This window comes from Podarcis filfolensis (assembly GCF_964270895.1).
Source record: "Podarcis filfolensis genome assembly, chromosome: 17".
In the NCBI taxonomy this organism is placed as follows: Eukaryota; Metazoa; Chordata; class Lepidosauria; order Squamata; family Lacertidae; genus Podarcis; species Podarcis filfolensis.
This window is the reverse complement of record NC_139621.1, coordinates 8,044,452-8,103,939: the sequence shown is the minus strand read 5'-3', so window position 1 is coordinate 8,103,939 and position 59,488 is coordinate 8,044,452. Positions and strand designations below refer to the sequence as shown.

Here is a 59,488-nt window from a genome sequence, read left to right as displayed (position 1 = left end):
GTTATTCACATACTTTAAAAAAGAAGTGTGCATAGACGAAACATTTTTATTTTGTAGAACAGAGCAGCCATGGAGGGGTGATTTTTCACTAGTCTGCGAATATATTAGGTTTATGGATGCTTATTTTTCAAAACAAAATTGGCCGGTTTAAGTGAGCTTTCCGTCCTCTTCTGACCTTCGGCCACTCTGGCTAGGACTGTTGGGCAACTGCCAACAACATCTGTAAGGCCACTATTTTCCCATCCCAGTGTCTTTTTGACCTGCAGCTCCTGATAGACATGTGTTTACTTAGCTGAGATTTCAAATTGTAACCGCAGAATAAATTCTTTAATAGGCCAACAAATGAAGACATTGTGCACTGTAGCCTCTACTGCCTTTATTATGTTCCTTGTGCTCTCTCCCCCCCCCCCCCCCACTGTTACTGTCAGGCACCTTGAAGGTTTGGCATCAGGCAGAAAGGTAAAATGAAAATATTTCAGATAAAGTAAATACATAAAACAAATACACAAACGCCTTATCAACTTCTCCTCCCCTGCCTGAAGATATTCCATTTCAAAATATACATTTCCCCACAATCAACAGCAATGCGCCATTTTTGTCATGTGGAAAAGACAGGGAAGAACAGGCCAAATCTATGCAATAACGTTTTCTTAGAGGGGAACAACCAGGTTTAGGAGGCACTGCCCCAGCACATGTCACAAGAGGCCTTCACCTCACTTTGCTGGTCCTTCTCAAGACAAGCACCCAAGTCTGCATAGTTTATATGCTCAAACACACTGATATATACATACTATGTAAATCACGGAAGGGCATCATGCAATGTGTGTGGGGAAACACCACTTGACAGCTTATGAATGAGCCCTCGCCATCCACTGAAGGGAGTGGATTGACATTGTGAACTGGTGTCATTCATTATAGAAGCAGCAGGTGTATTAAGTTCATCTGGCAAAAGGTAACAGTTTTTTTTTCCTTTTACAAGCGGCGAAAGCACTCTGAGTAGCTCCACAACGCCATCTACTGTGTCGATAATAACACCAATTCACAATGTCAATCCACTCCATAAGTTGTCAAGTGGTGTTCCCACACACACATTGCATGATGCCCTTGCATCATCTCTTCATAGCACAGTGGTATCCTGGTTCTCAAACTTAATCCATTCTGGAAATCCATTCCAAAACCAAAACGTTCCAAAACCAAGGCGCACTTTCCTATAGAAAGTAATGCAAAATGGATTAATCCGTTCCAGACTTTTAAAAACAACCCCTAAAACAGCAATTTAACATGAATTTTACTATCTAACAAGACCGTTGATCCATAAAATGCAAATAACAAATTGAAAGCAATAAACAATGCACTGCAGTCACACAATCAGTAGCTGAACTGGGTTCCGCACAGTCACAAAAACAAAACAAAAAAGCCGCAGAAACAGACCTCAGCGTGACACTCAAATTGGAAGCATAACACTCAAAACGGAGCACGTTCGCAAATTGGAACACTTCTGGGTTTGCAGTGTTTGGGTTCCAAGTTGTTTGAGTACCAAGGCATTTGAGAACTAAGGTACCACTGTATGTATATAAGCCAAAGAACTGACTGTAGGTAAAACAATAAAATTTATTATTTAGACAAGGAATAAGGTGATGATTTAAATCTATATATTCTATACGTTATTAAGCTACAAAAAAACCTCCAAGTCTTGGACTCTCTTGAGACGCTCCTTTGATACTTCCTTTTCACATTCCTAAGATGTGTTCCCCACTGCAAAAGACAATAACAAGTAATTGTTAGCATGTTATCGATATTAGGATGTAAGCAAAGAAAAAAACCAGGAACTGGCAGGAAGACATTTTTGAGGCAACAGACTGAAACCCATCCATGCCTGACTCTCCTTTTGTCTCTGTTTTAAGGGTTGTACAAATGCTAAATAAAAACCCATGGACACCTGAGGAGGTGTCAATGACTTACCTGTAACCTGTGAAACTTACCTGTAACTCTATCCGATGTCCCTCCTTTCTGTGACGTATTTCTGATGTATGACTGATGTTCTTGCAGGCCAGGCCACGGGGAGATCAGACAGTGGATCAAAAGGTATAAAAATTCTGGTTTCCTTTTGTTCTGGGTTCTCCTCCCTTCTGTGTGTAGGGTCCCTGTTGCAACAGCTTACAGTGGTACCTCGCAAGACGAAATTAATTCGTTCTGCGAGTTTTTTCGTCTTGCGAATTTTTCGTCTTGCGAAGCACGGATTCCCTGGGTATTAATAGTTTTAAGAAAAAGGAAACAAACTCGCAAGATGTTTTCATCTTGCGAAGCAAGCCCATAGGGAAATTCGTCTTGCGAAGCAACTCAAAAAACGAAAAACTCTTTCATCTTGCGAGCTTTTCATCTTACGAGGCATTCGTCTTGCGAGGTACCACTGTATTTTCTATTAGGGTGCAGGTGGCGCTGTGGTCTAAACCACGGAGCCTATTGCCGATTGGAAGGTTGGCGGTTCGAATCCCCGCAATGGGGTGAGCTCCCGTTGCCCTGTCCCAGCTCCTGCCAACCTAGCAGTTCGAAAGCATGCCAGTGCAAGTAGATAAATATGTACCACTGCAGCGGGAAGGTAAATGGCATTTTCGTGCGCTCTGGCACTCGTCACGGTCCTCTGTGCACCAGTAGTGATTTAGTCATGCTGGCCACATGACCTGGAAAACTGTCTGTGGACAAACACCAGCTCCCTCGGCCTGAAAGTGAAATGAGCGCCACAACCCCAAAGTTGCCTTTGACTGGACTTAACCGTCCAGGAGTCCTTTACCGTTTACCCTTTATTTTCTATTCATAAAGATTAGGCTTATTAGCTGTCTAGCTTCCAGATACTCTTCTTGGCCTCTGTTTCTTCTCTCCAACCAATAGAGACTTTCCTGAGGGAATCTATATGGGGCTCTAGAAACCCCATAAGGGAGATAGAGGGTCCCCCCCCCCTTATAACACTACATTTAACATAGATCAGAGACAGCAGAATTACAGCCTGCTCCAATTTATAAGCTAAGAGAAAGGCATGTTAAACGAATGGGCAGCAGAGGGCGCTCAGCCTCCACCTGGTCTATTTTTAAATCCTTAAAGTCAGGTATGATTTAATTTAGTGAGATTGGTCACAGGTTCAGCCTGGGTACAGAGCACACAAGTATAGACTTTATTTCTGACATTTTATAATGTCAGACTCTTATAAATCCAGATAGTTCTAACGCTTACATAGCAAAATCAGAACTATTGGTATTGACTTGGAACTCTTGTATAATTCAAGTGTGCAATATATTTATTATAATATTCAAATCAGATTAAGGGACGTTGAAAAACAAAACATTGAGTCAACTGTAAATAAAATTTGCTGCCCCAAATTTTATGGTTTAAATCCGACAGATAACAGGGTCACTTATATTTCAAAATTAATAATTGTAGTCCAATGCAGGGCCTTTACGTTAGCCCAACTGAATGTTTCCCCCTCAGCTTTTGTCAAGGGCAGATATTTAAGCATCCCCAGAAATGATAGACATTGCAGATGTTTTTTGAATGTGCCGGGCACAGTAGAACATATTCTTTTCTACTGTCCATTGTACAACCAGCTACACAAACGTGTGCTATCCCCTTTTCTGGGTAGTCTAACATCATGGCATAATGAAAATATCAGTTTCTATCTGTCTGACATTAACCCAGAAGTAACTGCCAGGGTGGCTTGCAAGAGTTTTCATCAATAGTATCTCTTAGAGTGGTGAATGGCACTATTTAGCGGGAGGAAACCCCGATGAAAATCCTCGTTATTGCATATTTTTACATGGCTGTTTATTTGTATATATTTTAAAATTTTATACATGGACATTTTTATGATGGCCTATATTTGTAATGCCTAATAAAGGTATGGCAACGTAAATAAGACAACATTCCTTTTTGCCCCATGTAAAATGCCCTCTGCTTTTAGGTTGGCCAGTCTGGAGAATTTCCCACGAGCTTCAAAAATGGAATTAAGTAGTTATATCAGGCAACAGAGGGCAAAAAGTGGTACATTGGGCACCTGTGCAGCAATTGAAACGTACCGGCAGACAAGAGTCTGGAAGAGAACATGAAGATGGGCTAGACTCATGTTAAGTTCTGAAGTGATCAGTATGATTCTGCTCATGCCTTCCTTAAGGAAAATCTTTTCCCCAGTAGCTGGATTGTCAGAGTTTTAAGGTATTATTAGTTAAAGCAGTGCCAGATTTACACATAAACTAAACAAGCTATGGGGACGCGGGTGGCGCTGTGGGTTAAACCACAGAGCCTAGGACTTGCCGATCAGAAGGTCGGCCATTCGAATCCCTGCGACGGGGGTTCGGTTCCAGCTCCTGCCAACCTAGCAGTTCAAAAGCATGTCAAAGTGTGAGTAGATAAATAGGTACCGCTCCAGCGGGAAGGTAAACAGCGTTTCCATGCACTGCTCTGGTTCACCAGAAGCGGCTTATTCATGCTGGCCACATGACCCGGAAGCTGTACGCTGGCTCCCTCAGCCAATAAAGCGAGATGAGCGCCGCAACCCCAGAGTCGGCCACGACTGGACCTAATGGTCAGGGGTCCCTTTACATTTAAACAAGCTATAGCTTAGGGCCCCACTCTCTTGGGCCCCCCAAAAAAATTTAAAGGGAAAAAACCCTGCATGCACATTTCCGAAAGATAAAAAACAAAATAAAACCTACATACAACAACAGTGTTTTGTGTTGTATAGGCTCCTATGATGTAAGTAATGGGCCCTGCCTGCTAGCCTGCTCCCTAAAATATCACTGGTTTGCTCATTTCTATATATAGGGTACCTATCCTATTTTGTTATGTGCAAATAACTTTAGATACCTATTAGGTTCATAAATTACCATAAAAGCATATGCTGTTGTTTAGTTGTGTCCGACTCTTCATGACCCCATGGACCAGAGCACACCAGGCACTCCTGTCTTCCACTGCCTCCTGCAGTTTGGTCAAACTCATGCTGGTAGCTTCAAGAACACTGTCCAACCATCTCGTTCTCTGTCGTCCCCTTCTCCTTGTGCCCTCCATCTTTCCCAACATCAGGGTCTTTTCCAGGGAGTCTTCTCTTCTCATGAGGTGCCCAGAGTATTGGAGCCTCAGCTTCAGGATCTGTCCTTCCAGTGAGCACTCAGGGCTGATTTCCTTAAGAATGGAGAGGTTTGATCTTCTTGCAGTCCATGGGACTCTCAAGAGTCTCCTCCAGCACCATAATTCAAAAGCATCAATTCTTTGGCGATCAGCCTTCTTTATGGTCCAGCTCTCACTTCCATACATCACTACTGGGAAAACCATAGCTTTAACATATCAGCATATATTCAACACAAAAAATCAGCGACAATTTGTTGTTGACAAAGTACAGCTGGACATATAAAGGGCCCCATTACCTTCAGTAGCTTAGGGCCTCATCAAACCTAAATCTGGCCCTAAGTTGAAGCAAGGCGAGCTCAACTCCAACATCGAGAAAGACTCTGAAGCAGGTGTTTTTGCTGCTTAAGGTTGATGGGACGAGGCAATGGCTTCTTTCACATGTTGTTTTGGGCAAGACTGCAATGCCCGTCACTTACAAAGTCTACAAATGCCACAAGAAATATTCTTCTGTTAAAGGTGCCCCAGGACTTTTTCTAACAGGCAGAGATGCCAAACTCCATAACTCTTTGTTTGCTTATTTGAAACCCTTCGGCCACAAAGGGAGCCAATAAAAACTTCAAAACCAGAAAAGGACCATCAGCAATGCAGAATGCAAGTAAGAGGAGGAGATTAAATAAATCACAGCAATTAAATACATCGGGAGCAGGCAAACCCCAGCCACGTAATTAAATCCCATAAAAAACTGCTGGAATAGGAAAGTTTTCAATTGATGTTAATTATACTAAATTATTGTTAACTGATGTTAATTATTTTAAATGTATCCATTTAAAATTAACTACTGCCTGAGGCAAAGCTTTTTTGGGGGGGGGACAGAGGGTGGCACAGTCTCCAGATCAAAGGTGACCCGTGATGCGGCAAAAATACAACTCACGGGAGATTGCAAGGTAGGAGTTGATTGTGATTAAAACCACTGAAATGAAATAACTTAAAGTGGGATGTGGCCAGGAGCTTCCTACAGGACTGGGAGCACTCTGTGCTCGAAAGGACAAATTCTGTGCCAAGGTAACCCAAATTCTGCATCAGGAAATACTGAATTCTGCATCCGGCATATACAGTGGTACCTCGGGTTAAGTATTTAATTCATTCCGGAGGTCCGTTCTTAACCTGAAACTGTTCTTAACCTGAAGCACCACTTTAGCTAATGGGGCCTCCTGCTGCTGCCGCGCCGCCAGAGCACAATTTCTGTTCTCATCCTGAAGCAAAGTTCTTAACCTGAAGCACTATTTCTGGGTTAGCGGAGTCTGTAACCTGAAGCGTATGTAACCTGAAGAGTATGCAACCTGAGGTACCACTGTATTGTACACATCGGGCATGTTTTCCAGTTTTGCATAACTTGCATTGTTTATTGTCTGCATGGTTTATTCTGCCTCCATTTCTTCCAGGAAGAGGAAAGGAGCGATTCAGGGCACCAAAACTCCCACCACCACGAGGCTAGCAACTGGAAAACTTACTTAGTTACATCCCTTGCATCTGGGGTTCTCCCAGGCATTACCCACAGCTTTTCAAGTATCTTCTTTGGCGATCACTCATAGCCAAGTAATATTGTCTTCCAAAACAGGGTTTTAGCAGTGAGTCCATAAGTGAATGTGGAGGCCAATTCTGGATCCACATGTCCTTCCACAGCGGGACCTAGGTTTCCAGGTGGGAGTTAATCACAGTGAGGGTTTGCCAAGCGTGCCTTCCTCTTAGCACGTTTCTCCCTTGTGTCCTGAGTTTGAGTGTCTTCAAAGCCCATGACACCTTTGGTAAAGGCTGTTCTTCAGCTGGAGCGCTCGCAGGCCAGTGTTTCCCAGTTGCCGGTGTTTATACTACATTTCTTTAGATTTGCCTTGAGAGAGTCTTTAAACCTCTTTTGTTGACCACCAACATTCCACTTTCCATTTTTAAGTTGGGAATAGAGTAGTTGCTTTGGAAGATGACAATCAGGCATCCACACAACATGACCAGTCCAACGAAGTAGATGTTGAAGAACCATTGCTTTGACACAGGTTATCTTTGCTTCTTTCAGTACACTGGCGTTAGTTCGTCTGTCTTCCCAAGTGATGTGTAAAAATTTTCAGAGACACCTTTGATGGAATCTTTCAAGGAGTTGGAGATGGCATTTATAAGTGGTCCATGCTTTACAAGCATACAGTAAGGTTGGTAGTACAATAGCTTTGTAAACAAGTATTTTGGTTTCCCTGCGAATGTCCCGGTCCTCAAACACTCTGCACTTCAATTGGCAGAAAGCTGCACTTGCAGAGCTCAGGCGATGCTAGATTTCGGCATCAAGGTCGGCCCAAGTAGTGAAAGTGATGAAAGTTTGATATAAGTTGTTTATTTTAAAGTTATTGTGACTTTCATATTGGATCAGATTGTTACTATTAATGTTTGATGTTTTATTATGTTTTTATGTCTTGGAAGCTGCTCAGAGTGGCTTGAGCAACCCAGCCAGATGACTGGGGTATAAATGAAATATTATTATTATTAGGCAGAATATGTATCTTTCATATTTCATGCCTCAGGCATCAAACTGTCTAAGTTCCAAGTCTGAATTTTTCCAAAATGAGTTGCACCTCTGCTGTTGATCTGAATAGCCAAAGTTTTCTCCTTTGGCAGCAATGAAACTCATTCATTCAGGAAACCACTGGGTGTCCTTGTGTTTATTTTCAATTTGTTTCTGCTACTGTATAATAGTTGTCCTGTGGTTTGGAAGTTCCAGCTCAACTTGGCTCCCTTGGGAAGAATTGTTCCACTACTACACCATCCGCACAAACCAGACTGTTATTGTAGGGGTTGCCCACAAACCCTACAAGCACTGTTTTTGGTTGCGTGCAGCAGGAGGAGAGCGCAAAATATGGTTTGAAGCTCAACATCAAAAAAACGAAGATCATGGCCACTGGTCCCATCACCTCCTGGCAAATAGAAGGGGAAGAAATGGAGGCAGTGAGAGATTTTACTTTCTTGGGCTCCATGATCGCTGCAGATGGTGACAGCAGCCACGAAATTAAAAGACGCCTGCTTCTTGGGAGAAAAGCGATGACAAACCTAGACAGCATCTTAAAAAGTAGAGACATCACCTTCCAACAAAGGTCCGTATAGTAAAAGTTATGGTTTTCCCAGTAGTGATGTATGGAAATGAGAGCTGGACCATAAAGAAGGCTGATCGCCGAAGAATTGATGCTTTTGAATTATGGTGCTGGAGGAGACTCTTGAGAGTCCCATGGACTGCAAGAAGATCAAACCTATCCATTCTGAAGGAAATCAGCCCTGAGTGCTCACTGGAAGAACAGATCCTGAAGCTGAGGCTCCAATACTTTGGCCACCTCATGAGAAGAGAAGACTCCCAGGAAAAGACCGTGATGTTGGAAAAGATGGAGGGCACAAGGAGAAGGGGACGACAGAGGACGAGATGGTTGGACAGTGTTCTCGAAGCTACCAGCATGAGTTTGACCAAACTGCGGGAGGCAGTAGAAGACAGGAGTGCCTGGCGTGCTCTGGTCCAGAGGGTCACAAAGAGTCGGACACGACTAAGCGACTAAACAAAACAACAACAAGCAGGAGTATAGGGCAACATATTACAATGGCGCATTTTCCAAAATAAAAATATTCTGCTTCAATTTCTTCCTCGTTGCACATACTGCCAAAACATTCCTTTGAAATTCCTGCAAAATGCACGAGTTTCTTCTCTGTCCACAAGCTGGCACTGTTTTGGATCCTGTTTGATTCTCTGTGCAGGAAGGAGGGTGGATGGCTGGATGTAGAATTCCAGTCCTTTCCTCAGCCTGACTCAACATCACCCCCAACAGGGCAGAATGAGACAGCTGCACCAGGCTGCAGATTTTGGGCAGTAACTGTTAGTTATTTAATATAAGGGTCCCAATTCTACAATTGATTCTATGATTCTATGGGCCACCTGAAAACTGAGAGTCTTGGTGGCTCGCTTAATGATTTCCCCACCTGTTATAATTGTAATGCATGCTAAATGCTGTGTGGGTTTTTTATTTCTTCTTTCATTTCTTATACAGTGGTACCTCGGTTTAAGAACAGCCCTGTTTATGAACTATTCAGTTTACAAACTCCACAAAACCAGAAATAGTGTCCTGGTTTGTGAACTTTACCTGGAAGCCGAATGGTGGAAGGGCACTGGCGGTGGGAGGACTCATTAGGGAAAGCGCACCTTGGTTTAAGAACGGACTTCCGGAACAGATTGTTCATAAACCAAGGTACCACTGTATATTGTATTTTGTTGCATTTCATTTTGAATTCCATAGAATTAAGTGAATTAAGTGTCCTGAGTCAGCCTTTTGAGCCCATCTGGGCGATCTCAGTCATTATTCTATGCCTCCAAAAATACCCAAAATCAGTTTTCAAATTCATTTGTAATTCTACCTACCAGGGAAGCAACATGGATACGTGATTTCTTCCTCAATGCAGAAACACTGGTCTGCCAAATAGCTATCAGACCTTCCTTCTGGAAAGTTCACGTTAAAGTAAATCATGTGGATCAGAATTCTCCCATGTTGTAGAGATAACAACCATAAAATCATTACTCATGAAGTTGTGCTCTCTCTCCTGATCCATCTCTAAAGAAACAGAATGCTACAGAGCAAAAGGCATTTGGGTATCATTAGCAAATTCAAATTACCCTCCCAGGTAACATAAAAGTGTTGTCATTTTTGTTGTTAAACTATACTTACATACATAGTTTGCTTTCTATGCAGCTCACATGCATAAAATGCTAACATGCAATTAAAATAACAATACAGTGGTACTTTGGTTCTCGAACTTAATCCGTTCTGGAAGTCCGTTCGACTCCCAAAACTGTTTGAAAACTAAGGTGTGGCTTCCAATTGGCTGCAGGAGCTTCCTGCACACAAGCGGAAGCCGCGTCAGACATTCGGCTTCTGAAAAACGTTTGAAAACCGGAACACTTACTTCTGGGTTTTTGGTGTTTGGGAGCTGATTTGTTCAACAACTAAGTCGTTCGAGAACCAAGGTACCCCGGTATCCTAAGATAAAAACTTGCAGCAAAGAAACTCCAGTAGAGAGAATAAGATCAAAGTAAATGAATAAAAAATGTACAGCCACATGAAACAGTAAAAAGTAAAATGTTACTAACTGGGACTGTTTTTAATGAAGCCTTGGTGCAGGAATGACCATAAAGAGAGCACCAGGCAAGCCTCTGCAGGGAGGCTATTCCACAGTGGTGCCATCACTTAGAAGGCCATCGCTCTGGCACGTTTTCCTTCCCACCGCATTGGTACCTATTTATCTACTCGCACTGGCGTGTTTTCGAACTGCTAGGTTGGTAGGAGCTGGGACAGAGCAACGGGAGCTCACCCAGTCACAGGGATTCGAACCGCTGACCTTCTGATCGGCAAGCCCAAGAGGCTCAGTAGTTTAGACCACAGTTCCACCTGCGTTCTACTCTGGAGTAAGGATGTAGGAGCCAGCTGTACATCATCTAGCCTGATGAGAGGACCTCTCCCCTCTAAACTGCATTCAATGGTATAAAGAGGTGTGGGATATAGCTATTAATGATAAATTAACATGTGCCATTAAGGTAAGATGAGGAATATGCAGGAGAAATGATTTTGAGGAGATATGGAGGGTGTTTGTAGAATTTGTACTGTTAAAACAGAAAGGGGTCAGACCATTGCAAGAGGTGTTGAAATTTTGGGAGGTTGGATAGTTACAAAGGAATGGTGTCAGTGGTGGGATGTACATTTTTATTCTTATTTATTTGATTATTACTTTGTTAAAATAAAATAATTTTTAAAAAGAGTTAATTAAAATGTGGTTTTTTTTAAATGAACTGCATTCAAGTCAGGCTCTTGGAATGTAGGAAGACCAGTACCAGAAACGTTATTGTCAGTTAACTTGTGTTTTGCTTTGCATTTACGTACATAAACCTAGACCAGTTTTCTTAAAAATAATTATAATATTATTTATAATATAATTTTATTATTTGAACCCTGCCCACCTGACTGGGTTGCTCCAGCCGCTCTGGATTCCTTCCAACATATACAAAGCCGTAATAGAACATTACACATTAAAAAGCTTCCCTATTTAGAAATTGTTGGTTTCTGGCCTTTTTATATATATATATATATATATATATATATATATATATATATATATATATATATAATTTGCTCTGTATTTCATATATTTGCATTTTTGGAAGGTTTGCTGTGAGCCAGTTTGGGAAAGTGACATATAAGTAAACTCAATCAATGGTATACAGCATTGGTAGCCAAACTAAGGCCCGGGGGCCGAATCCGGCCCAATCACCTTCTCAATCCGGCCCGTGAATCAGCGTGTTTTTACATGAGTAGAATGTGTCCTTTTATTTAAAATGCATCTCTGGGTTACTTGTGGGGCCTGCCTGGTGTATTTACATGAGTAGAATGTGTGCTTTTATTTAAAATGCATCTCTGGGTTACTTGTGGGGCATAGGAATTCGTTCATTCCCCCCCCAAAAAAATATAGTCCGGCCCCCACAAGGTCTGAGGGACAGTGGAAAAAGTTTGCTGACCCCTGGTATACAGTATAAGCCTAAGGTGATAAAAGGTGCTCTGATCTACAAAGTCCACTTGGTCCTGTAACGACAGGACTGGATCAACAAGCACCCCAAACTGGGAACGAGATCCTTACACAGGATGCACCCTGCTCTAGAACAGTGATAGGCAGAAGGTAGCTTGGAATTACTTTCAGAACTCACTGTGACTTGCGGTAGATTGGCAAGGATTTCTATCCTCTTGTTAAACAGCAGCAACACATACACACAAAATTAAGCCGCCAGAATGAAGAAAGCTGGGGAAGGAAAGGGGCTTCATACTACAGTATCATCATACTGGTGAGGAACTGCCATCATTTGGTCTTACTACCAGCCTCCGGATTTGGCCATTTTGGGTAAAAAACATTCACCTTTCTCAAGCTGGAATTCAGCTGATGTAGCTTTCAGCTGATGTAGCTTCATTAATGTGTGACCCCGAAATTCCGGACCCCACCCAACTGATGCCAAAGTTTGGTGCTAGTTTTGTGCCACAAACCCGTTTTGTGCCACCACCACCCCAAATCAAGCAACTGACACATCACATCAGGGCCACAGGTTAACGCCAACTGACTTCAAACATGTCACATGTGGGAAAGCTCCAGGACCCCCTTCTAAATCCAAAGAGTGCATTCTTTATTCTTTCGTTACAGCTGTCGCTTAAATTGGCCGCCTTTAAAATTTAGTGCCTTTTTCTAATACCCATGGCAACAGAAATATGCACCAGAGTCAAAAAGTCCAGAATTCTCGCCTCTTTCCCCCGGCCTTTGACACATGAGACATGTGCTCTCAGGACACACACACACACACAAAATTTCCATGACTGCAATTTGTTTTAACTGTTCTTAATACTGAATTTTAACTTGTAACCCACTTTTGGGACCCACTGATGAGGTTTAGCGCGCTACACCTCATGTCCACAGGATGGACTGTGCGGAGGCCCAGACTAGGACAGCACTTTTGTCCTTGGGGGGGACGGGGGGAGAACTTCGCCAGTTGCAACTTCTCCCTTTACCCCACCAACACAGTTTTCCCAAGGCAGCGAGAAATGGCTGGGATTCCCCCTGGCTTTTACGCAGCGCCTTCTCCCTCCGGCCTCGGACGTGGCAGCACAACTGAGAGCCAACGGCTCGGCTGGCTTTCGTCGGGAGCAGCTCCGATTGAACCCGGGGAGCTCGCTTCCAAGTCGATGCGGCTTGGATCCCATCCGGCTTCCTTTTCCCTGGACGGAGCGGGGCTGCGCCGGGAGGAGCGACCAGAGCGGGGCTGGCCGGACCAGGCCAGGCTGGAAGAGGGCGGCGGGCGAGACCCACTTCGCTTCTGGCTCCGGGCCTGGAGGAGCGACGCCCAGGCGGGTCTCTGCCCCGAGGCAGCTGCTGCCGCTGCAGCCACCGCCCCCGAACACGCCCCGCCCCTCGACGGGACGCGCTCGCTCCGCCCCATCGGGTTGCCCGAGCATTTCGGGGGCGGGGGGACCCGGAGGAAAGCTTCGCCCAGCGCCTCCGGGGGCCGGCGAGCGCGGGGTTGGCTCTCCCTCCGCCGCCCGTCCGCCCCGTCGTGCCGGACTTTGGCCCCGCTCCTTGGCCCCGCCTCGTGGGGAGAGGCGCCAGGGGTCCTTCCCAAGTGGCCCCGGCCCGAGGCTGCTGCGCTCTCGTGCGCCCTGAGCGCCACCGGAGCTGCTCTTTGTTCCAGCGCTGATGCCGAGGCGAGGAAACTTTGTTTGTTTGTTTGTTTGCGCTCCTTGCCAGGCGGCCCGCCCCTCCCCCCTCCTTCGATCCCTGAGAAGATCCGGATTGCAGAGGACTTCCAGGAGCCGACGGGAGCCCCTGCCCCACCCTGACGCTCCAAGTCCTGCTTTCTGCCCTCTCCAGCCGCTCTCACCAGGGACTAGAAGACTTGGCGTCTTCCTCCCCGGTGACTGAACCCCAGCGCGGCTCTGCTCTCCTCCCCCAGGGCCCCGAGGCTCCGGACTGGGTTTGAACCGCATGGACTAAGGAGCTGGATCCCGCCCGATCCCGCAGCGGCAGGTTGCTCTGCAAAGATCATGCAAAAAGATCCCGACGCGCTCCTTCACGCCCTGTCCCGGCAGCCGCTCAGCGCGGAGCCTCTGGCTTGGCCTCGCCACCAGGGCGACGTCCAGGTGACGGTGCGGAGGCCCAGATCCCGAGCTGGGGACTTTGCTGCTCCCAGGGCTGCGCTGAGGAAGACCTTGGTGGCTGTGGATGTCGTGTGCCTGCTCGTGGGTGAGTGGGGCGCGGAGGGGCTGGGATTTTACTGGCCAGGTAACCAGGAAAGTGGGAATTTGCCAATTAAGGTAGCTTTCTCGAGATGAAATCCTGAATCCAGGCAAAGCATTCTCTTAATCCCCCTAATTAGTGATTTGCAATTGCTTAATTTTTTTGTTTGTGTTGGCGTCTTATGGCGTGTAGCTCATTTCACCTTCTGGTTATTTGCACATCTGGTAATGCAGCCTGGAGCTTGGTACAGTATTAAGATCACCAGGCAGCCAGTGCTCATTTCTCCAGCTTTTCACAGAATCATAGAGCTAGAAGGCACCCTGAAGGTCATTTAGTCCAACCCCCTCCAATGCAGGAATCTTTTGCCCAACACGGGGCTCAAACCCACAACCCTGATATTAAGAGTCTGACTGATGCCAATTCTGCAAGCTGGAAGGGTCTATCTAAATTGGAACATGTGCAGCCCAACACTCTGCTCAAATATTATTGTAATTCATGGAGCACTTTGCTTTGATCCTTGGCAACCACTGCAAGGGACATTAGGTAAAGGTAAAGGGACCCCTGACCGTTAGGTCCAGTCGTGGCCGACTCTGGGGTTGCGGCGCTCATCTTGCTTTATTGGCCGAGGGAGCTGGCGTACAGCTTCTGGGTGGTGTGGCCAGCATGACTAAGCCGCATCTGGCGAAACCAGAGCAGCACATGAAACGCCGTTTACCTTCCCGCTGGAGTGGTACCTATTTATCTACTTGCACTTTGAGGTGCTTTCGAACTGCTAGGTTGGCAGGAGCAGGGACTGAGCAACGGGAGCTCACCCCGTTGCAGGGATTCGAACCGCCGACCTTCTGATCGGCAAGTCCTAGGCTCTGTGGTTTAATGTCCCCACAAGGGACATTAAGCCTCCATATGTTCAGCCCAGCTAGAACAGGAATACCTTAATCTCTTTCCCACTGAGAATCAAGGTTAAGACACTAACAGCAGCATAGTTCTTTCTTTACCCTTTTGACCAATGCTTTGAGTTTTTGGGCCAGAGGCTGCTGTTGAGATCCCAGCTAAGGAATAATAATAATGATGATGATGATGATGATGATGATGTATTATTATACCCCGCCCATCTGGCTGTGTTTCCTCCAGCCACTAAGGGACCATGCTGGATACCTGGAAGCCATGTGGAGGATTTAAGGAATTGCAGCAGTGGTATTTCTTGTCTGGCTCTTTAATTCCGGATGCCATTGCATGATTCCTGGTGGGGATTAAAACATACACACACACACATCTTTGCATTGGAAGCTCTTCAGCTTTTATTCCTGACTTTTGGCCCTGTTCCTCCCTGGTAGACTTTTAGCAACACATTGCAAAGATGTGCACATGGAAGAACCCAAGGCACCCGTTTTGTGATCAGAGGTGACCTTGCCTTGAGTCAAGGTGAGGAGGCTGCCTTCAGGGCAGAACTACGCATGAGAAGGAGCCCATACAGCTTTCCTGGTTAATGATAATACAGAGGAGGAGTCATCTTCAGAGGAGATCTGGTGGGTGGAAGGGCAGGGCTTCCTGCTTCCTCACACCCACTGGTTTTCCCAAACCACCCCTCCCCTTCTTTCCCCAGTCAGACATATTTCTGGTCACAGGTCATGGGGGAGAACTGGTGAGTGGAGAAGGGTTAATTACCCCTGAAATCTGTGCTTTTGTAAGGAATCACAGGGTTGTGATAACATCTAGTTTCTCCCTTAGATGTTGGATTTTCAGATGCCTGGCCCATGGGGCACAGTTGCTCTATTAAGCCCTGGTGTAATCAGTAATCAGTAATAATAATAAATAATGTATTACTTATACCCTGCCTATCTGGATGGTCCTCCCCAGCTACTCAACAGAATATTTAAAACATGATAAGACATCAAACATTAGATGTTTCCCTAAACAGGGCTGCCTTCTGATGTCTTCTAAAAGTCAGATAGTTTTTTTATTTCCTTGACATCTGATGGGAGGGTGTTCCACAGGGCAGGTGCCACTACCAAGAAGGCCCTTTGTCTGGTTCCCTGTAACCTCACTTCTCGCAGTGAGGGAACCACCAGAAGTCCCTCAGAGCTGGACCTCAGTGGGCTGAACGATGGGGGTGGAGACATTCTTTCAGGTATACTGGGCCGAGGCCGTTTAGGGCTTTAAAGGTCAGCACCAACACTTTGAATTGTGCTTGGAAACGTACTGGGAGCCAATGTAGGTCTTTCAGGACCGGTGTTAGGTGGTCTTGGCGGCCGCACCCAGTCACCAGTCTAGCTGCCGCATTCTGGATTAATTGTAGTTTCCGGGTCACCTTCAAAAGTAGCCCCACGTAGAGAACATTGCAGTAGTCCAAGCAGGAGACAACTAGAGTGTGCACCACTCTGGCGAGACAGTCCGCGGGCAGGTAATAAACCTATGGTCAGAGTTTAATGAAATGTCATGGTGGAGTCATTGCCCTAGGGCACCCAGCCACCCTATCTTACTTTTAGCTTGCTCTGCGTGGTTTAATGCAAATGTTGGTTTCTGATTCAGCTAAGTATGGAGAAGGCAAGAAGCTTTGGGGGTTCAAAACTCAACCCCTAGAAACCTAATCCAGCAACACTTCTGGCTTATGCCATTTCCCCAGGGACAGCCCATTTGCTCCCTAAGCATTGCTCCAAAACCTCAGGGCTAGAAACTTACCGTATTTTTCGCCCCATAGGACGCACCGGCCCATAGGACGCACCAAGTTTTTTGGGGGGGAAATAAAGAAAAAAAATTTATTTCCCCCCCAGGGGCTTGTGGGGCCGGCTGTCCCCGGAGCTTGCGGGGCAGGCAGCAGGGAGAAGTGCTCTTCTCCCCGCCGCCCGCCTGCAGACCAGGTCCGGGGACAGCGGGAAGACGCGCTGCGCCTCCCAGCTGTCCCCGGAGCTTGCGGGGCAGGCAGTGGGGAGAAGCGCTCTTCTCCCCGCCGCCCGCCTGCAGAACAGGTCCGGGGACAGCGGGAAGATGCGCTGCGCCTCCCAGCTGTCCCTGGAGCTTGCGTGGCAGGCAGCGGGGAGAAGCACGCGTCTCCCCGCCGTCAGCCTCCAAACCACATCGGGAGACAGTGGGGTGGCGGTGTTCCGCCTCCCCGCTGTCCCCGACCTTGTGGGGCTGGCGCTGCGGCTCTCCTGAAGCCTGGAGAGCGAGAGGGGTCGGTGCACACCGACCCATCTCGCTCTCCAGGCTTCAGCGAAAGCCTGCATTCGCCCCATAGGACGCACACACATTTCCCCTTCATTTTTGGAGGGGAAAAGGTGCGTCCTATAGGGCGAAAAATACGGTACTTGGTTGCAGTTTAATTAAAACTGATTTTCCCAGGGAACTCAATTCTATCCCCCAATACCAGATTTGGGGTTTATACAACCCCTCAATTACCTGCTGGATGGTGTTGATTAATACACAAGGGAGTTGAGGGGAAACTTAGGAAGGCACCTTGATCAAGGGACTGGGCTCAGAAGCGGGAAATGCAAGTTTGAATCCCAGCTCATCCAGAAAACTCTCGCTCCTGTCTCTTTAAATCGTTTTGTGGCCAGGATCCCAACTGGAAGTAGAGGAGGGAGGAGGTGTCAGGAGGGAAGCATTTGAGAATTGAGACTGATGGGAGGTGGAAGCCACTGGGGTTTGGAAACCATAGCTCTAGCGCAGGGGTCAGCAAACTTTTTCAGCAGGGGGCCGGTCCACTGTCCCTCAGACCTTGTGGGGGGCCGGACTATATTTTGGGGGGGGGATTGAACAAATTCCTATGCCCCACAAATAACCCAGAGACGCATTTTAAATTAAAGCACACATTCTGCTCATGTAAAAACACCAGGCAGGCCCCACATTTTAAATAAAAGGACACAGTCTACTCATGTAAAAACATGCTGATTCCCGGACTGTCTGCAGGTCGGATTTAGAAGGCGATTGGGCCGGATCCGGCCCCCGGGTCGTAGGTTGCCTACCCCTGCTCTAGCTGCTAGCGGGACAGGGGACAGGGTGGCCCCATTCATTCCCCACCTCTCTGCTGCAGCAAGGGCAAGAGTCTTCCGCTGTAGAACAAACAAAGCTGAGGCAGTGTGTCGTGCAAGAACCAACGTCTGTCTTCTTTCATGCTTCCCTGGTTATTCTGGCCCGGATGTCACCAATATGCCACTCTGCGTGTGCCTACAGAGGCCTTCCCCATTGTCCATAGGGTGCCTTGCCCTTCCCTCTGATGAAATTAGGCCTTTCAGGGGCTAATGCAATAGGTTGGGTGTGAGGTGTTTGGTGTGGTACCCATAGCAGTTTTTGCAGTTTGCAAATGGGCCCATGGGCCCCAAAAGAGGGAAACGTGAGTCACCTGAAATATTTACTGGATATCTCTCCTTTTTTTATATAACAATTTATTGATTTAACAAAAAACAAAACCAATACAGTGGTACCTCTGGATGCGAACGGGATCCATTCCGTAGCCCCGTTCGCATCCAGAAGCAAACGCAATCCACGTCTGCGCGGGTCGCAATTCATCGCTTCTGCGCGTGCGCGTGACGTCATTTTGACCATCTGCGCATGTGCGAGCGGCGAAACCCGGAAGTAACGCGCTCCATTACTTCTGAGTCGCTGCAGCGCGCAATCCGAAAATACTTATTCTGAAGCTACTTCAACCCAAGGTATGACTGTACAAAAACAAAACAAAACAAATTGACTTCCCTCTAGTCCCTTCCTTGGTTCCATAATTTATCAATATACTGCATGTCCATTGTTCAGTTTGAAACCTTATTTACCGTAAATTATTTATTATCCATTCATAACAAAATTACAAGTAATTTAAAAACCCTGCTAATGTATTAACTGTGCACAATGCTTCTGTACTTATGCAATAAACACCTTCCATTCTTCCTTAAATTCATTGTCATCTCTTCCTCTTAGTTTCATTGTCAATTCTGCCATTTCAGCATATTCCATTAATTTAACTTGCCAATCTTCTTTAGCTGGGACTCCTTCTTCTTTCCGTGTTGTGCTAATAATGTTCGTGCAGCCATAGTTGCATACATAAATAAATTCTTTTGTGATTTTGGTAGATTCACTCCTATAATACCTAATAGGAAAGCTTCTGCTTTTTTAAACAAAGTTTATTTTAAACATCTTCTTCATTTCATTATAAATCATTTCCCAATATTTCTTTATGATTTTACAGTCCCACCACATATGGAAAAATGTCCCTTTACTGGATATCTCAAAAGGACATCATAAGCGACTCCTGCTGGAGCAGACCAAAGTCCTCTCTAGCCCAGCACCCTGTTTTCCACAGTGGCCAACCAGAGGCCTAAGGGAAGACCACGAGCAAGGCATATACCGCATTTTTCACTCTATAAGATGCACTTTTCCCCTCCTAAAAAGTAAGGGGGAATGTGTGTGCATCTTATGGAGCGAATGCAGGCTGCACAGCTATCCCTGAAGCCAGGAGAGCAAGAGGGATCGGTGGGGATCGATACCCCTTTCTCTCCTGGCTTCAGGGATAGCCGTGCAAAGCCTCTTCGCTCAAGAGGCTTTGCGTTGCTTTCTTGTTTTCCTCCTCTAAAAACTAGGTGCGTCTTATGGTCAGGTGCATCTTATAGAGCGAAAAATACGGTAGATGAAGAGCCCACCTGGGTACAACTTCTAGGGTAGTTGCAACTACAGTGGTACCTCGGGTTAAGAACTTAATTCGTTCTGGAGGTCCGTTCTTAACCTGAAACTGTTCTTAACCTGGGGTACCACTTTAGCTAATGGGGCCTTATCCTGAAGCAAAGTTCTTAACCGAAGGTTCTTAACCCAATGCTCCCCCTGTTCTGAAGAGGCTTGGCACGGCTATCCCAGAAGCCAGAACAGCAAGAGGGATCGCTGCTTTTGCTGCGCAGCGATCCCTCTTGCTGTTCTGACTTCGCTTCGCTGGAGAGGCGCTGCTTTCCCTCTCTGCGCAGCGCCCCTTCAGCGAAGCAGGAGGAGAAATGGAAGGGGCTCCGTTTCTCCTGCTGCTTCGCTGAAGGGGCGCTGCACAGAGAGGGAGAACTGCGCAACACCCCTTCCGTTTCTCTTCCCACTTTGCTGGGGAGGCGCTGCGCAGAGAGGGAGAGAATATTTTTTTCCTGTTCTCCTCCTCTAAAACTAGGTGCGTCTTATGGTCGGGTGCTTCTTATACAGCAAAAAATACGGTAATACGTTTGATGGTTTTGTTGTTGTTTGTTTTTGTGTTTAAAAACACATTATTTTGAGGTAAAAACACCTGAAAAATCAGTTGGTCTGTTGCATTGTAAGCTGTAGCTGTAGCAGAGGGAAAGGGAGAGAAGGGAAGAAAGGAGAGGAACTGTTTGTACCGTCACTGCCATGGTAAGGTTATCTGTTTCCATAAAGTTCAAGGAAGCCTGAGTCTCAGTGGGTTTCTGTCTATAAAGGCAAGCATTTATATAATGCTTTAGGGTGTTCAAATGGCTTAACGTCCACTAGATTTTTTTAAAAAAATCTCTTAACAAACCTGTAAGTTATATCAACTGTGTTATACCCAATTTGCAGATATGGCAACTGAGGCTGAGAGAGTAGATTGCCTAAGGGTATCCTATTAGTTCATGGCAGAGGAAGTAAGATCCTTAATTGCTGGCTGTAGATGTTTAAGGGAAGAGGGTTCACCTCATTCTAGTGCCATAACAATAGTACAAGTGTTGTTAACCAGGGTTTGAAATTAGCAGGCACATTTTGCGCCTAAAGATTCTCCATTTGCATGTACCTCAAAAAGTCTGGGTGCCATTTTTTGTGCCTGGCTGACACTCAAGGATTACTGAAATGTATGTGCTTTGAAGCCTCAAAGTACATTCTAAGGACAGGCAATATTGTTAAGGAGTTTAACAATAAAGGGTAGAGTGTTTTGAAAACTGAAGTATGGTACCAATATTTTTATTGTAAACACCAAATTAAACATGTATTAACAATTTATGTTTAAAAAGTGATATTAACAATGTGTCACTTATGTGAATCATGTATTAGTTCATGCTTATCAAAATAATAAATAAAAAGTGTTGCCTATACCACCCCCCTCTCCAAATGGCGACTAGATATTCCGTTTTGGCACCCACAACCCAGGTCCCAGGAGCCATTTGGCTCCTAGCTTTTCTAGCCCAGTTTCTAACACTGTTGTTAATGTTTAAATGTGGCCAGATCCCTGTGAAAGAAGCTGAGTAGATTGGCTGTGCTCTGTTTGCATAGAAACCAATGGATCCTTTCTCCCCCACTTAGCTATTGCCAAGGCAATATGTACTCTGTGCTTACAAAAAAAATAAATAGTCAAAGTTCTGCACCAGAAATGTTTGGATTCTGTAACCTGGGAATATGCAAATTAAGCAAAATGTGCCTATAGATATACAGTGGAACCTCTGTTTTTGAACGTAATCCATTCCGGAAGACCGTTTGACTTCCAAAATGTTCGAAAACTGAAAGAGGAAGCCTCAATTCGATAGGTAAACTCAAAACAGAAGCTGCATAGCACGTTCGGCTTCCAAAAATCATTCGAAAACCAAAGCAATTACTTCTGGGTTTTCAGCGTTCGGCTTCCAAAACGTTCGTCAATGGAGCCATTTGAGAACTGAGGTTCCACTGTATATTTTTTCCCTTGGTTTTAATGTATCCATGTGGCTTTGGCTTTTTTGTTTTGTTTCTTTAGTTGCAAGTCACTTTGAGTTGCTTGGGGCAAGAAAACGCAACTGACAAATTTAAGAAATAATACGTTGGCAAATTTTGCATGGTTTGTAATCATCTAGTAGGCAAAAGAGGCACACAAGTGGTGTTCTCAGACCCCTGGAAAGCCCAATGGAAACTCATTTGGTGTCTGAAATTCCTCTGAACTTTTAAATGCCGGGTGGGGAGAATATGAAGAGGAGTTACTTAGGACTCCCATTTTTTGCCCCATCACCTAATTCTCCGCTTATGTGCAACATGACAGAATTTCACAGTGCCCAGCCCTTGGCACTGCAAGCCTCTAAAGGGCTAGAAATGCCAGGAGCAAAACTATCCTATTAGAGGGAGGAGTTGTCCCTTGACACTGATCCTTAGATGCCAGTCCTGTGAGCTGCTGCCTCTATGCAGCCGTACTTAGCCGTACCCTATGCAGGGCCGTACTTAGCAGAATGAACTCGCTATGTTTCGAACCAAGGGAAGTACCGTATTTTTTCGCTCTATAAGATGCACCAGACCATAAGACGCACCTAGTTTTTGGAGGAGGAAAACAAGAAAAAAAATATTCTGAATCCCAGAAGCCAGAACAGCAAGAGGGATCTGGCTTCTGGATAGCCTCTTGCTGTTCTGGCTTATGGGATAGCCACGCGAAGCCTCTTCTGGGTAGTGGGATGAAGGCTCTTTAAAGAGCGTGCAGAGCGTGTGTGTGGCTCTTGGGGGCTTTTCCCCGAGGAGGGAGTTGCCCTTCTCCCTCCTCGGGGAAAAGCTCACAAGGGCCACACACACACTCCATGCAGCTCTTTAAAGGGAGCGCTGAGCAGAGCCTCCCGCCTGCATTTGCTCCATAAGATGCATACACATTTCCCCTTATTTTTTTAGGAGGGGAAAAGTGCGTCTTATAGAGTGAAAAATACGGTAATACACAAGCCCTTCCTATCTGAGGAAGGAGCCCTGCAAGGCCACTTGAAGTAAGCTGTGATCATGCACAGTCCTGCTGAGAGGAGCTTCCGACCAAAACTGCAAACCCAGATTTCAGCAGTGGTGTGGTGGCCTGGGACTCGGGCCCGGACTCAGAACCAGAGGAGTCTCAGTCTGCCCCGGATCCTTTGCCTCAGGCATCATCTGAACCAAGTCTGGGGGCCTGATCCTGAAGAGTCCCAGTCTGCACAGGTTCCCCTGCAACAAACACCAGTCAGGGGCCTGAGCCTGCCCTGGCTCCAGATGCGGGGATTACCTCGTTGCCTTCAGCTGGGCCATCACTTACAGCTGCTCCACTACCGGTTTCGTCAGGGGAGGCTGAGGCAGCCCCTGGGTCTAGTAACCCACCAACGTCTCCCGAGCTGCAGAGACTAAGGTCTGAGAGAAGGAGAGACCTGAGTACTCGCAGGAGGAGTGCTCGCCTTCGGGCGAAACAGGGAGGTGAGTCACTGGGGGATCAGGACTGGCCATTACCATGACAAAGATAAAAGGCTGTCGGACCTTGACCCAGGTTGCGGGAGCAATATTGTTGTGTGCTAGATCCTGCCTGAGATCCTGTACCTGTCCTTGCCTGGTTTCCTGCCTTGACCCTGTCGGACTGACTCCTAGCGGAACCTTTGGATTCTGGACCGGACCTGGATCATGGTTCTCGGGTTACCCCCGGGCCCAGCACAAGTGGTCAGCTGCAGCTGAGAGTTCCCAGTGAGATTTGTAGGGATCCACTGGAGATCTCTGATTGGGAGCTACCAAGTGAAGCCACTTGGTATTTGACACCAGTTTTAAAAGGTGCCACCTACAGCCCCTTCTTGCCATGGAACAATCAGGAGCTCATTTACACTTTCCACATCTTTTATATGCCTGTTGTCTTTGTCCATGGAGTTTTCTTGGCAGGGATACTGGAGTGGCTTGCCGGTTCCTGCTCCAGGTGGATCACGTTTAGTCAAAACTCTCCACTATGACCTGTCCATCTCGGGTGGTCCTGCACGGCATAGCTCATAGCTTCTCTGCGTTATTCAAGCCCCTTCACCACAACAAGGCAGTGCTTTTTCTTGGGTTCCATGATGGTGACAGCAGTCATAAAAAAGATGCCTGCTCCTTGGGAGAAAAGCAACGACAAACCTAGGCAGCATCTTGAAAAGCAGAGACATCACCTTGCCAACAAAGGTCCATATAGTTAAAGCTATGGTTTTCCCAGTAGTGATGTATGGAAGTGAGAGCTGGACCATAAAGAAGGCTGATCGCCAAAGAATTGATGCTTTTGAATTTATGGTACTGGAGGAGACTCTTGAGAGTCCCATGGACTGCAAGAAGATCAAACGTATCCATTCTTAAGGAAATCAGCCCTGAGTGCTCACTGGAAGGACAGATCCTGAAGCTGAGGCTCCAGTACTTTGGCCACCTCATGAGAAGAGAAGACTCCCTGGAAAAGACCCTGATGTTGGGAAAGATGGAGGGCACAAGGAGAAGGGGACGACAGAGGACGAGATGGTTGGACAGTGTTCTGGAAGCTACCAGCATGAGTTTGACCAAACTGCGGGAGGCAGTGGAAGACAGGAGTGCCTGGCGTGCTCTGGTCCATGGGGTCACGAAGAGTCAGACACGACTAAACAGCTAAACAACAGCCACATCTTTACCTGTCCCATCAGATCTGTGTGATGTTGGGTGACAGGCTGATAGAGTGTGGTTTGAGGAAAACAGCCTTGCAGACCAAATTAGGGTCCCTTACAAGCCTGATCCAGGGGTCAGATATCAGTTTCCTTGAGTGTTAAAGGCATGGTAATTAATTTTGGACCTGGTGAGTTACTGGTGCCATCCTGCTTCTCAGTTTCTTGACATATCTGTTGTGTGTAGGCAGGTATGTGGGGAAACTGTTTTGAAATACAGTTTGGGGTTTATGCCTAAAGTTGTCTTATCTGCTTTTGTGATGGTAGCCTGTCGTACCCACAGGATTCCCGATTCAAATCCCTGGACACATTTTTGGGGAGAGGCTCATAGCTCACAGGTAGAGTGTGTGCTTTGCACAGAGGCCTATATCCTTTGCATCGCCAGTTAAAAGGATCTTGAAAAGCTAGGCTGGGGTAGAAGATTGCCTGGAGAGCTGTTGCTTGCCAGAGCAGGGAGTACCAAGCCAGCTGGACCAAATCAGTGGTTGGGTATAGTTCATTGTTTATTTATTGAAAGTACAGTGGAACCTCTACTTACAACCATAATCCATTCCGGAGGTCCGGTCATAACTAGAAACGTACATAAGTAGAGGCGCATTTTCCATAGAAAGTAATGGAAAAGTGAATTGATCCATTCTAGACAATGAAAAACACCCCCTAAAATAGCATTTTAACACAGATTTTACTAACGAGACCATAGATCCATAAAATGAAGGCAATAATCAATGTACTGTACTATAAAATAAATAAGACAGTATTGTAGATAAAAAAAATTAACTTTTTTTCCCTTACGTGCACTGAGGGTGGGTGGGCTTACCTGGCTACAAGCTGGGGGTGGGGCAAGGGTCAGTAAAGAACTGATTCGCTTCGGTCAGGGTCACTTTTTTTCCTTGCCAGGCCAGGTTCTTCTCTGGACTTCCTCAGGTTAGTTCCTCGGCGGGATTTGGGGCTGCAGTGCGCCTGCTGTGCCTCTTGCAGGCGAAATCCTCTTCCACAGCTTTGGGGGTGGGATGGGGGCCCTCTCCCTGGCAACAGAGGCCTCAGCGCTACCCCGCAGCCGGCCAGGCCAGCTCTGGGAAGAAGAGTATGGATTTGATATCCCGCTTTATCATTACTCAAAGGAGTCTCAAAGCGGCTAACATTCTCCTTTCCCTTCCTCCCCCACAACAAACACTCTGTGAGGTGAGTGGGGCTGAGAGACTTCAGAGAAGTGTGACTGGCCCAAGGTCACCCAGCAGCTGCATGTGGAGGAGTGGGGAATCAAACCCAGTTCCCCAGATTACGAGTCCACCGCTCTTAACCACTCTCACCACACTGGGCTGCTGGCAAGGCCTCTGTTCATATCTAGAGGAAAGTTCATAAGTCGAAGCACCTACTGAAGGTCATAACTGGAATCGTACATAAGTAGAGCCCTACATAAGTCAAGATTCCACTGTATGTATAGTCCACCTTTCAGGGCAATGCCCAAGCAAGTGACATACTCTAGAGAGAAGAGAAACTTGTTACGTCAAAATAGTATACAGCACTAAGAGGCAGCACTTTGGTACTGTAGGCCTCAGTGGAGCTATAGGATTTTGTTATAGAAAAAAGAGCAGTTGGGGAGAGAAATAAGTCAGAATCACATAGCCTACAGCCCCTGCTCATAATCTCTGCAGTCCCTGCTCATCTTGATGAGACTTTTTCAGAACTTATTAGCAGGTTGTACGAGTGGAAGTAGTGTTAGAAACTCAGGTCTTTAAGCTAGGCGCCAAATGACTCCTTACACCAAGGCTACAGTTGCCAAAATGGAAAGTCTAGTTGCCTTTTGGGTAAGGTTACCAGATTTTTTTCAATGAATCCGGGGACACTTTTCACCATCAATAGATTTTGTATGGGGACTGATTTGTAAATCTGGGGACTGTCCCTGGGAAACAGGGACGTCTGGTAACCTTACTTTTGAAGCAAGATGTCTCTAAAGTCTTATTTTTCAAAGGATTGACTGACTGCAATTGATTATCTGGCTAGTTCAGATGACCACCTTGAGCTCGGTTAAAAGCTTTGAGAACTGAAAGAAGAAAACTCTATCCAGGGACAGTCCATGTATATATTGGGCTATTCCTACCTCTTTTTCTTAATGGTGACACAGACCATTCATAACATAGGAATATTCTTCACAACTGTGAGCAGGGCACCGGGGTGGGATAAGTGAAGACAAGTGGCAACAGTTAACTATAACATTGTTCACTGCTCCTGTTCAGGCTGCACAGAAAAAGCATGGATCCTGAAATTCATTCTGATTGTGCAGATAAAATAAAACTGATAAAATTCTACAGGCTGTGGTATTAGTGTGTGAAAGCAGCCAAAATCCAATGACCTCCAGGCATGCACCTCCAGATGGTGGAGATGTCAGGCACAATCCTGATGCCCAGGCATCTTCACTGGGTCACAAGTGGTTGATACCCAGGTGAAAATGCACCTAGCGCCTGACTAATTTCTAACATTGGGTGGAAGGCATGACTTGTAGCTTGTCTGTAGCAGGAAGAAGGGCCGGCTCTCTGCCCTGAGGAAACTTGGGAGTTTAGAGAGTTTCCCATCGGGTTAAGAACTTACCGTATTTTTCGCTCTATAGGACGTACCTGACTATAGGACGCACCTTGTTTTAGAGGGGGAGAACAAGAAAAAAAATTCTCCCCCTCTCTGCGCAGCGCCCCTTCAGCGAAGCGGCAGGAGAAACGGAGCCCCTTCCATTTCTCCTCCCACTTAGCTGAAGGGGCACTGCACCTTAGCTGAAGGGGCACCTACCCTTCAGCGAAAGGAACCCTGGAAGAGTGAAAGGAAGCCTGGAGAGCGAGAGGGGGTCGGTGTGCCTTCAGTGAAGGCAACCCGAAGCCTCTGGAGAGCGGCGGGAGCGCTCCTACTGCGCTTCGGAGGGTTTGCATTGCTATTGCTGAAGCCAAGGAGCCTGCATTCGCTCCATAAGACGCACACACATTTCCCCTTAATTTTTGGAGGGGGAAATGTGCGTCTTATCGAGTGAAAAATATGGTAATTCGTTCTGGAGGTCTGTTCTTAATCTGAAACTGTTCTTAACCTGAAGCACCACTTTAGCTAATGGGGCCTCCCGCTGCCGCTGCGCGATTTCTGTTCTCATCCTGAAGCAAAGTTCTTAACCCAAGGTACTATTTCTGGGTTAGCAGAGTCTGTAACCTGAAACATATGTAACCTGAAGCGTCTGTAACCCAAGGTACCACTGTACAGCACTGGGACATGTGCTCCGCAAACCTAGACAGAGAACCCGGGGAGCAGGTTTGCCTTAAGGTTGCAGAGGAAGGGCAATCTGAAGGCAGAACTTGATTGCAGGCAAATGTTTCAGGGGATGGGTCCGATTGATTTGCCGTCTGGAAAGAACAAGGGCTTAGGGAGGCAGGGCGGCAACCTGGTAGCATTGGCATTAGGGAGATTGGGTGTCCATGGAACTGGCTGACACGCAGAGGCAGCCAGGAAGAGGTGGAGTGATGATCCTCAGCCCAGGGGGGAAATGTGGCCCTTCAGGGTTCTCCACCTGGTCCTCAGTATTCTACCTAGGCCACGTCCACTTGCCACGCCACACCCTCACCAACCCACCTCAAGTGTCAGGAATGGGTCTTTTAGCTGAGGTGCTGCCCTGCTTACTTGCCTGGATGGAGAGGGGAGGCTTAAAGGGACCCCTGACCATAAGATCCAGTCGTGACCGACTCTGGGGTTGCGGCACTCATCTCGCTTTATTGGCCGAGGGAGCTGGCGTACAGCTTCTGGATCATGTGGCCAGCATGACTAAGGCGCTTCTGGCGAACCAGAGCAGCGCACGGAAACGCCGTTTACCTTCCCGCTGGAGCGATACCTATTTATCTACTTGCACTTTGACGTGCTTTCGAACTGCTAGGTTGGCAGGAGCAGGGACCAAGCAACGGGAGCTCACCCCGTCGCAGGGATTCGAACCGCCGACCTTCTGATCGGCAAGTCCTAGGCTCTGTGGTTTAACCCACAGCGCCACCTGCGTCCCTAGCAACACTATACGTTGCAGCAAGATCGGCATCCGAGAGCAGCAGAGAGGTGTAAAATTATCCTGTACTTATGAAGTAATGGGGAAATCAGACTAGTACGAATTGGGGAGCAGGCCTTGACATTTTGAGAGTTGAAATGTGTGATACTGTAGAAAAGTAATTTATTTATTGATTACATGAAATTTATATACTGTTCGATTGTCTGAAAATAAACAAAACGAAACCTCAAAGCAGTATACAAAACTAGAAAATCCAGGAAAAAATGACAGCAATACTTTTTTAAAAAAATACAAAAAGTTAAAATGGCAAAAGAGTTTAAAATCCACACCAGCATTTCTAAACATCTGGGCAGGCTTGCCTAAACAGGAATGTTTTTAGCATGTGCCGGAAATGAGTACAGTGAACCAGGCAGGGAGTTCCAAAGCATGGATTGCGTTTTCACATTGCTGTTAATCTTGTCCTCATTTGCCCCCCCCCCCCGCCACTTGAGGAAGAGAGTACAGTGGTACCTTGGTTCCCTAACTCAATCTGCTCTGGAAGTCCGTTCGGCTTCCAAAACATTCGCAAACCAAGGCTCAGCTTCTGACTGGCCCCGGAAACAATGCTGAACGCCAAAACGGATGTTCGGCTTCCAAAAATCATTCGCAAACCAGAACACTTCTGGGTTTGCGGCGTTCGGGAGCCAATTTGTTCAGGAGCCAAGGTACCACTGTAGAGGGCTAGCCAAGCAAGGCTGGCATCTGGTACTCCCTCCTCGTTCTGAGCGTGGGCCACTGGGGGATAAAGCCATGGTGGAGCAGGAATTTTGGTTGGTGGGAAGTAGACTGTTGGACAAACAAAGCTTCCATCAATTGTCTCTCCCCAGTGGGTCACAGAGCAAGAGGCTCCTGGTTTTTTAGCCCTGGTGGTCCAGCCCGCCTGCTTGGCAGTGTTCCCAACCCCTGTGGGCATCCCCTCGCCTCCTTCCAGGCCCAGCCCTGTTTTTCTATCCCTCCCCCCCCTCTTGCACTGAGGAAGCACCACAGGTTGAGTCTTGCTCGCCTGGGTGTTGCTGTGGGAGGGGGCCAGGCAAGCTGCCACTTGTTCCCAACAGATCCGGAGCAACACCCAGCAGAAGAACGCCAGAGGAATGTCGCCGAGGGCACAGAGCAGGTCCCTTTGGCACGAAGCAGCTCCATCCAGGAGACTGAGCCGTAACAGGCAGCTGCATGGCAGGGACGGGAACTCTAGCGTGAAGTCACGCAGAGCAACAGCGAAAGAAGTCAAAGGATGGCAGTTCCAGATCCACAGCTCGCGGTGCCAACTGGGTGCTTCGTGCCTCGTGGTCACAAGAAAATCCTCTCTCTATATATATATATATATAATTCCTCCGGGGTGTTGTTGGGCCCTGGCACCCAGTCACTGGGCCTCTCCCTCTCTGGACCGCAACACCTGAGCCCTTTGCTCTGGGCAGCTGACCAAGCAAGGCAGTGTGAATGTCTCAGTGCAGCCAAGAGCCCTGTATATTAATAGCCCTCTCCAAGTGCCAGGGAATCTCTGCATGCAATGAGAGGGCTGAGGCACCATATAAGGTGAGATGGGCAGTGATTATTCCAAGCAAGAGGGCTATTGTGGGAAGCTGGAAAGTTTATTGTGAGATGACGAGCAAGGCCTTTTTTATTTTTACAAGGGGGGAAAGATATAGTTGTAAGAATTAATCATAATAAATAAATGTAAGACGAGTACAGCCTACAGTCGTACCTTGGAAGTTGAACAGAAGCCGTTCCAGAAGTCCATTTGACTTCCAAAACGTTCAGAAACCAAAGCACGGCTTCTGATTGGCTGCAGGAAGCTCCTGCAGCCAATCAGAAGCCACATCAGACATTCGAGTTCCAAAGAACATTGGCAAACTGGAACACTCACTTTTGGGGTTGCAGTGTTTGGGAGCCAAAACGTCCGAGTACCAAGGCATTCGGGATCCAAGGTACGACTGTATTTGCATTCTTGGATCTTGTGCTGAGGTACCTTTTTCAGATTTCTCATCTCTACAGTTCTAAGCAACATCTGGAGAGCCACAGGTTCTTGCCCCCCCCCCATTCTAAAAGAAAGTGTGGTGATCTTTAGTCTGTCCACAGACCTCCCAGCTGCAAGCTGATAAGCAAATGGGTGTGGTTCTCTTGTCCCTCCAGGGCTGACCTGCCCACCAGACAAGGTGAGGCAGTTGCATCAGGGCGGCAGGCTCTCAATACCTGGAAGAGGTGGCAGATCTGCCTCCTGAGCTTATTGGCCACCACCTCCTCATGCCCACTGGTGCCGTTCTTTTGCTGCATCTTCCACTGTGCCCACCCCCGTGTGTGCCCACCGTTGCCGCTGGGTGGCAGTGGGCAGGTGCGCAAAGGTGGGTGCAGAAGTATGGTATGCAGCAGAGGAGATGAGGGCATTTTCTGTTTGGCCACTAGCAGCCAAATGGCCATTGTTGGCCCTGCCATAAATATACCATATTTTTCACTCCATAAGACGGACCTGACCATAAGACGCACCTAGTTTTTAGAGAGGAAATGCAAGAAAAAAAATTTTTTTAAGGGAGCGCGGAGCAGAGGCTATATGCATCCCAGGCTCTGCTCAGCGCTCCCTTTAAAAACTTTTTTTTTCTTGCATTCCCCCTCTAAAAGCCAGTCAGTCCCTTCTCCCTCCTTGGGGAAAAGTCCACAAGAGCCGTGTGGAGTGTGTGTGTGGTTCTTGGGGGCTTTTCCCACCTGCATTCGCTCCATAAGACGCACACACATTTCCCCTTACTTTTCAGGAGGGAAAAGGTGTGTCTTATAGAGCGAAAAATATGGTAATTCCATCTGGGTTGAGAGCTCATTCACTCCATGGCTTTCTCTGAAGGGACGTGCTCTGGTAAGCAGGCCACTCCAAGGAGGCAAGGCCCATGTTTCTCTGGTGTCTCTGGCTGGAGCAGACACTGATCAACCCCAGATCTGTGGCTCAGGTCCTTGAGCTCTTTGTGTTGGTTGCTTTGCCCAACTAAATTTAGCCCTCTTCCTTCTCCCCGCTGCAAACCTTGACATCCATCTCGCTGCCCCTGAGAAGGGCAGAATGGCAGGAGTCCAACAGATTCCGCTGGAAAACCAGAGCCTTCTCAAAGAGAAGGCTAGTTACACATGCATGTGCCGAGCTCAGCGGATGCCAAAAGGCTTGGCTGTTTGACAGAGAACCCTGATTGTCTTGGCCTATGGCGGTCTTCGCCTTGGCGTCTCCTGCGGCACAGCTGTCTGTGCAACTTGACCCTTGCTGGACCACTCACACCCTACAGGGACCTTCTTGCTGTTTAAAAACCTTTCGTTTGTCTCCTCCTCTTCCAGGGAGGCTAAAGTAGAGAGAGCAACTTGCTTAAGGCCCATCCACTCAACTTCTCGGTCACAGATGGGAATTTGGCCGAGGTTTCCCACTCCCATACTCCAGTGCAAAGGTTTTCAACCTTTTTGAGTCCACGGCTCCCGTGACCAACTACATTCTTTCTGCAGCACCCCTGTGGGGCTCAGGAGCCCAGTTCTGTCACCCCTTGCCTACAGATCTAGCAGCCTCTCACCCTTTTTCAAGCACCCTTCCTTGTGGAGGGTTTCCTCAGCCTCCTCTCCTCTCCCCTCTCCTTGGGAGTCCTCAGGGCAGCTGCTGCTGCCCCCCCCCCCACCCCAAAGAGAGGTCCCACTGCCCCACAGGGCCCTGGCCAGCCTCAGAGGCACCATTCACCTGGAGAGTTTGTATCAACCAACAGCTGCGGCAACACATAGCCACGCCAGCCTTTGGGAGGCAGAGACGCAAGAGGGCATCAAAGCAGGGAAGGAAGAAAAGAGGGACAGAGGCCAGTGTTACCTGCGGCACCCCTGACCATCATTCAAGGCACCCCAGGGTGCCACGGCACACTGGTTGAAAACCACTGCTTTAGTGACTCAGTTTCATGACTGCTTCTTGTTGTGTTTTTCTTTCATCTGTAGCATCCATGCAGTACCTGAGAAGGGAGTTGGGTCTGCATGCCTTATATGTTGGAAGGTGGGGGGTCCAAGCAAGTCCTTTCCTCACCCATGCGGATCCTGTCCCACCCATCTGGCAGATGGAGTCAGAGCCAGTTACAGTGGTACCTCTGGTTGCAAACGGGATCCGTTCCGGAGGCCCTTTCGCAACATGAAAAGAGCGCAACACGCAGCGGCACGTCTGCGCATGTGCGGGTTGCAATTTTGCGCTTCTGCGCATGCGCGTGATGTCATTTTGTGCTTCTGCGCAAGCAGCGGAACCCAGAAGTAACCCTTTCCAGTAATTCCGGGTCGCCGCAGGACGTAACCTGCAAGAACGTAACATGAAGCAAACATAACATGAGGTATGACTGTACTAGGGCATGGCTGGGGAGCCTTTGGGCCTTCCAGATGTAGCTGGACTACAACTCCCATCATCCTTGAGCATGGGCTGAGGCTGATGGGAGTTCAGGTCCAACAATAACTTGAAGGGCTACCAGATCCCCCACGTAGGGAACCAAAAACAAGTAGCATTACTTGGTGTCAGGAATAAAGAACGTGAATTGTCCCCAAAGAACGGTTTGACCCAAAATGTGTTGGGCTGCAACTTCCTTCCTTCTTCCTTCCTTTTTACAATAACCCACTGAAATGCACAAGCAGAGGTTATACTTACAATTAACAGTTCCAGCGACAGACAACTGATGCCAGGGAGGGAGTGTGCTCCCGCGGGTGGGGCAGGTCCCTGCTCTGCCAGTCCATTTGGTTTCCATGCTAGTTGCAGAGGAAGCAAAATCTCTTCCCCCACAGCTAGCATGATAATCAAGTCACCTGATGGAGGAGAAACAGATTGCTCTTCCACCATCTCCCCATCTCCGTCTTGTTGAAAGGCATTTCCCACTTCCGGCCTCTTGATTCCATGCCGACCATGGAGGGAAGGGGGCTTCTGCTGTTCCCTGCTGGCTGCTAACCTCTTGAAAGGCTTGTAAATGTTTTTTTTTTGCAAGCTAGTTATTTTGTGTGCTTATTCACTGCAGAGGGATATGGAAAGTGCCACAGTGAAGCAGACTTGGGTTCCCCTAGATCGCTTTATGAAAACCAAGCATTACACCAGGCAGATCCATGGAGGAGTCTGTTGCCATGAAAGCAAAATGGAACCTCCACAGCTGGAGGCAGTGTACCCCTGAATCCCAGATGAGGGAGGTAAAGGTAAAGGGACCCCTGACCGTTAGGTCCAGTCGTGACTGACTCTGGGGTTGCAGCGCTCACCTCGCTTTATTGGCCGAGGGAGCCGGCGTACAGTTTCCAGGTCATGTGGCCAGCATGACTAAGCCACTTCTGGCGAACCAGAGCAGTGTACGGAAACGCCGTTTACCTTCCCACTGGAGTGGTACCTACTGCTAGGTTGGGAGGAGCTGGGACTGAGCAACGGGAGCTCACCCCATCGCGGGGATTCGAACCGCCGACCTTCTGATCGGCAAGTCCTAGCAAATGTTGCCTATCATCTTCATTGTATGTGGAAACGTCAAGTAGGTGTTTGGCATTGAGAAAGCTTTTGCCATGTATATGAGCCAATAGGGTAATTTCTAACAGTTCTTCCTGGGTTCTTAAGTGTTGCACCAATACTAGCACTGGGTGTGGTACCTGGTGATCCCTCAGGGTGCGGTGGGGAGTTCGTTATGCCAAGGCCCTGGTGTTAATTAGGACAAATGACACACATTGTGTCCCATGGGCCAAGCTCTTGGGCAGAAAGAGCTGCGGCTGAAACACCTTGTTCCATGTTTGCCCCAGGTCTTCTAACATGCCTGGTTTCACATTCCAGTCCCCAGTGTGTGGCAGACATCGCTTGTTTCTTACCAGGGGACTTGATGGAATGGATGGAAGAACCTATTTTTGTGGACCATTTCACTCCTGTCAGTCAAATCTGCTTCCTTCCCACAGCTGCCTCCCAGAAGTCTTCCTAGTTGCAAACCACTGGGGCTAAATCTGCTTTGTTGGAAGAGCACGAGACCCTTTATCTCAGGGTTGTGGGTTCAAAGAGATTCTTGCATTCTTGCATCAGAAGGTCGGTGGTTTGAATCCCCATGGTGGGGTGAGCTCCTGTTGCTCAGTCCCTGCTCCTGCCAACCTAGCAGTTCGAAAGCACGTCAAAGTGCAAGTAGATAAATAGGTACCACTCTGGCAGGAAGGTAAACGGCATTTCCGTGCGCTGCTCTGGTTCGCCAGAAGCAGCTTAGTCATGCTGGCCACATGACCCAGAAGCTGTGGACAAATGCCGGCCCCCTTGGCCAGTAAAGTGAGATGAGTGCCACAACCCCAGAGTCGTCCGCAACTGGACCTAACAGTCAGGGGTCCCTTTACCTTTACAGTAGGATAATAAAAATATTATTATAATTTATTATTTATACCCCACCCATCTGGGTGGCTCCCAACATCATCATCATCATCATCATCATGATGCAATAAAACATCAAACATTAAAAACTTCCCTAAACAGAGCTGCCTTCAGATGTCTTCTAAAAGTCAGATAGTTGTTTATTTCCTTGACATCTGAAGGGAGGGCACCAATACCAAGAAGGCCCTCAGAGCTGGACCTCAGTGTTTGAGCTGAATGATAGGGGTGGAGATTCTCCTTTAGGTATACAAGCCGTTTAAGGCTTTAAAGGTCAGCACCAACACTTTGAATTGTGCTCGCAAACGTACTGGGAGCCAATATAGGTCTTTCAAGACCGGTGTTATGTGGTCTCGGCAGCCGCTCCCAGTCACCAGTCTAGCTGCCGCATTCTGGATTAGTTGTGGTTTCCAGGTCACCTTCAAAGGTAGCCCCACGTAGAGAGCATTGCAGTAGTCCAAGCAGGAGATAACCGCTCTGGCGAGACAGATGGGATGCTGGGGACCAGCATTACATAGGTAGGTAGGTAGATCTGTAATCTACCAAACGTTGGGCTTTGCAGCCCCAGCTCAGCCCTTGGCCTCCAGCCTTGGCCACCACAGCTGTGGATCTCAGAACCCTTCCCTCTCCCTGACTTGCTCTTTCTCTTGCCCGCTTCCTTGGCTGCAGCTTCCATCCCGTTCTTCATCTGCGAGGTTGGCCTCGTTTCCCCTATGCGCCGCGGCTTCTTCTGCAACGACAGCAGCATCAGGTACCCGCTGCAGCCCGCTGAGACCGTCAGCGACTCTGTGCTCATCTCCGTGGGAATCCTCATTGCCTGTCTAGTGGTGAGTCTTTCAGGGGAATGAGGGAGGGAACCGTGCCCTTTTGTCCTTTAACATCCTGTGCCGTGCCTTGTTCCTGGCAGCAAAACACTACAAACCCGACCATAGTATTTTGCTGATTTGTCTTACTGCATGCATTTATTGCATGCCTTTCCATCCCAGGTTCCTCTGAAGAGCTCAGGGTATACAGGACCCTCTCCCCTCTCCCTACCAGACCCCCTTCTAGAACATCACAGCACCTGTATCCTGATGCCACACAATATTCCCTTACGGTTCCTTGCAGGAGCCCTTCTTCTGTTTTCCTCTAGCACATTTCCTCTGTTTCCTCTCCATCTCCATTTCATGCAGCATGCTGTCAGGGGCCATGCTGAGGAAGGCTGCACTTGAGGAGGAATGGATCCTGAATCTTCCCAGGAGCAGTGGGACAGTATAGATTTGGAACAGTGGTTGGCAGAGGGATAGTTCAGAAGGCAGAAGCTGGGAAGTACTGGATGGGGAACAGCTAGGAGAAGAAGCACTGGGAGAGAGAGAGTTAACAGACTCACTTTCTCTGGAAAGTGCCCATCCGCTCAGCCCAAGGTCAAGAAGAGCAGATAAGGGGGCTGCTCAGAAAGCACAGTGGTTGTGGGATCAGGTCACAAGGCATGGTAGTGATGTGGGTGACTAGGGAGGAAGTGGGTGGAACCCTTAATTGGGAGCACCTTCATTCCTAGGAAATGGATTCTTTGTTCTCTCGCTATAATCATTAAAAAGACGCGGGTGGCGCTGTGGGTTAAACCACAGAGCCTAGGACTTGCTAATCAGAAGGTTGGCGGTTCGAATCCCCACAACGGGGTGAGCTCCCGTTGCTTGGTCCCTGCTCCTGTCAAGCTAGCAGTTCAAAAGTACGAAGTGCAAGTAGATAAATAGGTACCGCTCCGGTGGGAAGGTAAACAGCGTTTCTGTGCACTGCTCTGGTTCGCCAGAAGCGGCTTAGTCATGCTGGCCACATGACCTGGAAGTTGTACACCGGCTCCCTTGGCCAATAAAGCAAGATGAGTGCTGCAACCCCAGAGTCGGCCACGACTGGACCTAATGTTCAGGGGTTCCTTTACCTATACCTTTATGATCATTAAAATTTTTAACTGGTAAGAGACTTCTTTCACTGTGTTCAGCTTATCTGCTGCCAAAGGGGGGGACAGGAAGCTGAGCCCCTGAAACCTGACACATGCAACCCTTTCTCCAGCGCTGTAGCCAAACTTCGTTCAAAGAGGAAAGTTTCTTTCCAGCCATATTCATTTTTGATTTGGCTAGTGTGGAAGCTGTTCTCTGTGGAAGCCCATGGAACCCATTTGCTAGGTTCAGTAAAAAATTTCCTTTCCTTTGGTTCTGATTGGCTAGCCCAAGGGCAGCTTCTTGATGGCTGGGACAGTGCGAATCGCTGCTTGCCATTAAGAAATGTGCCCCGCTGCCAGCGCTGGAATTGCTTGTAGCTGGGCTGCCTTCTCTGTTCAGAGCCAGTGTGGTGTAGTGGTTAAGAGCGGTAGACTCGTAATCTGGGGAACCGGGTTCGCGTCTCCGCTCCTCCACCTGCAGCTGCTGGGTGACCTTGGGCCAGTCACACTTCTTCGAAGTCTCTCAGCCCCACTCACCTCACAGAGTGTTTGTTGTGGGGGAGGAAGGGAAAGGAGAATGTTAGCTGCTTTGAGACTCCTTCGGGTAGTGATAAAGCGGGATATCAAATCCAAACTCTTCTTTTTCTTTCTTTCTTTCCAACGCAGATCACCCTGGGCGAAAGCTGCCGTGTGTACAGCCTGCCCCACAGCTCACGCTCCATAGTCTCCAACCGTTACGTGGCTGCCCTCTACAAGGAGATCGGGGCCTTCCTCTTTGGCTGCACCGTGGGCCAGTCACTAACCAACATGGCCAAGGTTGCTGTGGGCCGCCTCCGTCCACACTTCCTGGCTGCCTGCAGGCCTGACTTTGCTCACATCAACTGCTCTGCTGGATACCTGGAGGACTACATCTGCACTGGTGGCCCCTCAGAGGAGAAAGAAGCTAGGTGTGTATGGTGACGTCTCCTCTCTCTCAAAGAGAGATGTCCTTCTGATGATGATCGTAGGGTCTGGGTCAGTTCAGCTGGGAAGAGGCAATAAATAAAAAGGTAAAAAAACCCTGGACAGTTAAGTCCAGTCAAAGGTGACTACGGTGTTGTGGTGCTCATCTGGCTTTCAGGCCGAGGGAGGCGGTGTTTGTCCACAGACAGCTTTCCGGGTCATGTGGCCAGCAGGACTAAACTGCTTCTGGCACAACGGGACACCGAGACGGAAACCAGAGTGCACGGAAAAACCGTTTACCTTCCCGCTGCAGCGGTACCAATTTATCTACTTGCACTGGCATGCTTTCGATCTGCTAGGTTGGCAGGAGCTGGCACAGAACAACGGGAGCTCACCCCATCACGGGGATTCAAACTGCCGACCTTCTGATTGACAAGCCCCAGAGGCTCAGTGGTTTAGACCACTGCGCCTCCTCAGCCATTTAAAGCTTTTAGGTCAAAGCCAGCACTTTGAATCAGAGGCAGATTTAGGGGAGTGCAACCAGTTCACCCACACTGGGTGCCACAGGGCCCCCCACAACAATGACTTAGAACAGAAGGCAAAATGTGGGGGTGCCAGATTTTGGTGCCACAAAAATTTGCAAGCCGAAAGCCTGCTATTTCTTTGAATTGGGCACAGAAACTAATTTGCAGCCGGGGCAGTTGGGCCATTATTGGTGTAATATGCTCAAATTGTCTTATCCGGGCTGCTGAATTCTGCACCAGCTGAAATTTCTGAACCAACTTCATGGGCAGCCCCATGTATAACACATAGCAGTAATCTAAGTAAGGGGTTACCAGATTCTGAAAGGCAAAGGAGATGGGAGGAGCAAGGTTGGGACTTTCAAGGAGATGAGAAGAAGCTAGCATAAGTCTATAACATACATTCCAGGGACTGGGATATGCTCATCATGACCTCTCTGCTACAGCTGAGACCGCTAGTTCTATTTATTTATTTCAAATATTTCTGTGCCATCTTTCAGGGCAGGGCTCTCCAAAGGCGGCTCCTATAGAAAAAACAAAAGATAAAATATATATTCTGTTAATAAACTTAAATCAGCAGTCTGAAATATTATATAGCACAGTAGCTATGTAATGAAGCCAGTTTAAAATGAAGCGAAATCAGCAGTGGCTTCAACAATTATTATTGTTTTTTTAATGGCCCAGCATCTTAGTTAAAAGCAGATTAAAATAAGTAGATTTTCAAGGCCCACTGAAAAGCCAGTGATGATTGAGTCAAGTGTGTATCCCATGAGAAAGAGTTCAACAGAAATGGGGCAACCACTGAAAAGGCCCTGTCTCTACTGCCTCCCAATCTAATTCATATGGTGGGCCCTTGAGCAGGGCCTCCAAAGCTGATCCAGGCAGATTCATACAGGTGCCAGCTGCCTTTCAAACTACCTGGTCCCAAACAGTTGAGGATTTTAATGTCAATTCCATCCCAGGGGAAGTTACTGAGGAACCCAATGGAATTTAACACGTCATCCTTTGCAGGTTTCAGTTAAGGGGAGGGAGGGAGTTAAAGTCATGAGATATAGCGCACAGGGACACTTGGTGCCAGAATATCTGGCTACCATCTCAAGATCTGGGAAGGGGAAAGATTCTGTTGCATTAGACAGGATAATCTGGAGAATGAGAAATAGGAAACCTGGCAGCTACGTGCAGAAACTATCACCTCTGAGTGCCAGGTGCGGGAGACAAATGTGAGAGAAGGGCTGTCACTTTCATGCCCTATTTGTTATCTACTCGGAGATATCTAAGTCGGTGTTTGGAAACCGAGTTTGGAAGCTGAACAAGTTGGGCCTTGACTTTGACCCACCTGTGCTGCTCTCATGCTCTCCTGGGACCAGAGTCAGCCTGGCAGTGCATGTGATCCAAGCAGTCACGGGGGCAGCAAGATTTGGGGGTGCGTCAGAAGTGCTGTGAAGTAGCAGGTGAACTCTGGCAGGTATGCCCCATGCAGTCATTTTGAACCAAAGGGGTAGGGAAATCTCGGATCACACAATTTGCTCCCTGTCATTTCCACTGGCACTGATCTCTGCAACTCTCATCCTGTAGGCAGGTATATAGCCAACATTTATAGCCTTTTCCTCCAAGGATTTGTCTAATCCCCTTTCAAAGTTGTCCAGGTTGGCGGCCATCATTGCCATTTGTGGTAACAAAATCATATACAGTCGTGCAGTCGTACCTCAGGTTGCGAACGTGATCCGTGCGGGAGGCACGCTCGCAACCCGCAGAGTTCGCAGCCCTAAGCGCTGTACCTGTGCGCGTGTGTGACACGATTCGGCGCTTCTGCACGTGACATCATTTTGTGTTTCTGCGCATGCGCGAGCGCCAAAACCCGGAAGTAACCCGTTTGGGTACTTCCGGGTTCGGCACAGTCTGCAACCCGAAAACGCGTAACCCGCAGCGTTTGTAACCCAAGGTATGACTGTACCTTGGTTTTAGAACAGATTAGTTCCCAAACATTTTGGCTCCCGAACGCCGCAAGCCCAGAAGTGACTGTTCTGGTTTGCGAACTATTTTTTGGATGCCGAGCGTCTGATGGGGCTTCCACAGCTTCTGGTTGGCTGCAGGAGCTTCCTACAGCCAATCAGAAGCTGTGCTTTGGTTTCCAAACGTTTTGGAAGTTGAACAGACTTCCGGAACAGATTCCATTCGACTTCCATTACAGCTGTACTTTTAACACTGTGGAAAGAAACATTTGCATTGATTCCTGAATCTCCCACTGTTCAACTTCATTGGATGACGTGGGTTCTAATATTCAGTGTGTTGTCAATAAAATATAACTAGACAGTGGCTCCTTCCTAATGTAGGTTTACTTCTAGGGACAGGTGGGCTCAGGCCAGCCCATCCTGTAGTATATTTTACATTTCTTCTGTGAACTGGCCTGCTTTGGATAGAGCTGAGGCAACAGACGCACCCCAATCTCCAAAATGGCAAGGCCTGGTGTTTATGTTTATTATCTTAGTTCTGGAGGGACTCAAGTGAGATGGATGCATCATGGCTGAAGAGGCAACAGGTATAATTGGGATAGAGAGAGCTTATCCAGTCCAGAGTAGACTTGATGGGAGCAGGCCTTTGTGTTGAAGCCTGGGCTGCCTTGAATGCTTGGAAGGTGAGATGAGGGTTTTGATTTTAAAAGCTAAAGGGACACAGGCAGTTGGGAGTGTAAAGCCCTCCCTCGCCTGCAATTCACCTCCTTCCCAGCCCCTTTTCTCCCTGCCAAGGCTCCAATAGGGATTTTATGTAGGTTTGTTATCAGCTGCCTGAGGTCATTCGCCCTCAAAGGAACAGAGAGATGTCGGGAAGAGAAGCTGGGTCAAAGTTTGGCATCCCTTAAAAAAACAATGTGCACATTGTAACATAGAATCTTGTCGCTAGTCACCGTTGATCTAAAACCCAAAGACCTAGGTGTCTAGCTTTCACACCTTAACCAAAGACTATTTAATTATAATTTTTTGTTACAAGTATAGTGGTACCTTGGTTCTCAAACTTAATCTGTTCTGGAAGTCTGTTCCAAAACCAAGGTGCACTTTCCCATAAAAAGTAATGCAAAATGAATTAATCTGTTGGGGCCGTTCCAGACTTTTAAAAACAACCCCTAAAACAGCAATTTAACATGAATTTCACTATCTAACAAGACCATTGATCCATAAAATGAAAGCATTAAACAACGTACTGCAGTCACACAATCAATCAGTCAATCAGGAGCTGAACTGGGTTCCACACAGTCACACACACACAAAAAGAACCACAAAAACACAAAATAAATAGCAAAAACAGACAGACCTCAGCGTAACACTCTAAACGGAAGTGTGGCTCTCAAAACGAAGCACATTTGGCATCTGAAAAAAGTTCGCAAACCGGAACACTTACTTCTGGGTTTGCAGTGTTTGGGTACCAAGGTGTTTGAGAACCAAGAAACCACTGTATATCCCACCAGGAGAGCACCTGGCCCAAACTCATACAGTGAGCATCATGGCTGAGTACAGATTTGGGAGGGGGGAGGGGCTCTCCTGCCCTTGTCCAACATTTTAACCACTTCATTGAACCTGGGTTGCCAAACAGTTAATATCCGGGATATCTTGGTCTTGTTAAAATGAATGGGTTAGATTGCATTTACCTCAGTGGGACTTACCCAAGCTGTTGCCCAACAGTGTGGTGTAGTGGTTAAGAGTGGTGGACTCGTAATCTGGGGAACCGGGTTCGCTTCTCCGCTCCTCCACCTGCAGCTGCTGGGTGACCTTGGGCCAGTCACACTTCTCTGAAGTCTCTCAGCCCCACTCACCTCACAGAGTGTTTGTTGTGGGGGAGGAAGGGAAAGGAGATGGTTAGCCGCTTTGAGACTCCTTCGGGTAGTGATAAAGCGGGATATCAAATCCAAACTCTTCTTCTTCTTCTCAGTTGAACCCTACTGCTAGGAAGTAGGAATCGAACAGAGGGAAGTTGCTTTGCATAGGTGGTATGAGAAGTGTCTGAAGGAACAGTGTTGTAAATAGGTTACAGGGACTGCATTGTCATGATCTGTGAGCAGAAATCCTCTGCCTTAATAATCTAGCAGACTGCATTCTCTGTTCTTTCTAACAAAGCAACCATTTTCTCTTGCAGGAAGTCCTTCTACTCTGGCCATGCCTCCTTTGCCATGTATACCATGATGTACCTGGTGGTAAGTCCCTATGCGCAGTTTTACATGGGGAAGGTCTTCGGGTGGTTGTGTTGCGGGCCACCTTGCGAGCCACAGAGTAAAAGGGGGCCTGATTCACCGTGCAAGCAGCTGTGTCACTGTCCACAGGAAACACAGCTGTTCAGAGCAGCAGCTTCATGCCATCGGTCTGAGCTGCTTCCTGCATAATTCCAGCAAATATTTACACGGTGTGGTGAAAATAGGTTATGCATATGAGGAGCTGCTTCATGTGGATAGTTTGTCGTGTGGAGCAGCCTCCGCCAAGTTTTGTTTGGCTGCTCGCAGGTGAGCGAATGAGACCTTAGAGCTCAACCTAGCAACCCATTCTGGGTACAGTGGTACCTTGGTTCACAAACTTAATCCATTCCGGGAGTCTGTTCAACTCCTGAAACCATTCAAAAACCAAGGCGCAGTTTCCGATTGGCTGCAGAAGCTTCCTGCACTCAATTGGAAGCCGCGTCGGACGTTCGGCTTCTGAAAAACGTTCGCACACCAGAACACTTACTTCCGGGTTTGTGGCGTTCAGGAGCCGATTTGTTCAACAACTAAGCCATTTGAGAACCAAGGTACCGCTGTACCAGAAAATTCCACAGGCTGGTGGGGAAATAATTTGAAAATAGACTCTTGGAGAAGTCTTCTTTCTCCAAAGCATCTTTATGAAGGCCCTTTTTTGTATTCCCTTAGCTATGAATTTACATGTTATTTATATTTGTTTATTAAAATCGTTTATATACAGTCATACCTCGGGTTACAGGTGCTTCGGGTTGCGCACCGCGCCGAACCTGGAAGTACCGGAATGGGTTATTTCCGGGTTTTGGCGCATGCGCAAAAGCACTAAATCACATCCCGCACGTGCGCAGAAACGGCGCTGAGGGTTGCGGACGCTGTGGGTTACGAACGTGCTTCCCACATGGATCACGTTCGCAACCCGAGCGTCCACTGTACTGCCTTTAAGTAAGAAGCTACCAATGTGGTGCACATCAATATAAAAAGAAATAAATTTAACTTTGCTCCTGGACTTTGGTTGCCTAGAAATCTTGCAGGGGCTTTCCACTCCTTCCCAGAGGGGGAGCAGAAGGAGGGTGCTCTTCAAGTATACCCAATTATCCTTGGTTTATGGGGCACCTCCCAACCCCAAACTTAAATTGGTTTAAGAGTTATTCCCTCCACCCAGACAACATCAGGAATTATAGTTTGGAGGGGGATCTCGAACACAAAACTTTGCATCCTCACCAAAGCTACAACCCCTAAGGTGCTGCAGGGAGCCCATTCCAGCAAAAACTGATATAAAACTCTGATTAAGTTTGCAGGGTAAATATAGTTGGGATGAGAAAAATCAATGGAGGGAAGAGTCTGGCGCCAAGCCAGGAAAGGCTTCTAAGAATCTCTGGAGCTTTTCCACTGAGGAAGGAAAAGGTGTCTGGCTGGGGCAGTTAATTTCCACGGCTCACCAAACAATCTAAAATTGAATGTTAAAGAAGTAGAAGCATTAAGACAGAAATAGGGAAAACTGTGGACCTCCTCACGGATTTGGGTTCCCACCATCCCCTGCCAGCCTGACCAGTGCTTTAGGGATGATGGGAGTTGTTTTCCCACAACATCTGGAGGGTCACAGGTCCGTCCCCCCCCCAAGTTGAACAGGAGAAGTGTTGCTTTTAACAGCCATGTTTTCTTACATTACAGCTGTGTTTTGTTCCTAAATATTGCCGGGGGGGGGTCTGCTGCTACTGAAATTATAATGAAATGGTCTTCATATTGCTTAGATGACATGAGAGAGCTTGTAACTAGATAAAGAGGTTGGAAGTGAAAATAGAAACATTTTATACTAACACGTTCCACTTGTTGACCAGGGACTGCCCCTACCCCCCAAATCTGGTACCTGGCTGGTCCTGGTGAGTCACTGCCCCTTTAGAGGGTATTTTGGAGATACCTCTTCAATTACGTATTAGTGGCTAATGTCAGGTTTGTTCAGGTTTTAGACCTGTCCCTTGGGTTTCTAAAACCTGCTTTTACCTGCCCAAACCTTCAGATCTTGCTCTGGGTGACTCCATCAAGCGAAGTGAGGTGGGTTTTTTGTAGCGGCTCCATAGAGAAGGGAAAAGCAAGAGACTTTCAAGGCATCTTCTCTATGGTCTTTTCAGCACCTTTTTATCCACTTAGGCGTTTGAACTGTTTTCAGCCTGTGAAATAGTATTTATTTATTTATTTATTTATTTATACATACATACATACATACATACATACCCATCTGACTGGGTTTCAGTGGTACCTTGTTTTGTGACCAGGATCCATTCAGGAGCCCCAGCCGCCAGCCGAAAAGGACACAGGGCAAAGTGCTACATCTGCGCACCTGCGCGGAACGGTTTGTGCTTCTGCGCATGCGCGAGCAGCAAACCCGGAAGTAACCTGTTCCGGTACTTCCAGGTTTGCTGCAAACGTTCGCTGGAATGGACGCTAGATGAAGTGGACGTTCGCAGAGGTATTACTGTAATAATTAAAAAGCGATAAAACATCAAACATTTAAAACTTCCCTAAACAGGGCTGCCTTCAGATGTCTTCTAAAAGTCTGGTAGTTGTTTTTCTCTTTGACATATGGTGGGAGGGCGCTTTGACAGGGTGGGTGCCACTACTGAAAAGGCCCTCTGCCTGGTTCCCTGTAATTGGCTTCTCACAGTGAGGGAACCGCCAGAAGGCCCTCGGCACTGGACCTCAGTGTCCAGGCAGAACAATGGTGGTGGAGGCGCTCCTTCAGGTATACTGGGCCGAGGCCGTTTAGAGCTTTAAAAGTCAGCACCAACACTTTGAATTGTGCTCAGTAATGTACTGGGAGCCATGGAAAGGGTATGTGCAGTCTTTGGTTGTTCTTTGCATATAAATAAACTGATTGATACCAGAGTCGTTTCTAGTGCTTGAATAAGTAAATCCATGTGCATGTTAACACCAAAGCACTGTGCTAAGATATACCATACCATTTCATGTGCCTGGTTCATTCTGAGCTGTTGAAAACCTAATTGCCTTAAAATGATGTTAGTCTGGCATATCCTTAATTAAAAAACCAAGCACCCTCTTTGCTTTTGAATTGGTACAGGGCTGTCTACCAGAGAGTAAATTAGTACAGCAATGGGAGAGAGCCTCCAGGGATGTCTATGGTTTCGTTCGCACCGGGCAGGGGGAGGGCTCATGCAGTGGTGTTTGAGAGTAGATCTTGTCTAAATTATCTTACACATACACAATTGGATCCCTCTTTTCTTCTGTGAAATGTTGGAGGATATGCACATTTATACTAGGCTCTGGGAAGAAAGTGGAATGTGCATGATTTAGATGGAAGTGGATGGGAACCAGGAATTTTGGCTCCAGGTGAAGTTATTGGAGTCAGCAGACATACCTTTCTCTATGGCCATTTCCTGTTATGAAATGCGGAAGACGTAGATTATTATCTCCTCCTTGAGGGCTTGGGCTTAAAGGCTTAGCAGATGTGGATTTGCAGGCTCCTGTGAGCTTGTCAGTTGCAGAGCAAAGGAGGGCACAATGCAGCCTCAGTGACTTGTGAGAAACTGCCAATAGGGCTTCAGAAAGACCATGCAAGACCAAAATGGGACTCCAGAGTCTTTGGGGCTTTGGTTTATGCCTCCTATTCCCAGTTTGGCTATTTTTATTTTGTTTGTTTATTATTATTTTTGTTGTTGTGGCTTCTGAGAATCTGTCATGCTTTACTCTCCTATATTTAGAAGAGGGATTTGCCTGGCAACCTAACAGGGACTCTTCCCCTGTGAGAGATCAGTCTGGAAACAGGGAGTGGCTGAGAGGAGGAAGCGAGATGGAGATGAAGACACAGGACCTGTCTGGCTGTCTGGTTTCCCTGAAACAGATGTGGGCAGCCTGCGGCTCCTGGGCCACGCGTGGTCTTTGGCCTAATTTAATCTAGCCCGTGGCCTGTTTTCATGTAGGTGTTGTTAGAGGGGAAGAGGAGCAAGGAAGAAGTGGTCCTGCACAACTTTGATTCTGACCATGCTCCTCACCAGCATGCAGCTAGGACAAGATTACCTCCAAGGGAATGGGGTCCTCAACAGAAAAAATAAAATTGCTTCCCTATGACAGGCTGCAAAAACTTACCATACTTTTTGGTGTATAAAAGGTAAAGGGACCCCTGACCATTAGGTCCAGTTGTGACCGACTCTGGGGTTGCGACGCTCATCTCGCTTTATTGGTCGAGGGAGCTGGCGTACAGCTTCCAGGTCATGTGGCCAGCATGACTAAGCCGCTTCTGGCGAACGCCATTTACCTTCCTGCCGGAGTGGTACCTATTTATCTACTTGCACTTTGATGTGCTTTCGAACTGCTAGGTTGGCAGGAGCTGGGACCGAGCAACGGGAGCTCACCCCGTCACGGGGATTCAAACTGCAGACCTTCTGATCACCTGCGTCCCTTTTCGGTGTATAAGACTAGGTTTTTCCCTTAAAAATCATGCTAAAAAGTAGGAGTCGTCTTATACATGGGTAGTGCATAGGGTGGACGTTAGAATGGTTGCTGCCGCGTCTGTCAGTGGCTATTGTGCGTGTTACTGGTTGCTGCGTCAACGGGTGGTGTTGATTGGCCGATGCTACAGTAATTGGGCAGGCGATTGGCAGCTTCTGCCAGTGAGGGGACAGATGGGAGGCAGATTTAGCAATGCGTGTAGGTGAGCGATTTTTGGCATTCCCCCCTAAAAAAAGGTCAACAACTTTTTGTCATCTCCCATTTTCTGAAATTTCAGTGCCCAAAAATAGGGGGCATCTTATAGACGAAAAAGTATGGTATTCTATTTCTATACTGCTCTTCATCTGACAATCACAGGGTGGTTTACAATACAAGAACCCCAAAATATATATAACAACAAAAGAAAAACCAATCTTGTTGGACTGTAACTCACACCAACCCCAGCCTTAATAGCTAGTTATCAGAGATTAAGGGAACTGTAGTTCAGCAAAATCTGAAGAGCTATAGGTATCCCTCCCCTGTCCGATGAATTATCTCCAGCCACCCATGTTTGTGAAACAGATCCTGGGGGGAAAGCAGAGGGTCTCCAGGAGAGCTTTCTCTGAGCAGCTTAACTAGGAAGCTCATAGCAAAGGCAAGACTTGGAGTGGGGCCTCCTGGTTCACTGCTCAGTGTCTCTTAACTATTCTAGTACAGTGGAACCTCGGTTTTCGAATGTAATCCGTTCCGGAAGACCATTTGTCTTCCGAAACGTTAGAAAACCGAGGTTCAGTGGGCGGTTGGCAAAATCCATTTAAAAAATGGAAAAACACGCAGTGGAAGCCATTTGACTTCCGACGCGTTTGAAAATGGAAACAATTACAGTGGTACCTCAGGTTACAGACGCTTCAGTTTACAGACACTTTAGTTTACAGACTCTGCTAACCCAGAAATAGTACTTTGGGTTAAGAACTTTGCTTCAGGATGAGGCTCCATTAGCTAAAGTGGTACCTCAGGTTAAGAACAGTTTCAGGTTAAGGAATGAATTAAATTCTTAACCCGAGGTACCACTGTACTTTCAGGTTTTCAGTGTTAATGTTCTGAATTGTTCAGCTTCTGAGACGCTTGAAAATCAAGGTTCCATTGTATACCGGAATATATGCACATCTACACATGTGTGCACACAAAGTTGAGTAGGAGATCAGTTTTGCAAGGTGAGAGTCAAAGGAACACACCAAGAAAACAGATTCACCGTACATCTGAAACAACGAAGCAGGCAGTTGTCTCTCTTGCCCTTCCCTTCTGACAGCTCAGGACAGCATATGCGTGGGCTGTCTCTATTTATCTGTGCTGCAGCCCTAGGAGCTAGGTTTGGCAGAGAGATACTGACCAGCCCAAGGTCATCCAGTGAGATTCATGGCTGAGTGGGGATCTGAACTGGGGCCTCCCCAGTCCAAATCTACACTCTCCCTACGTTGCAGCGCTCCCTCCGTGCCTTTTGCTCTCTTTACCTAGGGAAGCTTAAGCCACCATAAGCTTGTTATCCTTCAAGGGGCCACCAAATTCTTTGCTGGCTTTGCTGCAGCAGACTTAGTGGGGCTGCTGCTCTGTAATTTACCCATACATTGTAGGTTGAATATCTCCACCTTCCCTTTCTAAACCCCCTAATTTCCCATTCCCCTTCTGTGTTTGGGAGTCTGATCCTTCTCTTTGCATGCTTCTGTTGTTTTCCTTTAAAAAAAAATGCTTTTCAGGTTTATACATTTCACTTAATTCACAATCATTTTAACATTTCAGAACTTGACTTCCTTCCCCCTCTTTCTGCGGTTCCTTAAATTTCTTTTTAATATCTTCTGCATATCCTAATTAAATAAATTTGCTCAGTTATTAATCTACTTTAAATATATACTCTTATAAAATTGTAGGTTGTTACAATAATTCTGCCAATGTTCTTTTCTGTTTATAATTTATCTGTAAATATTCAATAAACCACTTCCATTCTTTTATAAAAAGTTTGTTATCTTGATTTCTTATTCTTCCGGTAAGATCCACCATTTCTGCATATTCCATAAGTTTTTGTATCCATTCTTCTTTTGCTGGGACTTCTGCTTCTTTCCATTTTGGGGCGAGTAACATTCTTGCCACTGTAGGAGCATACATGAATAAGTTTCTATACAGTTTAGGTAGTTCTGTCCCTCTAATTCCCAAAAGAAAAGCTGCTGGGGTTTTTTACAAATGTTATTTTGAACATCCTTTTCAATTCATTATATATCATTTCCCAGTAAGCTTTAACCTTACTACAAGACCACCACATATGATAAAAAGAACCTTCTTTCTCTTTACATTTCCAACACTTATTTGATTTAAATTTATACATTTTTGCCAATTTACTTGGTGCTAGATAGGGCCTGTTGTTTCCAATGGGCTGGGGTCCTTGTAGGTCCCTGGCTGATGTCTCAAGGTTCAAGATGTGTCTAAACCATGGGTAGGCAAACTAGGACCCGGGGGCCAGATCCGGCCCAGTTGCCTTCTAAATCCGGCCTGCGGACGGTCCGGGAATCAGCGTGTTTTTACATAAGTAGAATGTGTCCTTTAAAATGCATCTCTGGGTTATTTGTGGGGCATAGGAATTCGTTTGTGTGGGTTTTTTTCAAAATATAGTCCAGCCCCCCCCCCCCGGTTCTGAGGGGCAGTGGACCGGCCCCCTGCTGAAAAAGTTTGCTGACCCCTGTTCTAAACAGATTGGCAAAACTTCCCTCAGAAGTTCTCTGTGCTAACAGCCTTTTTCTGCCTCTTCTTCCCCCAGTTTTACTTGCAGGCCCGCTTCACGTGGCGGGGAGCTCGACTGCTGCGTCCATTGGTCCAGTTTGTGCTGCTGATGCTTGCATTGTACACAGGACTGACCCGCATCTCTGACTACCGGCACCATCCGTCAGATGTGGTTGTGGGGCTGCTGCAGGGAGCACTTGTGGCTTGCTGGGTGGTGAGTTCTGATTCTGCCCTTAGCTGACCCTTTCTCTTGTCTTTTGGGGGGAGGAGAGTGTCGCTCCCTGTTGAGGAGAGAGAGAGAGAGAGAAAGAGAGAGAGAGAGAGATCTGGATGCAGAATCCCAACCTTTTGACTGCTCTGCAAATCTTACTTAGCAGCTCCTCCTCTTCCAAGCGCATCAGAGGGGAGAAAACAGTTTCAAGCAAGCGAGCTGAGGTTCTTTGGGAGTGCAATTCTGCAACCGAAGTTCCGTTCTGTGTGACTGTACGAAGGCAAAGCATTCCTAACCAAGCCTGCTTCTAGTTCTCGCTGTGGGGATCGGTGTTTCTCGCAAACTGTATTTGTTTATGCATTAAGAACACTTACGTTGCATTTCTGTTAGGAAATGTTAAGAAAAAGCCGCCTGTTTACAGGAGTGGAAAGGGCAACCACATACCTCCAGGAACCCCACAATAAAAGCCTGAAGGCAACAAGGCCTCTCCACGATTTGTCCACCAGAAACTCATATTCAGGGATAGACTGCCTCTGAACATGGAGGGTTGATTCAGCTATGATGGCAGATAGCCAGCAACAGACAAGCCCAAGAGGGATTTGTTTATTCCCTTTTTAAAGCTGGACAAGCCAGGAGCCATGTCCACATCTTGTGGCAGCAAATTGAGTCAGATATGGCTTGTGCAAAAATGTTTATGCAGGACCCAGGAATGAAGCTTCCTTGCTGCTAACCTGCTAGCTTCTTTGAGTGACCCTGAATGAGTTCTAGTATTGAGAAGAAAGAAGCTCTAATCCATCATTTCATAAATTTCAATATGCTGTCACCTTCTGTCTTATTCTTTCTAAACTATAGTGCCCCAAACACATTAGCCTTTTTCTTGTAAGGAAAATGCCCTTAATCTCTGATTGTTCTGGCTTTCCTTTGCTTCCCCCTTTTTCTATAAAGTTGCAAGAAGCTCTGTGGTTGCAATGCTTGGCAGGTTGTGTTGCGTGTTATACTAAGCGATGCGGAAAAATCCACTTGGATGAAGGGAGCAGGGGTTTGGTGTGAGCCGCCAGGAAATAACTAAGGGTGGACACACCCTTGCTAGCATTGTGTGCAGGCGGCCGGGAGGAAATCCTTCAATTTCCTACCCTGGCTATTGGGATCCCAGCTCCACCCATCAGCCTCCAGTCAAGGAAGTATGTTGAACCCTGGAGTTGAGATTCCTAGGAGCTGGGAATAGAATCAAGGAATCTTAGCTTAGTAATCTTATCCCTCGCTGTGAAGGAGGAATGGGTTCTTAATGTTGATAGTGAGCAGCGAAGAATTATGCACACAGTACATGTACATTAGTGTGATGGGATTGATGACATAAACCCTTGAAATGTTTTTTGTGCCCAAACTGATGTCAAGGGAGGGTAGGAGCAATGTTTAATTTTGAAAAGGAAAAGTAGAGAGCCATGGAAGGACGCCCAGTTCCTTAACGCCATGTGTGTCGTGGACAGGCCTGTAAAACAGTTCATTATTATGATCGCTTCATTGAAGACTCCTAGCCAGGTCTTCCATGAGCTCGGCAGTGAGGATATCCTTTGAAAAACAACCAGGTTCTGTAGTGAAGTGGTCTGTGACCAGTGCCAGCTTTATGTATAAGCTAAACAAGCTATAGCTTAGGGCTCCACTCTCTTGGGGGCCCCAAAAGTATTTAAAGGGGGGGAAACCTGGATGTTCATTTCCAAAATATAAGATAAAAAACAAATAAAATAAAACTACATACAGCAACAGTGTTTTGTGTTGTGTTGGCTCCTACAATGTAAGTAATGGGTCCTGCCTGCAACTTACAATATCACTCATTTCAATAATAATAATAATAATAATAATTTGTACCCTGCCCATCTGTCTGGGGTTCTCCAGCCACTCTGGGCGGCTTCCAACAAAGATTAAAAATGCACTAAAATGTCACACATTAAAAACTTCCCTGAACAGGGCTGCCTTCAGATGTCTTCTAAATTTAGGGTGCCTGCATGGACAGGTTGCATGGCAACATGTGCAAATGGCTTTAGATACCTAGTTGGTCCATAAATGACCATATAGCACATATTCAACACAAAAAACAGAGACAATTTGTTGTTGACAAAGGACATCTGGACATATAAAGGGCCCCATTACCTTCAGTAGCTGAGGGCCTCATAAAACCTAAATCCGGCCCTGGCCACAATTTCCAACAGCCCCAGCTAGCATGGCCTTTGGTCAAGTGGGATGGAAGTAAAAATTATCTCAAGCTCACCAGGTTGGGGGAGGCTGCCTTCATGAGATTCTGTGTTCAGTCAGGACTGCCAAAGTTGTGTGCTGTGCCTGCTCCTTCTGCAGCTAGCTGCCTCTTGAGAGGGTATTGGGTGGGCCTGGCTATCTCTGACGCCCTCTTTCTCTTCTCTCCATTTTCAGGCCTTCCATGTATCCAGCATGTTTCACTGCAAGCACCAGCCTCGCCACCTGCCGCCAGTCGCCTTGGACACTCCCAGCTCAGACTGCCACACCGATTGCTAGGGCATGTTCGCTGGGGGTCAGAGACGCACTCTTGTCTGGCTGACTACAGGAGCCTTGAACTGTTGCGCCAGTTGCTTGGCACTCACTGCCCACATCGGCACCAGTCGGGGCAGCCACTGCCTTGCCACCTGCTAGGGGCCACTAGGGAGCTTTTGCTCACTGCCATGCCAACATCCACTGCTGCACCAGCTGCTGGAAGCACCAAGAAGAGGGAAAGGCTGTTAGGGCACCTCTGTGCCAGAGATCCCTCTGTCTTCCCAATGATGGACAGGGCACTCTTGTTTTCCTTTGGGTTTGTACACATGAGACCACTCCTTTATGAGCTTTCCCTCTATCAAAGAATCCAGTGGTCACATCAACGCTGCCACTTTGGGTTTCCTTTTAGATGATATTCTCAAGAGAAGGAAATCCCCCATCATCTTATTTTTTTCGACGCAGGAAGTTCTGCCCTTCCTCCTCACTAGTACTGGGATGATCTCACCCTTGAAACATTATGCACTCGGGCTGCGTTGCTAGGAGAAAGGCTGGTGGCTCCTTGAGAATCCAGTCTCTGCTGCGCTAGTGATGTCTCTCAGCTGCTTGAAAGGCCAAGCGATGTGTCTTGCAGAAGCATATTCATGAAGGAATGAACCACAGGCTTGGGAGGTGGAGTTGGGAGGAAAGTGCCTGGAAAATCGTGGAGGACCTGCAAGTTCATACCAGGGCACCCTGGTGCTGCCAGATACCTCCCACCCTCCACCCCACCCAACACTTCCGCTCCCCATAATGTGAAACGTGTTGTGTTTTTTTGTAATAAATGGTACTGACAATCGTCTAGATCCTGTGATTCCGCTGGTGCAGGATTTGGTACCTGATACAGAATGAGTTCCTGAGATACTTACCTTTCACTCAAAACAAAAAGTGCTCATCTAGTCCTCATGGTTGTGAAGATTCAAACCCTTTCCCTCCAGATGTTCATTCCTATCCAGTCACACCTTTCTTTGAAATCACACTAATAATGCAGTTGTTTTGAGGATAAATGCTATAGGCAGGATTACAGTATAAAACCGGATTGGGTCCTAAGGAGCGATGATGAAATAAGTTTGTGTTTCTCAACCAGCGAGGCATCCCCTCCTGAGGGGCTATGATGGGGGGGGTGAGTGTTTTCAAAAATATATATGCTACAATGTGAGTAAAAAACTAAAAGTTGTGAAATTTCAAATGAAAGAATTACAGGAGTCAGGTTTGAAGGGTTCTGTGGGGGTTTTATGTTAGCTGAAAGCGGGGGACATGGGTTAAAAAGGGCTGAGAAATGAGGAGGAAACAGAGCAGTATCTGTGCATGATCTTCCTTGCTGCTAAGGCAAGGAATGCAACCTTACACATAGAATCATATAATGGGGAATCACTGTAATGCTAAAAAAAAAAGTTTGCAGCTACCTCTTATAAGCTGTGATGTTGAACCCAGTTTTAGAGGCTTGGTTCCACTGAAATCAGCAGCCTGAAACTTGTATAACCAGACACAGGATTGTAGCAATCTTTTAAGTGCTGGATGCAGTTCAAGCTCAACTGGTTTGCTTCTGTTCACATGCATTGTTGGAAAAAGTGGAATGGGTCGCTGGGTTGCTGTTGCCTCTGATGTGTTCTGGGGGATCCCCAGGACTCTTCAGCAATTTGTCTGGGGTTCCTTAGTGAGAAGGAAAATGGCAGATCAGTTTCCCTCGAATACCGTTTGTCCACCATTACCAGTGTTTGCCTGGTTGTACTGAAGCGCCATTTGTGTGTGTCCACTGCCTCAGACTTTTGGACTTTGCTTGAGGCAAACTTCTCTCAAAGGCTGACTTGTCGCTGGCCTAGTTCAGTGGTTCCTAATTAGCTAAATACTGCGGCCCGCCTGTTTTTCAAAAGCCAAGCCATGGACCCCCTACTTTTGATCATTTTGTGGGAGTTTTCCTTATGTGAATGGTGCCACAGATCCCACTGGTGGGACCCCTGGGGTCCGCAGCCCACCAATTGGGAACCACCGATTCAGTGAATTGAACAGAATAGAAGGCAAAAGGCCGAGGGAGCCAAATTTTGAGCCCGCCTAGGATACTGTTGAAATCTGAAAGATCAAAATCCACCTCTGAAGGAGCTCAAGGTGGTCTACATGGTTCTCCATCCATCCCTCATTAAATTTTCCAAAACAATCCTGCGGTGTAGGCTAGGCCGAGAGGCGGCAGCTGACCCAGGCACCTAGTGAGTTTCTTGTCCGATTGGGGATTCGAGCCCTTATATCTGAAATAGCTACATCACTGGTGTACACCATTGTCAAAGTCACATGGTGCAGGGTGTTTGGGGGTGGGAAGCATAGCTGTCAACTTTTCCCTTTTCTCACGAGGAATCCTATCTGGAATAAGGGAATTTCCCTTTTTAAAAAAGGGAAATGCTGACAGCTATGGCGGGAAGTCCTCAAATCATGACTTTCAGAAACCTGGCCTAGTAGAGCTGTGTTTCTGGAACCCTGACCCCTCAATGACTATAGAAGAGAGAAGCAGGAGACACTGTTGTGGACCTGGGATGTGAGTCCTTTGTCTGGCCTTGGTCTTCTGTAAACTTAGTGCACTTATTAATCCAGCCCAGAGCAGAGGAAAGATCTTTTGGGAGCCAAGTGAAGCAGCTGTTCTGGATGGCTGTGGTGGTGAATGTGCTCCAAAGGGTTGAGGTCTCTCAAAGCCAAATGCAGCTCATGGGTTGGTGGGAGTAGATGGGCCTCTTTTCTGCTGCTCATTTGGGACTGACAAATTCATCGTAAGTCATGGGTAGGGAATGTTCCTGGTCCAAGGGCCAAATTCCATCTTGAGGAGGCTCCTGAGGGTAAAATGCCAGTGGAGGGCAGGAGCCAGAGACAAAACTGGGTAGAGTAAGGGATGCAAGTAGGCTCATTTAATAGTAATAATAATAATAAAAATTTTATACCCCACCCTCCCCAGCCAAGACCAGGCTCAGGGCAGCTAACTCCAGGTATAAAAACAATTGATTAAAATACAACTTAAAAACAAGATTAAAATACAATATTAAAATACAGCCTCATTTCAGTAGAAACTCAAATCAAAAACTTTTTGGGGATAAAAACGTCAAATCTTCACCAAGGCCAACTATCCAGACTGGTCCTACGTGGGCCAGAAAAAAGCCAGGGGAGTCCCCAAATAGGAGTTCCATCACAGAAGGAAAAAGGAAAGAGCGGGAGGGGATCAAGTTGATTCCAAGCCAAAGGCCAGGTGGAACAACTCTGTCTTACAGGCCCTGCGGAAAGAAATCAGATCCCGCAGGGCCCTGGTCTCATGAGACAGAGCGTTCCACCAGGCTGGAGCCAGTGTTGAGAAGGCCCTGACTCTGGTTGAGGCTAATCTGACTTCCATAGAGCCCGGGATCTCTAGGGTGTTGCTATTTATGGACCTTAAGGTCCTCTGCAGGGCATACTGGAAGAGGCGGTCCTGTAGGTATGAGACACACAGACACACAGGATGGATGTTCTCCATCCAGGCATCCTTAGAGTTCAAAATGTGTTCAGTTGGCTGGACCAGGAGAGGTCTTGAGACCTGCCATGTGGTTGTTCCTGATCTTGGGTAGCATTAAGGACTGTCTTTTGCTGAGTTTGAGCTTTCAAGGGCAGCCAGCCTCAGAGGAGTAGCTAAAAGAAACCGTTTGGTAAAGATGAGTACAAGCTCAGAACCAAACAGAGGGCAGCCCATGTAGCTTTCTGGGGGAGAGGAGAGTGATATACAAAACTGCCATCATGGCAGGAGAGCTGGCATTGAGACAGCAGCTTGCTCAGAGGCTTAGTAAAGCTGGCCGGTCTGAAAGAGCAGCAGTGCTGTCATTTCTCAGCAGTCCTGTACCTATTTATCTACTTGCACTTTGACGTGCTTTCGATCTGCTAGGTTGGCAGGAGCTGGGACCGAGCAACGGGAGCTCACCCCGTCACAGGGATTCAAACTGCCGACCTTCTGATCGGCAAGTCCTAGGCTCTGTGGTTTAACCCACAGTGCCACCCGCATCCCCTACTGCAAAAAATGTTCAGCCCTAAAGGTGAGGAGGGAATTTAAAAATACCAGAGACACTGGGCAACCGTAACTATCAGGATTGTTCCACAAACAGGGGAAATGAGCTTGTTTTCTTTTTCTCAGAGCAGGAGCATTCTGGCTCCGTGTGACAAGAACTCACCTTTGGCATTCCTGACACTGAGCTTCATGTTCATTCTCGACTCATCCCTCATCCAAAGGAGGGGGTGGGGAGCCTGTTTGTGAAGTAGCATTCAGAGAGATGCCAGGCTGCAATCTGAAGTGCTGCCACCCTGGAGCAGGTCTATCACCTAGCAAAGGGGTGGGGAAGCTTTGGCCCGCCATCCAAATGTCGCTGAACCCCCATCAGCCCCAGCATGCATGGCCAATGCCAGGGATTATGGCAGCTGTAGTTCAGCATCTGGGCAGCCAAAACTGCCAACCCCCCGGACTTAGCACGCTTGGCCGTGAGGTCAGGCATTTTGCTAGCTACTTAAACATGTAAAGCAGCTGTGGTAAACAACTGTATATGTGTCCACCAGAAGGAAGGAGTGTGTGTTCTGGCCCTTTGCAACTTGGCTGTTTATTAGCAAGGGTTCTCCTCCCAGTGAGCCAGTGTGGTGTAGTGGTTCAGAGCTGTGGACTCGTAATCTGGTGAACTGGGTTTGCGTCTCCGCTCCTCCACATGCAGCTGCTGGGTGACCTTGGGCTGGTCACACTTTCTGAAGTCTTTCAGCCTCACTCAGCTCACAGAGTATTTGTTGTTGGGGAGGAAGGGAAAGGAGAATGTTAGCCGCTTTGAGATTCCTTAGGGTAGTGATAAAGCGGGATATCAAATCCAAACTCTTTTTCTTCTTCTCCCCCCTTCTGTACCTCAGGCACTTTCCTGGCCAGCTACGGCTCCAGATTGCCAGATCAGCGCACAGCAGCCCCAGAGGAGGCTGCATTTCCAAGCAGGGCACAGCCACCTGTGCTTTCATCAGGAGACAATCTGATATCAACTTTCAGCAACACAGAGTGAGGTTTCCCAGCCCTCCTCTCCCACTCGATTGGCTGCACCATCCCCCAGTCTGTTCTTCACAACAGCCTTTCCCAGGAGAGCTGCTGAATCCATTCAAGGCCATTCTCAATGGCTCCTTTATGCAGTGTCTGGGGTGTGCTGGAGGCATGTGACTTCCAGGGCCAAGGCTGGGGGTGGGAATAGTCCCAAGCTGGCACCACCGAGTCCTTCCTGGCATCCTGCACAGCCTCTGTTCGAGGCAGGGACAAACAACACATAACATTTTCTTGCTGGTCATTTGCACAGGTCTCTTTATGTGCAACAGGGACGCGGGTGGCGCTGTGGGTTAAACCACAGAGCCTAGGACTTGCTGATCAGAAGGTCAGCGATTCGAATCCCCATGACGGGGTGAGCTCCCGTTGCTCGGTCCCTGCTCCTGGCAACCTAGCAGTTCGAAAGCACGTCCAAGTGCAAGTAGATAAATAGGTATCAATCTGGCGGGAAGGTAAATGGTGTTTCTGTGCGCTGCTCTGGTTCGCCAGAAGCAATTTAGTCATGCTGGCCACATGACCCGGAAGCTGTACGCCGGCTCCCTCGGCCAATAAAGCAAGATGAGGGCCGCAACCCCAGAGTCTGTCACGACTGGACCTAATGGTCAGGGGTCCCTTTACCCTTTTACTTCATGTGCAAAGCGCAAGGGGGGTGGCATGCTGAAGGGCAGCAGAATCTGGAGGCAGAGCAATGGAGGCTCTTTGAAAAGGGGCTTGCTGCTTGCAGCGTAAGGGCACGTCTCACTTTCACCTCTAGTCAACAGCTTCTGAGGGTGGGGTTTTTGTATGGTTTCAGCAACCTGCAAAACTTGCTTGACCAGTGGCAGGCGGGGGGGAGGGGGGAGAGACATGTGTGTGCATCTATGTGTATAATATGGGGTGTAATGCTTATCTCAGACATTTTGAAACTCTGATTTAAATCAGTTGCCTTTCTTTAGCCAGAATAGGAAGCAGGCAACACCCACTTGTAAGCTCTCCTGCACCAGCCCATCATGTGCAGGCCTCATCCCTTTTGATAAGGCTTGTGCCCTCTGTAAAAGGGGGGGGGGAGGGAATGGAATGTGGATTTTCCACCTCGGGCACCAAAATATCTTGGGTTGGCCTTGGCAATGTGACTTTTAATGGTTATCTGAGTCTCACAGCATTCCTGCCAGGTCAATGTAATTCCCTTTTTTACAGCGGGAGAATTGGAGCTGAAATAGACACTACAGAGCTGGAGCTGGAGCTCTGGGAGGCTGTCCAGTGAAGTGGGTTGACGGTAAATTCTGGACACGCAGCAGGAAGTACACAATTGCGTAAAGCACTTAACGGCCCCAAAGCAAAGTCCAGCACCCGCTCACATAGTTGGCCGGTGTCCAGCAGCACACAGAGCAGAAGCAGCTTGCCAGGGGATTCTACAAAGTCACAAACAGGACTTGCGTATAGAATTACAAGTCTGGAATTCACCGGAAAATCCTGCAGTCCCTAAGACTCGCTGTCGTAAATCACTGGATCCCTCACTCTGCTTAAAACCAAAAGACATGCAACCCAGGTTAATGGTTTATTGAATATTTACAGATAAATTGCAAGCAGGTGAAAAACATTGGTAGGATTATTGTAGTAACCTGCAGTTTCATAAGAGTTTATATTTAATGTAGATAATCAAATGAGCAAATTAAATGAATTTGGATATGCAGAAGATATTTAAAAAATTAAGGAACCACAGAAAGAGGGGGGAGGAAGTCAAACTTTGAAAAGTTTAAATGATTGTAAAATTAATGAAATGTATAAATTTGAAAAGTATAAATAAAAACTTTTTTAAAAAAATACATGCGGTCCTGGCTGCAAGCTCCCCTTGAGGAACTTTCAGACAGGAGCTTATTGTGAGATTAGTGCTCCTTGTACATGCAATTTTTTTCACAGCATCTACACAACGTCATTGACATCAAAATGCCACTCCATATTCCCTCCCCCCATTTAATCCCCTCTCTGGACAAAATGCAATACAGTGGTACCTTGGTATGCCTATGTCTTGGTTTGCATATGTTTTGGATTACAAACACGTCAAACCTGGAAGTGCATGTCCCGGTTTGCAACCTTTTTTTGGATTACAACCAATTTTTAAAAAAATTATGAACAAAAGGTTTTTGGAGGCCCCATTGGGGAAAGCACGCCTTGGGTTACAAACTGTTTTGGTTTACAAACGGCCCCCCG

General features: G+C 47.3%; 1 protein-coding gene and 1 long non-coding RNA gene across 2 annotated transcripts; one reads left to right on the top strand and one right to left on the bottom strand.

Annotated features, from left to right (window-relative positions):
* The first annotated feature begins 12,742 nt into the window (after nt 1-12,742).
* LOC310752825 (phospholipid phosphatase 3-like) lies at nt 12,743-53,035 on the top strand. Its single transcript, XM_083593907.1, has 6 exons — nt 12,743-13,956; nt 35,348-35,505; nt 37,263-37,543; nt 42,188-42,245; nt 49,525-49,701; nt 52,123-53,035. The coding sequence occupies exons 1-6, from the start codon at nt 13,758-13,760 to the stop codon at nt 52,222-52,224; spliced, it is 975 nt and encodes a 324-aa protein (XP_083450033.1). The 5' UTR covers nt 12,743-13,757; the 3' UTR covers nt 52,225-53,035.
* Nucleotides 53,036-54,640: 1,605 nt separating this feature from the next.
* LOC310753110 lies at nt 54,641-59,235 on the bottom strand. Its single transcript, XR_014543191.1, has 2 exons — nt 56,250-59,235; nt 54,641-56,083 (listed from the first exon to the last, which is right to left on the bottom strand). It is a non-coding gene; the product is annotated as an uncharacterized lncRNA (long non-coding RNA).
* Between the last annotated feature and the right edge of the window lie 253 nt (nt 59,236-59,488).

What these genes read in the sequence shown, in the direction of transcription:
- LOC310752825 (XM_083593907.1), top strand. Translation starts at nt 13,758, where the DNA reads ATGCAAAAAGATCCCGACGCGCTCCTTCACGCCCTGTCCCGGCAGCCG. An exon ending in TGTCGTGTGCCTGCTCGTGG is followed by an intron (nt 13,957 to 35,347) that starts GTGAGTGGGGCG and finishes CCTTGGCTGCAG; the next exon opens with CTTCCATCCCGTTCTTCATC. An exon ending in TCCTCATTGCCTGTCTAGTG is followed by an intron (nt 35,506 to 37,262) that starts GTGAGTCTTTCA and finishes TTTCCAACGCAG; the next exon opens with ATCACCCTGGGCGAAAGCTG.